This window comes from Notamacropus eugenii, chromosome 1, assembly GCF_028372415.1.
Source record: "Notamacropus eugenii isolate mMacEug1 chromosome 1, mMacEug1.pri_v2, whole genome shotgun sequence".
Taxonomy (NCBI): Eukaryota; Metazoa; Chordata; class Mammalia; order Diprotodontia; family Macropodidae; genus Notamacropus; species Notamacropus eugenii.
The window spans coordinates 642,252,395-642,324,483 of NC_092872.1; the positions used below are offsets into that span (position 1 = coordinate 642,252,395).

Sequence of the window (72,089 nt, forward strand, 5' to 3'; positions counted from 1 at the left end):
GATTTCAGACTAATGATTCATTAGCCATGAAACAACAATAATGAATTGTTTTCTCCAAGTGAGTTCATTGAATTGGACAGAAAACACAGAATTAGATAAGAGCCCTTTCCCAGGAGGCTGAGAGGTGATTTTCTCATAAAGTTATAGACTTGAAAAAGATTTGAGATTATTTAATTCAGCTTTATAGGAGAGGAAACTAAAACCTAGAGAGGGTAAGACCAAAGTCATACATTCATTAAATGATCAAGTCAAAACTGGGATTCAGATCTAGTGCTTTCCAGTACAGTGTCACTTAGAGATACAGGTTTAAAGATATGTATTTATGTACATGTATGTGTATATATATTTGTGTATATATTATGTGTGATATATAATGCATATATTATATGTATATATACACGTGTGTGTACACATATATACATGTATATATATATATATTTTAGCATTCATCTTTTGAGTTTAAAATTCTCTCCCTGCCTCCAGTCCCTACCCAACTCATTCAGAAGGCAAGCACTATGATACCACTATACATGTGAAGCCATAGAAAACATAATTCTATGTTAGCCATGTTGCAAAAAAAAAAAGGCAAGAAAAATGAAGTGAAAAAAATGCTTCAATCTCCACTCAGAGTTCCTCAGTTTTCTCTCTGAAGAATAGATATTTTTTGTCATGGTTCCTTCAGAATAAGACATACATATGTTTATACATATATACATTTATACATATGTGTGTGTATACACACATATATACATATATTAACATAGTCAAGGAGAATTTGTTTTGTTTGACTGTATATTGGTGACAAGGAATTTGTTTTGTTTTGTTTTTTCCTCCAATGGGGAAGAGGGTAAGAGAAAAAATAGATTTTTGTCTTTAAAAATATAAAACTGTAATTAGAATAGATAATATTACTTGGTGTGGAGTGGGGAGGAGAGTTATAAATGACCTGTGATTTCATGGTTAATGGGAACTCTCCTCTGAGGCAGATGATGGGCAAAGTATCTGTAATTTATAATCTTAGAGCAGGCTTTCTTTACCTGGAGCCCCCAAATGCATGCAGAGATTTCAGGAGGGTCTGTGAATTTATTTTTTAATAAGTATTTTGATACCTGTATTTTAATATAATTGATTTCCCTTATAAGCCTATGGATCTTATTTTATGCATGTAAAACCAAGATTTTGAGACAGAGTTCATAAGCTTCTTCACATTGCCAAACAGATCCTCAAGACACAAAAATGGTTAAGGACTCCCTTTTCAGAGAGTTGGCTCCAGGCACTGAGAGGAATAAGCGATTTGGTCACAGTCATATAATGCCTACTTCTGACAATAGGATACTTGGGTATTAAAGTAGTCTCCTTGAAGGTAGGGAGTTCTCCATTTCGTCTTTGCTAATCACAGCACTGGGCACCCACAGCAGGTGCTTAAATGAGTGGTTTGTTTGGATTGGATGATGCTGGCACCTCTTTTGGAATTGTTAGTGTTGGAGAGTTACCTGGATCTCTGAAAGGTCACACCAGTTGTTCAGGATTACACAGCTAGAATAGGTCAGAGGCAGAACATGAACAAGGTGTACCTGACTCTTTCCCTCCCTTAATATATGGAATAAAACAAGCATTTCTGTAACACAGTAAATTAAAAAGGATGATTGTACATGAAATTACAAACCTATCGTGTACAATTTACTACTCCTTTTAAATACATAATAAAATTATCATGTAAATTTCTTTTTTTCTTCCCTGCCCCACTCTCTCTAGAGATAACTACCGTTAGAGAGAAATTTGGTGTGTGTGTGTGTGCATGTGTGTATGTGGAAAATTCTATACTTCTACTTACCAGTCTGGATGCAGATAGCATCTTTCTTCATATGTCCTTTATAGTTAATTTGGGTATTTGTAATAATAAAAATGACCTATTCGCTCAAAGTTGTTCTTAAAACAATATTGCTGTTACTGTATACAGTGTTCTCTTGGATGTGCTCACTTCGTTCTTCATTATTTCATATAGATCTTTGCATGTTTTTCTAAAATCGTTGAGCTCATCATTTCCTATAGTATGGTAGTATTAAACCAGTCCTCTAGCCATTATCCCAGACTGCCTCTCAAATCAGTATTATCTAACCATTTAAGCTACTCTGTATGTATGATATATATATACAGTATATATAATATATGTGTGTGTGTATGTGTGTGTGTGTATGTATATGTATATACTCTGAGGCCAGGTAATATCCAAAAGGCAAACTGGCACAGTGAGCAGAGATATGGCTTTGAAATCAGGAAGGCATGGGTGCAAGGCTTGAACTATACTAGCTGTATGACCTTGGGCAAGTGACTTAGGCAACTATATAACACTTTTTATATCACTTCTCATTCACAAGGCATCATAGGTAACCTGCAGCACCCTCTTTATGCCACCTGGCATCTTTCCACTCTCCTTTTGGCTTACCTGTAGTTTTTTATTTTTATTTTTTGAGATTATGGTGGTCCATGACTCACAGCCACAAAACACTTTATTCCTTAGCATCAGTGGGAGAATATTGGCATTAAAAAGATGCTTTTTGTGGCAGCAAGCACTTGAGAGCACTGAAAGCACTATGGTATTTCCCAAATTCAATCAAATCTGTCCTCCTCCTCTTATTTTATTCTGGGTCCAACTTTGGGGTCCATCTGCAGCTCTCATTCAAAATGAGGACTGAGGGACTAACTAGGCTGTCTGCCCACCAGCTGCACGTCATAGTCTAGGCAATCTGGGTTTATATTCAGTTTTGTTTTCCCACTGTGATTGTTTAGGCCAAAATCTCTTTCTTGCTGCTGTGGATTTTACTGAGTAAATGCTCAAAAAATGTTTATTCATAAGGCTATAAATCCACTGGGGGACTGTGTTCTATGGAACCCTGTGATGAGAGAAAATTCTCATGCTAGGGATATTACCTCTAAAATATTACATGTAAAATATATTAGGTACAAAATGTTAAATGTAAAATACGTTAGATGTAAAATATTGGATGTAAAATATTAGGTGTATTTATAATTGAGATATTTTTACGACTCTGGAAGCTCACTGGTGTGATTTCTGTCTTTAATGGTGTAGTTCACAATCTGCCCATAGCCTCTCATTTTGTACTGCTCTCCTCTACATCCTCCCATGAATCTTACATAAAGGATGAGCATGCTCAATCCTTTTCTAGGGCTTTTTACATTCTTTGTATACCGGTGCAGTATCTGGGTTACTCATCTATCCTACATCCCATGCCTGGGCCACCTCCTTTTATGAATATATGTGTCCCTGAATGTGTTCTACACCACTTCCTGTAAGTAAGTCATTGTTCTTACCTCTGGATAGTTAGGTATGCATCAAACAAATATAACATCTCTACCCATGGCCATACTTCTGTGAATAGAGAACTGGCCTTGGAGCCAGGATGACCTGGGTTCTAGCCCTGTCTCTGACACCCACTTAGCCATGTAACCCAGGCTAATCACTTAATCATCCAGTGTTCTGGGTGACTCTGTAAGACTATATGTTGCAGGAAAGATGCTCACCTTCATTGGAAAAGTAGGTTCCTCATCATGAGCTCCGTAAGCCAATGAAATCTCCCTTTCCATAACTACCAAACACACTCATGACTTATAAATGAATGAATGAAAAATAATGTATTAAATGCTTTAAATAACTTAAAATTAATCTTTAATTTTATTAATAATTCATGAAAAGTTTTAGATAGGTGCAAGTGAATGAATTACTACTGTATAATAAATTATATGAAATAAATGGCATATTAAGATAAAATTAATTAATTCTTTAAAGGGGGCAGCTAGGGAGTAAAGGAGATAGAGTACTGAGCCTGGACTCAGGAAGACTCATCTTCCTGAGTTACAATCTGTCCTCAGACACTTACCAGTTGTGTTACATTGAGCAAGTCACAACTCTATTTGTCTCAGTTTTCTGATCAACAAAATGATCTGGAGAAGGAAATAGCAAACCACTTCAGTATCTTTGCTGAGAAAACCCTAAATGGAGTCATAAAGAGATGGGCATGAATGAAAATGACTGAACAACAACAAGTAATTAAAATGAAAATATTTTAAATGAATAAAATAATTTAATAAAAGTCAAGTAAACAATTTAAAAATTAATAAAAACACTCATTACATGTGCTAAGCACTGAGAATGTGTATAGTAAGACAAATATAGTGTAAGACAAAATAGTATAGACAAATCCATCTCTCCAGGAGCTCATGCTGTAATTAGGGGAGGCAATACATAAAAGAAAATTTGGCTACAGGGCAGATGGAAAAGCCCACCGGTCCTAAAGGTACCTCTGGGCAAATGGCAATGGCCAGGCTTCTTTATATCACTAGGTCAGATAACAACCACAGAGTCTGCAGAGTACAGAAGCAGGACCTTAGGACAAAGCTGGGGGGGGGGGCAGTGTAGGGATCTTCTACCTCATGTGAAAGAATGGAGTTAGTGACTCCTATCTCATCCAAGTTCTGTGAGCAGTCATGTACCCGAGATGCATTCTGTGATGGCTTAGGTCCAGATGAGGGGAAAAGGGAGAAGGGAAGGATGTCTCTTTTTCCCTTCCCTGTGTTTGTGTGTCTTCCTGCCATCTTGGAATCCCAGATAAACTATGGGATTGGGTTAGGGCTGGGAGAGACACATACAGGCTTAATTTCCTCTATTTTGCCTCAAAGCTTTTCTAATTCCCCACCAATCCCTTTAACTCAAAGATTATTCTATACTCCCAGGTCCTCCAGATTAGCATTTATGAATTTCATTAAACTATTTCAAGCCTAAGTGTTCCATGACCAAGTAGGGTTGCAAAATATTACTACCCAACAGCTGCCTTCCCCCTCTGCACTGCAGTTCCCATCATCACCCCCCCAGACTCACCCAAGTAGACAGGTGGAAAGCTCTTTTTTAGGCTTGGAGACATCAACTTCCATTCTTCCTTTTCAAGGAAGGCATAACACAGGAAGGACTTGCACCAAATGATTGGAATCGGGAAAAGAAGTTTTTGCCACAAGCCACTTATCAGTTAACTCAAATATCCGGCCTGGAGTGTGATGGTCGTCAAAAACTGCAGAAGAAAAGGATGTTTACAACATTTTTAGAACCCACTCAGTTTAGTTAGAAGTCTTTAGATCTAGAAATGTGGCCACAAATCACATAAATTAAGAAGTTCAAACTTAACAGCATCCAAGATGTTATCTAGGACGGTTTCTAGTGTCAGTGTGAAGAGGTACAGGGCACGTGGCTGAGAGACAGGAGGAGGAGGAAGGATGGAATTATTATCACATCAGTATGGGCAAGGCTGGTCTTTTTAGCTGGCTTCCTAAAGTTTCCCAGGTATTAAGACTGTAGGTATTTGCTAAGTTGCAAGGATAGGGAATTTACAGGAAAAACACTTCTGTCCAGTCAATTAACTTGTCAGTCAAAAAGTTTATGTTAAGCTTCTACAATGTGCTGGGCCCTGTACTAGGCACTGAAGACAGAAGGATGACAACTATGAAATGTCCTTCCCTTTTAGGGTTTTACATTATAACAAGGAAGACATCAAGAATGAGTATAGGTATACACAAAATGTACAAAAATATATAATAAACGATATTATAATATAAATGTGCAAGATAATTTAGAGAGAAGGCACTGGCTGTTAGGAGGACCATGAAAGGTTCATGTAAAAGGCAGCATTCCAACTGAGATTTGAAGGAAACTAGGAATTCTAAGAGGCAGAAGTAAGGAAGGGGTTCACTCTAAGCATGAGGGACAGCCAGTGCAAAAGCATGGAGAGGGGAGATGAGGAAAAGTAAGAAAGACAATTTGGCTTGACCTTAATGGACATTAAGGGAATAAAGTATAACAAGGGCCAGATTGGAAATACCAGCATTTATGTTTGATTATTGAGATAACAGGAATCCACTGAAGCTTTTTGAGTATCATATGGAAACAGTCCGACCAGTGCATCTGGAAAATCACTTTGGTGACTGTGTGAAGGATAAATTGGAGAAGAGAGAGACTTGAGTCCTGGAGACCAGTTACAAGGTAATTGCAATGATCCAAGAGAGAGGTCACAAAGGCTTAAAGTAGAATGGTAGTAATGTTAGTGGAAAGAAGGGGAGAAATGCCATGAAGATCAGCTCACATTCCACTTTCAGAAAGCCTTTCCCAGCCGCCCCGATGCTACTTCCTTCCCTCTGAGATTATTTGCTGTGAAGCACTTAGAGCTTGATCAGACATCAAAGACACAAGGTCATCCATTGCATCCTGGGCCATTGCCAGCTGTCTTGACTTTTGTCTTATCACTAGACTTGGATGACTCTGGAAGAGAGAGTGAGGCTGAAGATTTTGTGTATTTCTACCTCACATGAATCCAATTCATGCATGAGTCAAGACATCACCTTGTGATGTCATTGGATCCTCTTTAAGAACAAAGGACAAACAGCACTGACGTTTATACTGTATATGTCTTGTTTGTATGTGGTTATTTACATGTTGTCTCTTTCAAATGTTGTCTGCCATTCAAATGTGGACAATCTCCTCAGACAAAGATTGTGTTTTTGCCTTTTACTTATATCCCTCAAACTTAGGACAGTATTGGGCACATGAGTAGGGAAGGACTTCTTTCTGGAGTAAATACTTGTTAAAGGCTTGTTTCCTAAATAATCAGAAGCAGAAATGATAGGATTTGGCTACTGATAGGATATGTAGGTTGAGAGAGGAGCTGAAGATGACCTTGAAGAGGATAAACTGGGTAACTGAAAGGATGGTGGCACACTTGACAGAAACAGAAATTCAAAAGAAGAATGGGTTTGGTGGTAGTGGGGAAGAATGAATTCAGTTTGGGACATGCCAAGTTTGAGATAACTCTATGACGTTCAGTCTGAAATGCTCAGTCATTGATCCAGATACAAAAATAGCTCTGGTCTACTTTGTACAGTGGAAGGAATTTTGGACTAAGAATAAGGATATCTTGGTTCTAGCATTGGCCTTATTATTATCCAGTAAGTACTCAAAACCTCTGAGGTCTCAGTTTCCTTGTCTATAGATGGCACAATGAGATGATCATCAAGGTCCCTTTAAACTCTAGAATTCTATAGGACATGCTTACTGAGGTACCCAGGGTCCTTTCACTTTAGTCCCCTACCAGAGCCATTCAAACGAGGAGGGAATCGATTGTTCTGTAACACAGCACAGCAGAGCAAGGGAGGTTTCCTGATTGTGGTTAGGCAGTACACCAGAATTTGCAAAAGTGGATAACAAAGTTGGTGTGTCAGTTTGTGGTAGGATGTGCAACATAAATAGGAAATTGAGACAATCATGTGAATGCAGCTGCTCTTAGGGCAGGAGGGGCCTCTGAAGTTGGTGCATCACACCATTTTGCTAAGAAATAGTACTCCTTTCCTACACAATGCCCTTTAAAAAAAGGAAGACAATAAAAAAATAAAACCCAATTAGTAAACCCAGATATGATGCATCAATGCATAGTCAGGCAAGCTGTAATTCCTGGCAAGTAGAGGGCTGGGGATTTTTTCCCCTCCTCCCTAGGGAAACATGTCCAGGAACAAGTCTCTAAAGATGACTTTATGGGAATCTGATGAGGAGAGGAAGCAAGGACTTTTCAACAGTGGGGACAGAGGAAGCAATGAGGATATGGGCCAACCGCAGGCGAGCAAAAGACAAAAGTAGTAGGAGAGGCCTGTTCTGTGGCTCCTTCTCTACTTTCACATAATATGTAAATGAAGGCATCTGCTACTCCCATAGGGGCAGGTGGGAGTGGAGTAAGGGAAGGACTTCTTTCTGGAGAAACTCTGATGTCATGAGAAGTATGATCTAGGGGAAAGAGTTTTGGGGTTGGAGCCAGAAGACCTGGGCCCAAATCCCAGCTCCATTATTCCCCTGTTTGGATTTTAGTTTTGTCATCTGTAAGTAGACTCAGATGACCTCTGGGGCATCTAATCTATGAGGTCTCTCAATCTATGATACTTTTACTCAGTTGGGATAATGGGTTACTCCTTTCAGGTACAATTGCACTTTAAAAGACATGCTCAGTGAAAGGTACTTGAATGAATCTCTAATTTTGGGTACTGGGGCAACTGAGTAGAGGAAAGGCAGGATCAGTGGGACAGCTGGGCATTCTTGAAACTAGCTACTTTTTACATGAGATGACTCTCTTGTATGTGATAATGAAGTTGTAATGGGGTAGGGATGGGACTAGGGGGCTGGCCATAGCCATAGAATCAAAGCAACAGAGAGAAGAATCCTAGAGCTGGGAGTTATACCCTTCAGCTAGAAGCACTTTTAAATGATCCTCCTGGGGTGGGAGGACTAAAGATCAAAGATGGCGGCTAAGTGTAAACTGAAGGATTACCAACGTATAGTCCTACTGCCTATGATTTGGCCCTCACAGTCTAGATCTGAGAAATTTGGGAAGAGAAAAACCAATTTCCAGGATCAATGACCATAAAGCACTAAAGGTCAGCAAACTCTTTAGTACTAAGAGGTACCAGTAAGGCTAAGCAGTATCCATTTGGCTTGTCAACAGGCCCAAGACATGAGGGTGTATATGTGTGTGTGTGTGTGTGTGAGAGAGAGAGAGAGAGAGACAGACAGACAGACAGACGGACAGACAGACAGACAGAAAATGGAAGAGAAAGGAAAGAAAAATAATATAAAAAAAAGGAAAAGGGAGGACAGGAGAAAGCATGAGAGGAGAAAATAAAAGGTGCATATGGTAGGGTGTAGCTGAGAAAGGACTGCCAGCTGCCATGTGTGGGCCCCCATGAGAAAGTTGTCTAGCTATGGGCTGTCAATTACAGAGCTGACTCAACACCCTTTTCCCACTAGCCTCTTATACTCTGGAGCAGACACAGAACCAGAGGACTATAAAAGAACAAGTGAGTAATAAAGGTCCACCATTGTGGTAGAAACCCAGGTGAGAGGAAGAACATCTGTTTACCATTCTCAGTATAATCCTCCTTAGATCTTAGGTTACAGACTTAGAACCAAAACGAGCCCTCGTGGTTCTCTCCTCTACCTTTTCTTGCCCCTGTTGTTTGTTTTTAGCTGATGAGGAAACTGAGACCCATTGAGGTAATAATGACGCTAGCTCGCATTTATACAGTTCTTTAAGGTTTGCAAAGTTCTTTATGAGTATCATCTCCTTTTTAACATCCCAACAACCCTGGTGGGAGGTGGGTTCGATTATGACCTCCACTTTAAGAATGAGGAAACTGAAGCACAGAGAGATTAAGTCACTTGCCCAAGGGCACCTGGCTAATGAGTGTCTTGGGCCAGATTTAAACTCGGTTCTTCTTGACTCGAAGCTCAACATTCTATCCCATGGGACACCTAGCTGGTCCAAGAAGTGAAATAACCTACCCAAGGTCACACAGTTAGCAAGGGGCCATGCTGAGATTTCAACTCAAGTTACTTTATTCCAAATCAAGCACTCTTTTTACTGTGTTATATTGAAGACACTTAAAAGATAATTATTAAATAATATTGCAAAGACCACAACATCTCTTCTCCAGGCTGAATAGTCTTAGGTCTGTTAAGCTCTCTCTCACAGTTATTTTCCAACACACACCTCCCAAGCCCTGTATTATCCTCTAAACCATGCTGGTTTTGTGTGCCTATTTTTCTAGTATGACTTTATTCATCAACAGGCAAGACCGCTTCTCTCAAGGCCTGGAAAGAAAAGTCTGCCCAGTGGAAATAACTTGGTTCCAATCCCACCCTTAACCAAGCTTCCCTGGGGAGCCCTTCCTGGTGGGTGGGAAGGGAGATGGTATCTGAAAGGCTCTTCAGAATCTTGGACTATGGAGCCATGTCTGGCATCTCTCATTTTGGACTGTTTTTCCCTCAGGCCAATGTCTTCCTCTGAAGACAGAGCTCCAGGATAGAAGAATCCAATGATCAAGTACGTATTGAGCACCTACATTTTGTAAGGTCCAGTCCAGACTCTGAGAGAGGCCTAGAAGTGTCTAGACCTTATCTTCTAGAACACTAGAGTCTAATTGGGCAAACAAGGCATAGACATATGGAAAGGTAACTACAGAGATAAGGCAGTTAATAAAGGGAAATGACATGGTGGGAGTTAACAGACGTGGGTTTTAATCTGCCTTTGCCACTAACTCTGGGTGAGTTAGTTCTCCCAGATCAGTTTTTCTTAATGGTCCTTAGTTCCTTCCTGGGAAGAATGAGGAAGTGAGACCAGATGATCTCCATCTGAGGTCCCTTCCAACTCAAAATTCTGTAATTCCAAATCACTTTACCTCCATAAATCTCAGTTTCCCTTATCTGTAAAAAAGAAGGAATTGGACCACATCTTGAAAGTTTCTTCATGCTCTTTAAGTCTATGATACAAGGAGATGCCCTGTGGGAAGGGTATTATTAGCAATAAGCATTTAAGGAGTTTAGAGAGGCAGAGATCACTGCCAGGTGGGGACAGTGACAAGATATAAGAGGGGAGGCAGAGGTAGCTTCACAAAGAAAGTGAGATTGGAGCTAGGTTTTGAAGGATAGATAGGATTTGGATGGCATCTGCCTTCAAACCTGCAGAAGGCTTTTGTTTCTGCCACTTGTTCCTTTTTTCCACAACTCATTGCCTGGTACTTAGTTCCCACCTTAAAGTCAGGGGGCATTTAAACGTTTTCTTTTGATGGCTCATAATAAATTATTGGATTATGAGCCATAGGGTCCTCCTTACACTTTGATCAGACTGTTATTATCCATGGGCCTAAGTCACAGGATTGAAAGGTTGAGTTAGGTCAAAGTAGAAGCCAGGATTTAGTGAGTTAGACTCTTTTCCCCAATATATGGGAGGGGGTGGAGTGGGGGAGTTTAGATAGACAAATAAAATAGGAAAAAAGCCTTTATTGAGTGTTTACTATGCGTCAGTAATCACTTAATAAAGGCATCAAGATCAACTACTATACTGACAGTAAGTTCTTTAATTTGAAAAGGCCACAAGCCAAGACCAAAGTGGAGGGAGTGCTGGTGCATGATTTTCTGTTTGCAGATGATTGTGCACTCAATGCAGCCTCTGAAGCTGAGATGCAACAAAGTATGGACCAATTCTCTGCTGCCTGTGCTAATTTTGGCCTAATAATTAACACTAAGAAAACACAGGTGCTCCATCAGCCACCACCACACCATCTATATGTGGAACTATTGGTTACAACAAATGCAGAAGTTTTGAATGCTGTGGATAAGTTCACTTACCTTGGTAGTGTACTTTCCAGGGATGTACACATTGACAATGAGGTTGATGCACACATTGTCAGAGCTAGCTCAGCGTTTGAGAGGCTCTGAAGAAAAGTTTGGGAGAGAAGAGGTATTAGACTGACTACCCAACTGAAAGTCTACAGAGCTGTTGTGCTGACCTCATTGTTGTATGCCTGTGAAACATGGACAGTCTACCAGCACCATGCCAAGAAACTGAATCACTTCCATTTGAACTATCTTAGGAAGATTCTGAGGATCACCTGGCAGGATAAGGTACCAGACAGTGAAGTCCTTGCTCAAGCTGAACTGCCAAGCATTCAAATTATGCTTCAGAGAGTGCAGCTCTGATGGGCTGACCATATTATTCAAGTGCATAATGTACACCTGCCAAAAAGATTATTTTTTGGAGAACTAGCATGGGGCAGGCGATCACATGGTGGTCAGAAGAGGCAATTCAAGGACACTCTCAAGGTCTCTCTCAAGAAATTTGGATTTGAATGTGCCATAGGAGACACTATCACAAAATCGCTCCGCATGGCATGCCCACATCTAAAAGGGTGCTGTGCTCTATAAGCAAAGCAGAATTGAAATAGCACAAAGTAAACGTAGGATGCACAATCTACCCCAAATATTCACATGGACTATCTGTGCCCAACCTGTGGTAGAATATTCTGAGCTCGTATTGGTGTGATCAGCCACAGTAAGACACGGTGAAATTTCATGATGACACACTTTATCATGGTGATGTCATTTTGGTCCTCTTCGAGAATAAAGGACAACAACCAACCTACTATGTGCCAGGCACTGTGCCAAGTGATGGGATACAAATAAAGGCAAAAATAAAGAAGCACCAGCCCTCTGGTGGAGGGAGGATAGCACATAAAAGGAGCTGAAAAGCAGGGAAGAAGAGAAGGCTCTTATTGAGGGGGTGGAGTTGGTGAGATCTGTAGAGTCACGACAGACAAGAGGGAAAGGAGCAAAAGGAACAAATATTTATTTAGTGCCTACTATGTGCTTTACAAATATGATTTCACTTGACCCTCACAACAACCCTGGGAGGTAGATGCTATTATGATCCCCATATTAAAGTTGGGGAAACTGAAGCAGGCAGAGGTTACATCAGGGGAGGGGAACCTGCAGCCTTAAGGCTACGTACGGTCCTCTAGGTCCTTCAGTGTGGCCTTGTGATTGAATCCAAATTTTACAAATCCTATTTATTCTGTAAAATTTGGATTAAGTATTTGTTCTTTGAAGTTTGGATTCAGTCAGAAGGCCACACTGAAAGATCTAGATGGCTACATGTGGCCCTAAGGCTGCAGGTTCCCCATCTCTGATTTAAATGATTTGCCCAGGGTCACATAGTAATTCAGTGTTTGAGGCTAGATTTGAACTCAGGTCTTCCTGACTCTAGGCCTCTAGCTGCCTCTAGGAGGGGAATGAAGCATAAACAACCTGAAACTATCTTCAAAATGAAGACCCCAACAGGAATTTATCAATGAGAGAAGGGGGGCCAGCATTATCGAGGAATATTACAGGGTAAGAAGGTCCCAGGGAATGAGAGAAGTGCCAAGGGGAGAAGACAGCTAGGTGAGAAAACTTACAGAAATGTCACTGGTGGGGGAAATAGGTGAATAGTGCTTCTGTTCCTCAAGAATCAGTATCCACATTAGTCACAAGGAGTCATAAGTGACAGACAGATAGACAGAAAGATAGATAGATAGATAAACAGATAAATAAATACATAGATTAGATTAGATAGATAATTTATTAAGCACTTATTATTAAGACCCTGAGTTAAGCACTGGAAATAATAAGGTAAGCAAAAAAAACAAAAACAGTTCTCAAGGAGCTTAAAGTCTAATGAGTAAGGGCAGCATATAAAAGAGGAGAAGTATTCAAGTGGAGGCAAGGTAAGAAGGTGTTATGGGGTGTCACAGTCTGACAAGTTGGGGAAGAGGATGGTGGACTCTCTGAAAAAGAAGCAAGGACCTCAGGGGTAGGCTGAGCAGCCTCAGGCCAGTGAAGTCAATATTAACTCATCCTGGAAGGTTGGGAGGAGGCAGCTAGGTGGCTCAGTGTTTAGAGTACTGGGCCTGGAGTCAGGAAGACCTGAATTAAAATCGAGACTCAAGTCACTTAACCTCTGTTTGCCTTAATCCACTGGAGAAGGAAACGGCAAACACTCCTGTATTTTTGTCAAGAAAGTCCTAGAGACAGTGGGTCCCAGGGACCATGAGGTTATGAAGAGTCAGACCTGACTAACAATAACAACATAAGATAGGTAGGGCTCCTCTCCCATAGTCTGAAGAACAAGAAGCAGCTGCTCCATTCTTTGCTCAGTGAAGTGGCCAGGTGGGGCTTGCCTTACAGAGAGCTGGAGTCAGGAGGTGCCTACTTGGTATGTTTTGAAGGGCAAGAGAAGGTCCTATTGCTCCCAAAGGTCTTTTCCTCTGAGTGCCACAGTGAATAAATTTCCACCATTATTAATCCATTCCTTTGGCCTTATGTTCTATAGTACTCTCTTGAAATACTCTGGCATTCTTTTTTCTTCCCTCCTATAGCAAGACCTGGACAAAAACCTCCTTGGCCCATCTGCCACCCAATAGTGAGAAAGTCCAGCACAGGTTCTCTAGCCATCATTTACACAGTACCATATTTCATTGGTTTGGGATGGAGGAGCATTTTGACAATGTCCTTGGTTAGAAAGGGTAGGAACCAGATACTCTCATTTTTTTGTTTCCCTGGGAGTATCGAGTGTTGGGTTGTCAATTGATTGAGCAACTGATTGACAGGAGAAAAAGATCACCCTTACACTGCAGGAACCAATAACATGGCCACATCTCTGTAGGTTCCCCAAAGAGGTCTGTGCTCTCTGCAGCAGAATGACTTTCATCTTGTTGACTTGGGTCTCTCTCAGTCCAGGGTGACTGTAGAACCTCTCCTCTGGGGAACTTGCAGGGTTCATCTCAGCCATTCCCCCTTCCTGAACCTCTTGAGTTCTAATTGGTCAAGGCCTCCTACTTTAGCACCAGTACAGAGCACAACTGTCTGGTTCGGTGGGTTCAATCCCAAACAGGCCTTTGGAGAGCCCAGAATCCTTCAGGAGAAAGACACACATAGTTTCCAATTCAGACCAGGCAGCTTCAAACTGAGAAAGAGGAGAAATGCTACCAAAATAACAAAGCTGAATATTAAATACTTTTGGAATAGAATTCAAGGGATCCAGCAGAAGGAACCCGGCAAAAGAGAGCAAGGAACATGTCCATTAGTCAATATTTGTTAAGTGCCTACTATGTGCTGGGTGCTGTGCTAAGTGCCAGGAATACAAAGGCAGTCAAAAGTCAGTTCTTGCTCTGGAGGAGCTGACAGTCTAATGGCAAGAGAACATGGAAACAGCAATGTACCAATACGCAGGATAAAATGAGAAATAGTTGGCAGAGGAAAGGCTCGAGAATTAAGAGGAATCAGGAAAGACTTCCTGCAGAAGGTGAGATTTTAGATGGAACTGGAAGAGGCCCAAGGGGCCAGGAGGCAGAGATGAGTGGAGAGAACATTCTAGGTATGGAAGACAGCCCGTGAAAATGGCCAGAATAAGTCAATGGCAATGGAGTGTCTTGTTCCAGGAAAGGCAAGGAGGCCAGTGTCACTGCATCAAAGAGCATGTAGGTGGGTGGAAGGTATAAGATATAAGAAGACTGGAAAGGCAATGGGGGCAGGTTATAAAAGGCTTTGAATGACAAATAAAGAATTTTTTATTTGGTTCTAGAGGTAATAGGGAACCACTGGAATTTACTGAGTTGTAGGAGCTTAAGGGGAGGTGTTGATGTGGTCAGAGGATAGACTGTAGTGAGGACAGACTTGTGGTAGGGAGTCCAACCAGCAAGCTATTGCAATAGTCCAGACATGAGTGCAGAAGTGGTATGATAAAAAGAATAGAATCATAGGATCTGAGTTCAAATCCTAGTTCTATAAATTACTACCTGTATGGCCATGTGTAAGTCACTTAACCCTTACCTATACAATAGGGTTGGATTAGATGACCTCTAAGGTATCTTCCAGCTCTAAATCTATGATCCTGTGAATTTGTGGGCAAGTCACTTAACCATTCTGGACCTTGGTTCTTCATTTGTAAAATGAAAGGGTTGGACTAGATGGCTTGTCTGGCTTTGGTAGCCAGGTGACAGAGTAGATATTGAATGTTGGGCCTAGAGTCAGAAAGACGTGAGTTCAAATACAGCCTCAGATATGGGATAAGTTGGAGGTAATCTCCAAGGAAAGTATAAGCATTAAAGGGGGATAGAGAAAGGCTTCTTTTGGAAAGTAGAATTTTAGCTAAGACTTGAAGGAGACCAGGGAAGCCAGGAGACAGAGAAAAGGAGGGAGAGAGTTTCTGGCATGGAAGAAAACCTAGGGACCAAGGGCAAAACAATGGCCTTTGATTTCTTGGTCCTTTGATTTGACTCCACATTTGTTCCAGAAGATCGGCAATCAATGGAAGGAATGGAAATGGGATGGAAAATCCTGTCTGCTGTAGCCTGGGCACTTATACATCAGTAAATCAGTACCTTGAAATAAGCACTTGAAATACACTGAACACTATTCTAGGCACTGTGAGTAGGGGAAGACAGAAAGTAAATACAGTTCTTGCTCTCAAGAAACTTACAGTTCATTTGAAGGAGGCAATTTATTGGCCAGACAGACATGCATGAAGATTATGACCATGTATTAAGGAACTATAAATATCTGTATATTCATAGCTCCCAGTGGATTCCAGTGGTCAACATATGAATCAGAGATTGCTGAAGAACTTGGCCTCTGTTTAATGAACAATTTACTTTGTTGTTATAATAGGTTTTTGGAGATGAAAGTAGTTTTGGATGGATTGTCTATTATTTCTGCTGTTCTCAGTTATTGTGGGCAAAATTGCCCAACATACAATAAGAGAAACTGAGGCAAAGTCCTGCACCAATAGCACTTTATTAAAGGGTCCATGGCTCCTTCCAATGAAGTGCACCTCAGATCTCCCTCACAATCTGAGATGGCCTTTTTTCCTTAATGAATGAGTTTTATAGTGCTTGATACACAGAGGGTACAGAAGAAGCAAAGTAAAGCACAAAGTCTCATTGGCTGGTAGACCTATATCTTGACCTTCCAAGAGAATCTTCAGCTCATGCTTATGACAGATTTACCAGGAGAGGCTATCCAAATATGGGCAGAGCTGATGGTCTTCCATTGGCCTCATGTTAGGCAATAGATGGGGGAATAAATTCACAGGCATCTCCAGATAGGATCATTCATTGGTCTAGTACTCATAGGACCTGTTGATCAAGTGTCATAGGATTGTTTCCCTAGCAAAGGGATGAAAAGGATGGAGGTACAATTAAAAAATAGCTGAGGGACTTTCCATGCCATTGAGTCACCTCTCACCTTATAGGGCTTGGTCCTTTATTCTTTGGGCATTGGTTAAGTAAGTTGATTCATTAGATTAACTAATTGTATATAGGTAGACAAGCACAACAGTAATGATCAATGCTCCTATGGAATCAAACTCAACTGAATAATACTAACCAGGGGTCTAAATAAACTAGGGGTCTAAATTAATCATTCCCCACATTATCCACAGGCAAAGAAAACCTGCACTGTGGGTCAACATAATAACACCACTCACTTGCCAGTAGCTGTTTGAATTATAGGAATAATTTCAGTCATAGCTGACTTTTCATGACCACATTTGGGGTTTTATTGGCAAAGATTCTGGAATAGTTCACTATTTCCTTCTCCAGCTCATTTTACAGATAATGAAATTGAGCTAAACAAGGGGTAAGGTACTTACCCAGGGTCACACAACTAGTGTCTGAGACCAAATTTTAATTCAGTTCTTTCTGGCTCTATCTACTGAGCCACCTCACTGCCTAGGAATATCAAGGAATAATAAAAACCAAGAAAGAATTGTCCAAGATCATAGGATCAAGGCTGGACAGAGTCTTGGAAGTCAGTGTGTGAGAGGAAGCAGGGCATTGTGGAAAGACCTACAGTATGAGTTCAACCACTTACTTAGTTTCTTCATCTATAAAATGCAAGTATAGAGTCGAGCTGGGAAACAATGCTACCTCGTTCACAGAAGTATGTGAGGGATATGCTAATAAAGGAGAGGAGTTACAAGTATTGTATGGGGAGGAGGTAGGTAGTATGGCACAGTTCTGAGAATACATCAGTGGTAGATACTTTTGTTATGTAAATGACCTCTTCCAAAGTAGCTCAGAAATTTCTCTGTAACACACTTAAAGAGTTGCCTGATGGTGCTGAGAACTTGAGTAATTTGCCTTTCTATGGTCACACAACCCGTAGATGTCAGAGGTAGTTGAAATTCAGCTCTCCTTGACTCCAAGTCTGTCTGTCTACCATATACACTATTGTTTATTGACTCCACATTTGGGCCTTGATTAGACACTGCTCCATGACAGGAGTTCTGTCCTTTTACATTCAGTATCCTTCAAACTAAAGCAGGCAGGCCTAGCCCTGACCTTTGGAAAAATCTTCAAACTCTAAATAGATTTGGCCTGAAAAAGACAAACTCAACTTTAGCTCTCTTAAACCCTTGTCAATGCTGGGTCTTTAAAACACTCAAACAGATGTGTGCATGTTTGCTGTTCCCAGTTCTCAGCTGATTGTCTACCTTTTAGGATTCAGAAAGAACTTTCTAATAATCAGACTTGCTGAAAGTGGAATGAAGTGAATGAGGAAATGGATTTCCTTGGTAAAGCAGATTAGAAAAGGGGTTTCTTCTGGGTGAGCTGGACTCAGTGGCTACTGAGATCTCTTCCGATTCTCCAATTCTATGATCCTGTGAATTCAGCAAGCTTCAATGAACTTTTTGATAACTGCTTTGTTGAAGGCTATGTGCTGGACTCTGAGGGGGATAGAAAAGTAATAAGGAGATGCTTCTGGCCTTCAAAATCTACTAGAGGGAAAAGAATGGCCAAAATACAAAGTGAAACCCAGAATGTGCTTAAGGGAAGTTCAGAGACAATACAACGTGAGTTCTGGAGGGCAAGACAACTTCTGATTGATGAGAATGACACAAATAATAATAATAGGTAACGTTTATAAAGCATCTCCTATATGTCAGACACTGTGCTAAGTGCTTTACAAATATCTTTTTAAGCTTTAATAATCCTAGGAGATAATGCTATTATTGTAGCATTTTACAGATCAGGAAACTGAGGTAAAAGGTCATACAGCTATTAAGTGCCTAAATTTGAACTCAGGTCTTCCTGACTCTAGGTCCAGGGTTCCATCCTTGGGGTGATGGTCATTGTTCAGTCATTTCAGTCATGTCTGACTCTTCACGACCCCATTTCAGGTTTTTTTTGCAGGGATACTGCAGCAGTTTGTCATTTCCTTCTCTAGTTCATTTTACAGATTAGGAAACTGAGGCAAACAGGGTTAAGGGACTTGCCCAAGGTCACATCAGCTAGTAAGTGAACGAGGGCAGATTTGAATTCAAGTCTTCATGACTTTGGGCCTAGTACTCCATCCACTGCACCACTAAGCTGCCCTGTTGATGGCCACAGCATTTCCAATTTGAGAGGAATACCTAGGAAAGAGAAGACTCACAGGGGACATGATGGCTGTCTTCCAGTATCTTATTTGAGCCGTTGTTGCATAAAAAAGTGATCAGATCTTTGCTGCCTGGCCCCAGAAAGTAGAACTACACCTGATGGCTGTTGGTTACAAAGAGGCACAACTTCCTTACTTCCTTTGAACTACAGCAGAAGGAGCCACCTGGTGAGCTACTGAGCTTTCACACCACTAGATGTTGTTATTGAAATGCTAGTAGATTGGACAAGGCTTTGAAATAACCAAAGAGACATCATATCCGTTAATCTGAAGTGCAGTTCATCTGTGTAATGATAATAATAATTGATAATAATAGCAATAATAGCTAGCACTTATATAATACATGAAAGTCTGTGGCAGCTAAGTGGCACAGTGGATAGAGTGCAGGGCCTGGAGTCAGGAAGACCTATCTTCCTGAGTTCAAATCTGGCCCATCTGTAAAATGAGATGGAGAAGGAAATGGCAAACCACTTCCAGTACCTTTGCTAAGAAAATCCTAGATGAGGTCACCAAGAGTCAGATAGACTGAAAAACAACAAAAAAGGTTTGTAGAGTGCTTTGTAATTATCTTTGCTTTGAACTTTACAATTACCTTGGAGGGTATACTATCATTATCCTTATTTTAGAGATAAGGAAAGTGAGGCAAACATGGATTAAATTACTTGCCCAGGATCACAGAAGATTATAAGTAACGAAGGCTGAGGCAAATGGAGTAAAATGAGGTAAAAAGTGATGTGAGAAAATTTTTGTAAGTGAGAAAACTGAGGCCCAGAGAAGTTAGATGACAAATCAGGAGTTGATGGGGAAAAATGTATTCCAGTCTACTACTCCTTCCTTAAGTCATGAACCTTTGACCCACTGGAAATAACAGTGGTATAATTTGTGACCCGTGCTCCCTTCCTTCTAAAGACTCTGGATTCATACAGAACTGGAGGCTGACCCCCAAGAAGATTAGTAGAACATCAACAGATGAGTGACTGATACTCTGCTTGACAACCTCCAAGGAGGGGGAACCCACTTCCTCTGAAGGCACCCGAAGGACAACTTACCTCCACCCCTACCCCACTGCCCACTACTTAGAGTATGGGTATTTCTATTAGCTGCTTACTGAATGGGTTTCAGAGACTGGGGCTTCCTTCTCATGGTGGACTAACTGCCTCTATCCATGGTCTATAAAAACCAGTAGAACAGTTTCCTTCTTACTTTCTCTTGGACTTTAAGAAGAAAGATTAACACTCATCCAAGCGGCGGTGGGGAGGGGATGTGGAAAACCGTGGCCATGCAGATATCTCCCTATGTAGAAGTAGCTGATGGTGACTTGTATCAGAAGCATGTGGCAGAAGTAGACACATGTTCGTTTGTGGCCTGAGAGAGTGGTTCATGAACATTGTTTGTGAACTCTACCTACTACAGAGGAGGAAGAGGAAGTTTGAATTCCCTAAGCAATATAATTGTAGACTCTAGCTAGGAAAGGGAGATTTCCTGGGGGGCATCAGCTTTGGGAGTTGACTTGAGAACCAGAAGAGGAAAGCCAATTAGTTCCTCAGACAGGGCAAGTCTAATGAGTAAGGAATGCTGATTCAACATTCTCCCAAAGTATGGTTACCATCCATGGGAATATAAACCACAGGACAGTGGTACAAAGGGACAGTGTAGAGCTCTGTATGAATGACTCACAAGCATGCCAAAGGCCTGCCTCAATAGCAATCTCATGTTCAGCTCTCTTCTGGGAGGATCTGATGGATTATTGGAATGTTTTGTGTTTTCTGTATCTGTTTATAGGCTCCTGGTGAGTCCTTTGCATCCTCTGCATTTTCTGTAGCATGAAATAAAGGCTGTCCTATACCTGCTACTTGTACCATATCTTGAGTGCTTATATGAGAACTGGGGACCCCTTTTACTCAGTTTTCTAGGGAAACTAGAAATGGGTCATATCCATAGGATACCCAGAATATTCTAAAAGATTATTGTGGAGGGAGCAACTTCAGGTGGGATCAGTGAGGCAAAGAGAGATAATTAGAGCTGATGAAAGCAGAATGGACTGAGAGGATGTGGGTTGTCAAGCAGAGTATCAAGCACTCATCTGCTGATGCTCTGCTGATCTTGGAATCAGCCTCTAGGTCTGTGTGAATCCAGAGTCTTTAGAGGGAAGGGAACAAGGGCCACAAATTATACCATCATTATTAACAACGGGGCAAAGGTTCATGATCTAGGGAAGGAGTAGTAGACTGGAATACATTTTTTTCCCATGAACTCTTGATTTATCACTTAATTTCTTTAGGTCTCAGTTTTCTTATTTGCAAAATGGTGACAACACCCTAGCCAACTCACAGTGTTTGAGTAAGGATCTAGTGAGATGACAATTTGAAGGGAAGCCTCTAGTGCTATGTGAATGAGATGTATGATTTCTATTGTATTACTACTAGTAATTATTTTAAAAAACCTGTAAGGTGACCCCAAAGAAAAGAGGCAAGAGTGTCAGTCAGCCTGTCAATTAAGATTTCTTAAGCACCATAGGCAAGGTACTGTGCTAAAGGCTGGGGTTACAAAGAAAGGCAAAAGATGGTTCCTGTTCTTAAAGAGCTCACAATCTAATCCTTCCAGGATCCTACCACTGAGAACTAATTTTATGTCATTGAAATAGATTCCAAGCCATGGGACATTTTCTCTCTGTAAAGCTACCAACAGAATGAATGACTCATTGAACAACTCCAAGGCCTTCTGAATAGTAGTTGGCAAAGAAATGCTTAGGTAGGCTCCAGTTCCCAAATTCCTGGATGGAGGAGAGATCATCGCTCTACCTCCCACATAACTGCTCTACCCTAATTTCTCTTGGTAAGTTTTTTTTATCTTAATATTTTATTTTTCCCCAATTACATGTGTTCCTTTTTGTTTTTTATCTCTTTGGAATACAGATCTAGTGGTGGTGTTGCTTGGTCAAAGGGCATTCATGGTTTTATAGCCTTTGGGCATAGTTCCAAATTGCTCTCCAGAATGGTTGAATCAGTATATAACTTCTCCAATCCAAACTTTTTCCCACATCCCCTCCAACATTTGTCATTTTCCTTTTCTATCATATTAGCTAATCTGACAGGTATAAGGTAGTAGCTCAGAGTAGTTTTAATTTGCACTTCTCTCATCAATAGTGACAGAGCATTTTTTTATATGACCATAGGTAGCTTTGATTACTTTGTCTGAAAACTGCCTGTTCATGTCCTTTGACCATTTATCAGTTGAGGAGTGGCTAAAATTTGACTCAGTTTTCTATATGTTTAAGAAATAAAGTCTTTATCAGAGATACTCAATGTAAAAAAAATTTACAGTAAAGTAAAAAATCACAGTAATGATTACCAATTATGTATTTCCCTCCATCCTATTTTCCCCCATTATTCTACTTTCTCTCCCCTTTTACCCTGTTCATTTCAAAAGTATTTTGTTTCTAACTTTACTTCCCCCAAACTGCCCTCCTTTCTATCAACTCTCCCAACCTACCTTCTTTTATCCTTTTCCCTTCCTGCTTTTCTCTATGGTAATATAGATTTCTACACACAACTGAGTGTGCATATTATTCCCTCCTTGAGCCAATTCTAATGAGAGTAAAGTTCATATGTTTCCCTCCCCACTTCCTCCATTTCCCCCTCTTTGTAAAATCTCTTTCAGACCTCTTTTATGTCAGATAATTTATCTCATTCTACCTCTCTCTTTCCTCTTCTTCCAGTGCAGTCTTACTTCTCATCCCTTAATTTTATTTTTTTTAGATAATCATACATTCATTCAACTCACGCATCTGCTTTCTATGTAGACTTCTTCTAACTGCCCCAATATTGTAAAAGCTTTTAGGAGTTATAAATATCATTTTTCCATGTAGGAATATAAACAGTTTAATCTTATCAAATCCCTTATGATTTCCTCCTACTGTTTACCTTTTTATGCTTCTTTTGCATTTTGTATAAGAAAGCCAAATTTTCCATTCAGCTCTGGTGTCTTCATCAGCGATGCTTGAAAGTCCTCTATTTCTTTGACTATCCATTTTTGCCCCTGAAGGATTATACTCAGTTTTGTTGAGTAGGTGATTCTTGGCCAGGATCCTAGCTCTTTGACCCTGTGAAATATCTTATTCCAAGCCCTCTAATCCTTTAATGTAGAAACTGTTAAATTTTGTGTTATCCTGACTGTGGTTCCATTATATTTGAATTATTTCTTTTTTGATTGCTTGGAGTATTTTCTCCTTGATTTGGGAGGTCTGGAATTCAGCTATAATATTCTTTGGAGTTTTCATTTTGGGATATCTTTCAGGAGGTGATTGGTGAATTCTTTCAATTTCTATTTTACTTTCTGGTTCTAGAATATAAGGGCAGTTTTCCTGTTGAAAGATGATGTCTAAGCTCTTTTTTCTTTATCATGACTTTCATTTCTCTTCCCAATTTTTCCTCTATTTTTCTTGCTTGATTTTTAAAATTCTTCTTCAGCCCATCTGTGGCCAGAGACCAATTCTTTTTTTTTTTTTTTTTTGAGACTTTGGCTGCAGGAATTTTGACTTTGTTGTCTTCTTCTGAGCGTATGTTTTGATCTTTTTTGTCACCACAGTAACTTTCTATGGTCTGAATCTTTTTCTGTTGTATGCTTGTTTTCCAGTCTATTTCTTGACTTTTAACTCTATGCTAGTGTGGGGCTCTGCTTCCCAAATGGAGGGGGTACTGTCCCAAGCTTAAAGGGTTTTGTACAGCTGTTTTCAGGGCTAATTCTGAGGACTTGTAAGTTTTTGGCTCTCCCAAGGTATTATGATCTAGGAAGAGGAGTGTTTATTATTCTCCTGTACTGTGCACTGGTTTGTGAGTGACCATAAGCACGCTTTTCAACTATGGAATTTTGACCAGGGTCCCTGCTCCCCTGTGGCTGTAAGCTCTGCTGTGCTAGTGGTCCTCCTATCACTGGAACCAAGACCCAGGACTTTGACCCAGATCCAAATATAGTCAATGCAACAGAATCCTGCCCCTGGTACCAGCCATGGGCCCCCAGTAAATCTTTGGACCTATTGTCCAATCCCCTTACCATCTATGGACTGAGATGTCTGGCAACCACCACTGCTGCCAATGATCCAATCATCCCAAGGCCTACTACTGCTGTTCTGTGTGTGACCTGTGCTGGACTGTGCTCCTCTCTCACCCTGGTGCAACAGACCTTTCCTGCTGAACTTCTGAGTTGTCTTGGGCTGGAAAATTGTTTCACTCCATTTTTTGGAGGATTATACTGCTCTAGAATTCGTTTAGAGTCATTATTTAAAGGTATTTGGAGGGGTTGGAGGGAAAGCTCAGGTAAGTCCCTGCCTTTACTCTGCCATCTTGGTTCTGCCAATAGTACATCTCTCTCTGTAGGCTTTTGCCAGATAGTAACAACCCTATCTGAGCTTTGTAGTAAACAGTATGTAAAAAGTGTCTCTGTGCATGGGAAGACCTTTACCTATAAACACACTTCCCCATCACTGACTCATCTGCTGAAGATAAGAATTGGAACCACTCTAGGATCATGTAAGGATATTTCTCATTTTCAGCCAAATTTGGTCGACCCACTCATCTCTTACTGATATCAACAACTATAAGAATCTGACTCCTAAAAGATTCTCAGGTCCCCAGCAAGTCAGCTTAGCTCTCTGTTGAGGAACACCTATATCCACATTGGTGGTTGAAAATGTGGACCTAACTTTCAAAAAGCCAGAAGCTCATCTTTTAAAACAATCTATACTTATTGAAGTCCCTATGTGAGGGCAGAATGCATCTGAGAGCCACCAGAGACACAGTCAATATGTTACAGGTCTGAAGTGGGAGAATCTGAACTGAGTGGGGAAATGTAGGCAGATGGGGGCATAGTCAGTAGAGCACTGGACTTGAAGTCAGGAAGACTTGAGTTCTAATCCTACCTCAGACACTTATTAGCTGTGTGAGCCTAGGCAAGTCACCTAACTTTTCTAGGCCTTCATTTCCTCATCTATAAATTAGGATAATTATAGTTCCTACCCCATAGGGTTGTGAGGATCAAATGAGAAAACATATGTAAAGTTCTTGGCAAGGCTTAAAAAGCTACATAAATGCTAGCTTGCTGTTATTAAGTAGAACAGCTCAAGGCACTGCCTAACATACATTTCTGTCCCATCATACATCCCTTGCCACTACAATAATAATAACAATATTTATATAGCATTTACTATGTGCCAGTTACTTTACTATTATTATCTCATTTGATTCTTACAAAAACCCTGGAAGGTAGGTGCTGAGATTATCATCATTATCCCCATTTTAGAGATGAGGAAACTGAGGCAAACAGAAGTTAAGTGACTTACCCAGAGTCACACAGCTAGTAAGAGTCTGAGACTGGATTTGAACTCATCTTCCCAGCTCCAAGCCAACTACTCTACCCACTATATTACCTGGTAGCCAATGGCCCTATGCCATTCCCCAAACACACAAAACATGCTTCCTGTCCTCTTGCCACCAAAACAAAAACATGCCCAAGGTCAATAATCCATCTTGCAAGTGTCAACACTGCAAACACTCATTCTAGGTTCCCTGGTTCCAGCCTCCATGGCATCTTTGGCAGATCTGTGATCCCTGTGGGCAGTCTGTCTGAATGACCCAATAGCCCAAGGAGAGAAGTACTGGCTTAAGAACAACCAGCTAGGATGAGGAAGCTCATTCATAAATCCCCCCTGGGCCCTCCATTTGAGTAATTCACTCTACAGTCCTAAAATGCCAATTCTTTGACTTTTTTTATTTGTCCCTCATTGTACTTGATTCCAAGGAGTCCCACATCTACTACATTTGAAAAAATCAAACTCCACTGCCCTAAAATACTGGTGGTCTTCACTCCCCTCCCACCCCCGCAAGGTATAGTTGCATAAGTTGGGTACAGAATGTGACAAGTCTAGGGGAAAGCATACTTTGGTTTTCTTTGTTGTTGTTTGTTTGTTTCTAAGAGGGACAGAACACAGGCTCCAGCAAGATCCTGCAATGACTAGGCTAGATGCCAGTGGTAATTCCCACCACAGGCCTTATGGGAAGGAAGCTAAAGCATGTGAGTCAGTCAGGGTCGGACTGATAGCATAGGCTTCCCAAACATGAGGATTGCTTCTCTGACATCATGGGGCTTGAAGAAGAATAGCTGGCCTTATTTAGCACTTTAAGGTTTGCAAAGCACTTTAGAGATACTGCCTCATTGTATACTCACAGGAGCCCGTGAAGCCCATGCTGTTATTGTCCCTCTTTTGCGTATGGTAAAAATGAGGCAGATAGTAGTTAAGGGACTTGCCCTGGGTTACGCAGTTAGGGAGTATCTGGTGCAAGACTTGAACTTGAGTCTTCCTGAGTCCAGGTCCAATATTCTATTCACCATGTCAACTAGCTGGACCATGGGATCATAAATGAAGAGCTAGAAAGGGATCTCAGAGGTTATCTGGTCCAACTCTGTATTTTATAGATGGGTCTCCAGAAGGTTAAGTGACCTGCTTATATATTTATTTTCCTAAGCTTATTTCCAAAGACAAATCTCCAAGCAAATAGGCAGGTGGGTTTGGGCAGGCTGGAGGAAGACTATTTGTATCCTTCTTTAATATATTTCCTTTGGTCACTGGTATTTAGACTGCTGCCAGGTCATAGCCCAAAAGGATATGCTTAAGAAACACATGGACAACATGGAGGGTCCTCTAAAGACACCAAGATCCATTGGTACCCATCTTAGACTCTTTGTGCCAAATGTTCCGTCCTGAAATCTTTTACAATGCCCAACTATCCACAGAGCCCCCAAAACCAGTGTGGTTGACTCAGCTCTCAAAAACACGAATAATTCATTAAATGACATTGATTTTTCCCTTTGAACTTGGAGCCATTGGTCTGAGGTGATTCTGACATGGCCAAGAGATTATCTAACATATGGAAATGTCCTTTGCTTGACGATCTGGGTTTGGCATTTTTGATTTCTTGTACTAAAGTCTGCTATTGACACTCAACAAAAAGATCAAGCCCTTTCCCTGTGACTCAGTTGTATGGAAAGAACAGAGGTGAAAGTGCAGAGTTGGTGAATTTAGAGAATAAGCAAAGAGATCTGTTTCTAGTCCCAATTCCACCACAAACTAGCCTTATGAGTCTTTGAGCAGGTCATTTCACATTCAGTGACCTTCTGCTTCCTCATTTATAGTCCACTGTACCTGCAACCTCCCTGGTAGGGCTATTATGGAGATTAAGAGAGATAAAGTATGAGAAATCTCTTTGAAAACACTTGCAACATTCTTGTTACCCATTCCTACCCTCTCTGTATCACGCTGGTGCCTCAACATTCCTTTAACAGCAGATTTGGGACCTCAGGTATTACTATAAGTGATGTTGATCTAACGCTTTAAAGTTTCCAAAACACTTGACGCATTATTTTGCATTCCAAGCTCCAGTGTGGTTCTGTGAGGTAGGTACCGCACATATAATGACTCTCATTTTACAGATGATAGAAATAAGGCTTGGAGAGGTTAGGTTCTGTCTCCATAGTTATTGGCATCAGAAATGATGTTAGAGTTTAGGTCTTTCTGATGTCAGATCTAATACTCAGTCCCAGAAGCCAAACTACCAGAGCACCTTAGACAGGGAGGTTGCAAAGGAAGAATTCAGAGAGCCAAGACTTCAGACTAGAGGGAAAAAGAAAAACTTCTTAATCCTTCAGGAGGTAACTACAGAGATAATTAGAGACAAATTATGGGAACCCTCTACAGGAAAGATCCCTCAATTATTGGCCATTAACTTTTATCCCAAAAAAGCGAGGGGAAGAGTTGTGTTACAAGAATCTTTTGCTTGAGGCCTGGTCAAGCCATCATAGGAAAAAAATAATGGGGGTGGGGATGGGGACTATATTGGCATTGTGGAAGGGTTTTTTTTTTTCTCTTTATTTCCCTCCAACTGTTCTTCTTTGGTTTGACTCTACTGTCATCATCCTTCCCCCAGAAATGCTCATTGCCAAGAAACTCATCATCATGAGATTGCATCAGCTTTGGTACTCATACTCTATTAGGACCCTCAGTGCTGATGTTCCTCTGATTAAAAGGCTGGAGTATAGAGCACAAACCCCCTTCCAAAGCTTCCATACAAAGAGGCCGTGGAAGCCTACCTAAATCTTCATGTATCTGACTACATCATTATTACATCATTATTCTATAGTGGAAACCCAGAGCACCATGGGGCCAACTTGATAGATTTGGAGAAGAAGGCATAAAATGCCTGGACAGTTTGATGGGTCCGTGTCAGTCTTTTAATTCATGTATCTTTATAGCTATGATCCAGGGGTTCTTTGATTTTTAGGGACTCTATGAACTTAGATTTGAAAAAAATTACATCTTCATTTTTATTAATCTTTGGTTTCTTTTGCAATCCTATGTATTTTATTTTCTGAATTTAAAAACATCATATTAAGAAGAAATTCTTAAGTAAGTTTTACCAGACTGCCAAAGGGGTCTGTGAACCCTGAAAAAGGTTAAGAACTCCTGCTGGAAAAAAAAAAAAAACTAGGATGGATAAAAACAAATGCAGTATTTAATTCCCCTGATTCCCTGTGAATGCTGTTAAATATTGCTACTTCTGGCTGCTTAAGCTTGATTATGTTACTCTCCATTAATGAAAAAACCCTTGGCATTTAAGTGACTCAGCTGCACTGGGATATTTCAAAAGCAGATTTAGAATAACAAGTAAACATTGTCAGGCTGTGTCTGAAAGGACCAAGGTGCAACATATTTCATCAGCCTCCAGGATCACTCTTGATGAACGTGCATTTTAAAATGTCAGCTAGATGTCAGCTCAGAAGCTTTCAAATTGAAATTCAGATGACTTTTCATGACTAAAGATCTTAATTATGCTCCAAGCTTGAGGTTTTCTATGAATAGCATCCACTTCTCTTAGGAATTGGGTTGAAAAGGAAGATAGGGGCTTCTTCCTTCTTTATTACTCATTTTGACATTCAACTTGTTGTTTTTCAGTCATGTTCAGCTTTTTGTGACCCCATTTGGGGTTTTCTTGGAAGAGATACTGGAGTGGTTTGCCATTTCCTTATCCAGCTCATTTTGATAGATGAGGAAACTGAGGCAAATAGGGTTAAATGACTTGACCAGGGTCACAAAGCTAGCTAAATGTCTGAGGCAGGATTTGAATCAGGTCTTCCTGATTCCAAGCCCAACTCTCTCTCTCCACTTTGCCACCTAACTGTCCATTTAGCATTCATAATCTGACAACAACCTACCTTCCTAGGCTTATAACATATTATCCCATGTATCCTTTGTTTCAAAGCCAAACTAGACTCTTTACTCTTTTCCAAACATCAATATTTCCACTTAATTGAAATCCTTCAAGTGTCATCTCAAAGGCTACCTACTCCGTGAAACCTTCTATAAACCCCTTAAGACAGCCAGCAGTAAACTCTCCCTCCTTTGAACTCTTATAGCCCTTTGTAATATTTATTTGTTCTTGACTCATTTTATTTTATATTTTGTGCATACTTCAGCCCCCCTGATAGATGTATATAAACTCTTTGAGGCAAGAGCTGTGCCATTCACCTCTACCTCCTCAGTGTTTAACACAGTGACTTTCACAGAGTATGTACTATGTAAATGGTTTCTGAAATAATTAACAATGTAAGGAGATTAGTAAGGCTTTGTGCTGGTCAAAATATGGCCCATAAGTCAGGAGATGTGTTGCCAGTAGAGTTATATGATAAAAGAAGGAATGTGCACCTTGCCAGTATTCACCTGGCTTCATTTGCATGCCAATCAAAGAGAATATTGGGACTAGGGGTCACCTTGGGACTCTAGCATTCATATAGTTCCTGTTCAGTTTTTTTAGTGGCAAAACAGCTTTTTTTCTGGGACAAACTCAAGATCAACAGTCAAATGGGGGTTCAAAGGAACTTTCTAATCTCAAGTTAGATAGTTGTCTGGGATCAGGGACCTCAAATCAGCATTAAAAAAAGGACAGTTAAAAGAATAGATGTAATCTTAGCCTGAGGCATTCTGCTAACTTTTGGGAACTCTGACTAGGTAGGATGACTCCTTCTGTTCAGTGAAAAAAAAAAAATCAGATAACCCTTTTCAGGGAGAGGTTTTCTAGCCATTCTATGAACTAAGAAGAGGACCAAGACCAGCAGATGGCTGTAGAGAGTAACTCACCAAGCAACAACATGATATCTACCAGAAAACAGTTATATCTTTACCAGAGAATAGTGAATTTCTAATATTTCAGAGGCGTGACACCTTGGACCTTCCACAAGTGTGCCACAACCATGTTTCCTATTTTGTGTCCCCCAAACATGTTCCTTAGGTCAGTGAGTTCTCTGTGAGTCCTTCCCAACAGGCAATGTGGTAATCTGTTGTGCTCATGGTAGGAGTGGGAGAGAGTATTTGTTCAATCATGTCCTGTTCTTTGTGACCCCATTTGGAGTTTTCTTGGCAAAGATACTGGACTGGTTTGCCATGTCCTTCTCTAGCTCATTTTACAGATGAGGAAACTGAGGCAAAGAGGGTGAAGTGACTTGCCCAGGGTCACACAGCTAGAAAGTGTCTGAGGCCAGATTTGAAGAGTGGTGCCAAGCAATGGAGCATCTTCCTCAGTATCCCTGCCATTTACCCACAACTGTCTAACCACTCATTCAAATGCCCTTTCTCTCACTATCCATTTCCCCTATCTAAGCACACAGCTGCAGAGGTCCATTCAAGGCCACTGGGACAGCTAGGCAGCTTCTCACTGGGTCTTAATCCCTTTTGCTGTTTCTGTTGGGGGCAGGGGCAAGAAAATCAGTAGCAAGGGCAGAGAATAGGATAGAAACTGAGGGAGGGTTCCCCATCTGCACCTAATCTAATAGATTCATATTAGTGACAGCATAAAAGGACGATAGAAAATGAAGGATCCTACTGCCTGGAAGACTAGAGACCTAGGTTCCTGTCACAGGCCTGTCCGGAGTTAGCTGTGAAGTACTGGGCAAGTGTATGAGTTGTTCTAGGCTTCATTCTCTCCATCTAGAACATGGGATATTGGAGACAAGGCAAGGTATAGTGGAAGGATCATTGGATTTACAGAGTAAAAACCTGGATTTGAATTCTGACTTTGATATTTACCACATTTGGAGTCTTGGGCAAGTAATATTCTTCTCTAGGCCTCAGTTTCCTCATCTGTACAATGAGGGAGTTGGACTAGATAATATCTAAGGTCTCTTCCAACTCTAAGAGACTTTGTGTCTGTTAAAAAATTCTGGGATAATTAAGTCATCTATCCTTCCTCTTCTCCCTTAAACAATGGTTCATTCAACTGACTATGTAAATAATAATAGCTAACATTTATATAGTGCTTAAGATGAGGGCAAGAAAGGGGCTATGAGACCCCCACAAAGAGCAGGTGCCAGGGACAGGTCGACTGGAGAAGAATTCATGAACTCAAGCATTGTGAAGTCAAGGTAAAGATTTAATACGCTTTTCAATGGGCAAGAGTTCCTAGGGAACCTGCAACCTTGAAGGGCTACAGGGAAAGTTTACACAGGATATTCTATAGTATTACTTGTGCCAAATATGCTAATTAGGTGTTTGGGGATGGGATTAGGGAGTGATTAAGGAGTGGTCAGTTCTTAAAGGAACATGCACTTTTGCTATCTACTGCGCAAGTATTTTGCCCAAAATTCATTGGAAAATAGCCCATGGCAGGGGCTACCTGGAGGGGTGGTTTTAGGCCTGAAGTGTCACTAAGCCAACCAACAGTCAGGGCTGACCAGGAAAATCCAAGCTTCTCTTGTCAATGTCTTGTTAGACAAGATTAATGTAAGGGAGTCCAGGTATGTCTAAGTCTAGGATACATATGATTAGTCAGTGCGTAGTAAATGTCGTGATGACCTGTTAAGCCAGTACAGACCTGGTTCAAACTAATGAGTTCCATGGGTGCAGCTGGCTACTATAGCAGGAAGGAAAGTTGTTGCTAGGGCAACTGTGTCCTTGGGCTGGGGAGAAACTACCTGAGATAGTACTTGGAGGCTAGGGAGAAATATGATTTTTAAAGAGAAATGTGATTTTAGAATTTGGGGCCCAAGTACATGCACCCAAGCACCCCATCACTTACTATGTGCCAGGAACTCTGCTAAACACTTTATAAATACCTCATTTGATCCTTGAGATTGACCTTGGGAGGTCAATACTATTATCATCCTTATTTTATAATTAAAGCAACTGAGGCAGAAATTAATTAAATGATTCACCCATTGCCACATAGCCAGGAAATATTAGAGGCAGAATTAGAACCCAGGTGTTCCTGGGTCCAACACTATCCACTATGTTCAGGTCCCTCTCATGTGGGTGCCCATGCAAGACTCAGTTTTGGCAAAATTGTCAAGAAATAGTTGCTTTTTTTCAGATCTCTCAGCCTTTCCTTTCTGGGTATTTCTGCCTATATGACGTCTTCTCCTAATTACAAAACCTTGACCTCAGCTAAGGACTTGATATTTCTCTTTTTTAACTTATTAGGGATATAAGTCACAGAATTATCTGGGTGGGTGGGAGGTTACTCACATTAAGCTGTATCTTTTTATTGAAATATGAAAAACTTTGTCTTTGTTTTTCGCTGTTGTTGTTTTAAGCCAGATATCAGAAAAGCAGGCAGCTGACGTGTTTTTAGTCCTAGGGGACATTTTAAGTACCTGAACTTGTACCACCCACAGCTAGATTCCAACAATAGTTACAAATACTGGCTATGTCAGTCAACAAGCATTTATTAAATTTCTTACTATGTGCCAGGCACTGGATATATCCGTTTCTCGGTGTGTTTTCGCAAGTTAAAGTAGGAAAAAAAAGCAAATTCTAGATTATTCTCAGTGGGCTTGCATTCAATACAACTCAGATGCTTCTCTGAAGGCTAAATAACCAACCCTTCCACTGAATCCCTTAATGACATGTCTGGGCTTGGCTCCCAGTTAATACTTCATAATTGATCTCTCTGGAACTCTGCAGAAACTCCTCAGGGATATTGTGATGGGAAGCATGCTGTTGGTTATCCAAACAACAAAAGCAAACTTCTCTGGAAGAGATTTTGGCACTCTGAACTACACTCACATCTGACTGGAAACCCAGTAGTTAGCTCCTTGTTACTCCACCCACAGAGTCTCTCCTTTGGGCTCAGCACTGACTTTGTAGTAACCATCCCTCTTCTGTTGTAAAAACCGCAACAAATTCACAATGCTAAATACAGTTTTCTCAACTCACTAAACCTGCAGAAATTGTACATTTCTACCATTTGCACCAGGGAAGGTAGGTGGTATCAGAGTGACAAATTTCAGAGTCAGGAAGACTTAAGTTTAGATCTACTCCGGACAATAGCTATGTGACCCTGGGAAAGTCAAATAAATTATCTGTGTTTCAGTTTCCTCATCTGTAAAATGGTAATGAAACCTATGGCCCCTATCTCACAGGGTTGTGGGGAGGATTAGATAATATTGTATATGTAAAATGCTTTGTATATCTTAGAGTGCTATATCAATGTTAATTACTATTATCAGCTGCACAATTAATTTGTGCCACAACCTTCCCACTCCCACCCCTCATCCACCCCATCTCTTATTTATCTCTTTCTGAAGCTTTTATTTTCTAGCTATGGGAACACAGGCACCTACTGGAAGAAAATGTACTTGAGATCCCCCCAAGATACAGATTTCCAAGAAAACCTAAGACCAGTGTTAGCCCTAGATGTAGGTAATCAGTTGGCGAGCACCTATTAAACACCTATCTATACCATAGGGTAGGCATTGTGCTAGGTACTGGTAATACAAAGACAAAAATTAAAGTCTCTGTTCTTGAGGAGTTTATAATCTCTCAAGGGAGATAACAAATACGTATATAAATACATACAGAATAATATCAAAATAAATATAGTGTCATTTATGTAAGAGCAGTTAGGTGGTGCAACAGATAGAGCTTTGGGGCTGGAGTCAGGAAGATTCATTTTCTTGAGTTCAAATATGATCTCAGATACTTCCTAGCTGTGTGATGCTGGGCAAGTCACTTCAGCCTGTTTGCCTCAGTTTTCTTCATCTGTAAAATGAGCTGGAGAAGGAAATGGCAAACCACTCCAGTATCTTTGCCAAGAGAACCGCAAAATGGGATTGGACATCCTGAAGCAACTGAACAACAACAAATTTATGGAGGGAGGGCACTAGCCGTTGGAGGATCAGGAAAGGTTTCATATAGCAGGTTGTGCTTGAAGGAAACGAGATTCTGTGAGGTGAAAACTCATTTGAGGCACATGAGATTGCAGTGCAAAAGCATAGCAATGTGCGGGAGGGCCAGGAAGAAGGCCAGTTTGCCAGCCTGGTTGGACTCTAGAATGTGGGAAGGAGAAGTAATTTGTGATAAGGCTAATAAGATTGTTTGGGGTTGGGTTTTGAAGAGCTTTAAAAGACAAATAGGGGAATTATATTTGATCCTGAAGGTAACAGAAGGTCCTTGGAGCTTACTGACTAGGGGATGGTGGTAGAGGTAGTGGTCAGACTGGCCCATTAGGAAAATCACTTTGGCAGCTAAGTGGAAGACAGATTGGAATGGCCAGATACTTGAGGCAGGAAGACTAATAAGGAAGGTTAATAAGGGCTTGTTTTAGGTTGGGTCTGAGTACATAGAGGGGGACAGATACCCAAGATATTGTAAAGGTGGATAGATTTGACAACAAATTGACTACATGGGGTGAATACAAATAAAGATTTGAGGATGATCTCAAGGCTTTAGATCTGGTGACCTGGGACTATGATTGTTCTTAACAATATTAGGGAAGCTGGAAAGAGAGGAGACAAAAGATAATGAGTTCTGTTTTGGACATGTTGAGTTTGAGATGGAACTCAATTCAAGATATTTGATTCTGCTGGACTATAGATCATGAGAGAGATTAAGGCCTGATATGTAGGTCTGGGAATCATCTGCATAGAGATAATCATTGAACCCATGGAAGCTGATGAGGAACATTAAGCAAGATCATATAGAAGGAGAAGAGAAGGTCCAGGGTGGAGCCTTGAGAACCTTCATGATTAGTTGGTGTGACATGGATGATAATCCAATAAAAGAGGGTGAGAAGGAGCAGTTAGACTAGTAGGAGGAAAACCAGTAGAGAAGAATGTTACAAAGACTTAGAGAGGAGGGAATATTCAGGAGGAGATAGTGATCAACTGTGCAAAGAGTTCAAGAAGGATGAGGACTGAAAAAAGATCATTTGACTTAGCCACTGTGGGATCATCAGTAATTTTGAGGAGAGCAGCTTCAGTCCAATGAGGTTGGAAGTTATAGTGCAGAAGATACAGAAGCTATTGAGAGTAAAAGAATTCCAAGCACCTAGCTTAGAAAGGGAAAAAATTGAATGTAGTTTGGGCTATGTTAAATGTGGCCAGGAGTTGATTGAGTTTAGGAGTTCTGAGCTGCAGTAGGTCTAATGCCAATCAGGTGACGGTACAAAGTCTGTCCCAAGTGTGGTCAGTCTGAAAAAGGGCAGGGCCATAGCTTACTAAGAAGGGACAAAGGTGTCCAGAAAGGAAACCAGACCAGGCCAAAGCTTTCATGACAATAAGTAGTGGGGTCATGTGTGAATGACCACTGAATATTGTTAAATGGGCAGTGCTGTCAGAATACCCAAATGGAGATGTTTTGGGTAGGTAGTTGTAAATGTCCATCTGGATCTCAAGAGAGAAGGCAGGGTTGGAGACAAAGATTTGGGAATCATCTGTATATACCTAACTGAAGTTCTGAGAGTAGATGAGATTTCCAAGTGAGGGAGATACATAGGCAGTGCAATAGAGAGGCAAACAGACAGATAGAGAGTTCCAGGGAAAAGAGAAAGTCAAGAATTATACAATTTCAGAGTTAGAAGGGACCTCAGGGCCATCTAGACCAAGCTATAAGTGAAAAAAAGAAATTCCTCTATCTCAGGGATTCTTAACCTAGGGATTGTGAAATTTGTTTGTCCTAAAAATATTTTTATAGTTGCTTTTCGATATAATTGATTTCCTTTGTAATCCTACATTTTAAGAAATATTATGCATTTAAAAACTATTCTGAAAAGGGGTTCACCGGTCAGCTAGGGATCCATGAAACATAAGTAACTTCACAACATATTTAGTAAACAGTCATTTAGACTTTGTTTGAAGACCTCCTTCCGTAAGGGGAATCCCCAAAACCCTGAAGACAGCTCATTTTGTAAGCTCTAATTGTTAGGAAATTCTTTCCATCAAAGCCTTAATTTACCTCTTTTCAATTTATAGCCACTGCTCCTATCTCTGGCCTCTGGGATCAAACAATAATTATAATACCCTTTCCTCATTCCATCTTTTCAAATATTTGAAGACAACTTTTATGTTCTCCCTTTAGTCTTCCTTTCTCTGGAATAAATGTTCTTATATGTCAATTTCTTATATGTCAATTTATGGCCTTTCACCATTCCAGTTATAACTGTCTTCTGCAACCCTCCAGGTTATCAATGTCCTTTCCAAAATGTGGTGTCTAGAAATGGTCAGAACCCTGGAGAGCACTGATGAATAGAGGGCAAAGGAAGAGTTGACAGAGAAAGGCCAATTAGTGAGTAAGGAAGAGAACCTGAAACAGCGTCACTGATACAAGGAGAAGACAGAGCTTTAAGAAGTATTCAAGGTGTTCACTGGTATCAAATGCAGAAGAGAAAGAGAAAAAGAAAGACAGAAAAGGTTGTGGGTTTAATAAACAGAACTCACAACCTCGACAAAAGAAATCTCAAGTTTGTTCATGTTTATATATTGTCTCCTTCACTGAGAGTGTGAAGTACCTAGTGAAGAGACCACCTTTTGGCTTTCTTTATATCTCCACCCCTAATCACAGTGCCTGGCTCATAGTAGGCATTTAATTAACATCTATTGACTGAGAAGGGATCTATTGAACTCCTGCTATGTTCAAGGGGGTGTAGAGTGTGTTCAGAGAGGATCAGTACCTTTGGTGTGATGGCTGCCAAGCCCTTTTCAGGGCTTTTTCCATCTTTGGTGTACACCTGTTCCACCTAACTCTCACCTGTGGATCCAAGAAGCTCCAACATGCACAGCAGCCACAACCCAGTAAACCATTTCAGCAGACAGGTCAAACCAGGTTCAGGGTAACTAAGGGGTCTCAAACCCACTTCGTGTAACTCTGTCTCACTTAAATCCAATTTACACATGAATCAAAAGACATCACCCATACCATTTCACTACTATGCCTCCAAGTCCTGTGGTGACAGGTAAGTGATGAAGCAGCAGGTATGGATACACTGGGAGCTGTAGTCACAACCCTGCACACAGGCAGCCCAAGCCATAGGATCATTTCTTACTGGAAGCAGCAGTGGTACTCGACAGTCCCCTGGGTGACTGAGTAGCCTTTTAAGGATCACACTGCTCACCTCCTGGTGTGAGGAAGGGGGCTAGAAAAGGTGCCCTAAACATTCTCTGCTTACCCAACCCTGGCTTGATTACTGCGGCAGGCAGGGAATCCCACTATGTGGTCAAAACACAAAAAAATGTACATAGTGTAAGAAAACATCTACAAAGATGATTCCACTCACCATCAACACATGGAACATGCGCACACTAATAGATAACACAAAATCCAGTCAACCTGAAAGAACTGCTCTTGTTGCAAAAGAACTCAACAGGTATCGCATCCAAATAGCAGCTGAGTGAAACAAGGTTGGCAAATGAAAGCCAGCTTATCGAAGTTGGAGCTGGATACACCTTTTTCTGGAGTGGGCATGGTGAAGGGGAGTGCCATGAAGCTGGTGTGGGTTTTGCAATCAAAACTGATCAGCAAGCTGGTAGGCCTGCCAAAAGGAGTGAATGACAGGTTCAGGACAACGCGATTGCCACTCACAGGAAAACGCCATGCCACCATCATCAGTGCCTATGCTCCCACCATGAGGAACCCTGATGAAGTCAAAGAAAAATTTTATGCAGACCTAGAGACCCTTATCATCAATGTGCCAAAAGAAGACAAGCTTATAATGCTGGGCAACTTTAATGCTAGAGTAGGCTCAGACGACCAGACTTGGCAGGGAGTCCTAGGGAGGAATGGAATTGGAAACAGCAACAGCAATGGTCATTTACTGCTGAAGACTTGTGCATCTCATGACCTTTTCATTACCAACACTGTTTTCCGTTTACCTAAATGCAATAAAACTTCATGGATGCACCCTCATGGCAAACGCTGGCATCTAATAGACTATGTGATTGTAAGGAGAAGAGAGAGACAAGATGTGAGAGTGACAAAGGCAATGTGTGGTGCAGAGTGCTGGACTGATCATAGACTTATCCTTTCCAAGCTAAATATATGCATTCGTCAAAAGTGCCACCCCCAAGGCAAAATGATGACCAGAAGAATTAATGTCAGGATATTAGAGCTCTTCTCTGAGCTTGAATGCTTTGTTGCTAACTTGGAGGGAAAGATGAGCCAACATACAGTTAACAACATTGGAGCAGAAAAGGAGTCAGTAGTTTTCAGAGATTTGGTGTACAGCACTGCATTTGCTCATCTGGTTCAGAACAGTTCCAAACACCAAGACTGATTTAATGAAAATGATGGGGATATTCAGAAGCTGCTAAATGGAAAATAAGAACTCCATAGGATTTACCAGCAGGATAGGTCATCTTTCTCTAAGAAAGCAGCATTTAATTCCATCAAAAGTTAAGTACAAGCAAAGCTTAGAGAGATGCAGAATTCCTGACTCAGTAAGAAGGCAGATGAAATTCAGTTTTATGCTGATAGTAACAATCCAAAGCACTTTTATGATTCCCTGAAAGCTATTAATGGAACAAAAACCTATGGTACATCACAACTACTCAGTGCTGATGGAGCCACATTGATTAGTGATAAGGACATGATCCTAGAGAGATGGGCTGAACACTTCCATAGTGTTCTCAACAGATCATCATCAATCAATGCTGAGGCCATTGACCATTTACCTCAGGTTGAAGTCAATCCCTCCTTAGCTGAACTTCCAACTGAAGAAGAGGTTTTGAGGGCCATTAGGCTCCTTTCGTGTGGCAAAACACCTGGTTCTGATCCTATTCCAGCCAAGATTAACAAGGTAGGGTAAGATTACAAGGTTGTGTAAGATTTACACAAAGCTGACTGAAATTTTCCAGGTTATATGGGAAGAGGAGGTTATCCCCCAGGAGTTTAAGGAAGCCTCCATTGTCCATCTCTATAAAGGTAAAGGGAATAGACAATTACAGGGGGATCTCTCTCTTAATCACTGCTGGCAAAATTCTTGCTAGAGTCCTCCTTAATAGACTGATCCTTCACCTGGAAGATGGTCACATACCTGAGAGCCAGTGTGGCTTCAGAAAGGGCCAAGGAACAGTCGATATGGTGTTTTCTTCCTGACAGCTCCAGGAGAAATGCCAGGAGCAGAACAGAGGTCTATGCACAAGGTTTATAGACCTGACCAAAGCCTTTGACACTGTTAGTTATGAAGGCTTATGGAAATTGTGTCAAAATTTGGTTGCCCAGAGAAGTTCATCAATATCGTTCTTCAATTTCATGATGGCATGTTTGCCCAGGTTCTGGATAGTGGACAATGCTCTTGTGCCTTCCCAGTGACCAATGGAGCGAAACAGGGCTGTGTGCTTGTTCCCATGCTTTTTAGCATGATGTTTTCAGCCATGTTGTCAAATGCTTTCAATGAGGATGAACATGGTATCAAGATTAACTACCGTACTGATGCGAAGTTCTTCAATTTGAAAAGGTTGCAAGCCAAGACCAAAGTGGAGGGAGTGTCAGTGCATGATTTTCTGTTTACAGATGACTGTGCACTCAATGTAGCCTCTGAAGCTGAGATGCAATAAAGTAGGGATCAATTCTCTGCTGCCTGTGCTAATTTTGGCCTAATAATTAACACCAAGAAAATACAGGTGCTCCATCAGCCACCACTGCACCATCCATGTGTGGAACCATCAGTTACAACAAATGGAGAAGTTTTGAATGCTGTGGATAAGTTTACTTACCTTGGTAGTGTACTTTCCAGAGATGTACACGTTGACAATGAGGTTGATGCACACATTGCCAGAGCTAGCCCAGTGTTTGAGAGGCTCTGAAGAAAAATTTGGGAGAGAAGGGGTATTAGACTGACGACCAAACTGATGGTCTACAAAACCGTTGTGCGGATCTCATTGTTGTATACCTGTGAAACATGGACAGTTTACCAGCACCATGCCAGGAAACTGAATCACTTCCATTTGAACTGTCTTAGGAAGATTCTGAGGATCACCTGGCAAGATAAGTTACCAGACACTGAAGTCCTTGCTCAAGCTGAACTGCCAAGTATTCAAACTATGCTTCAGAGAGTGCAAGTCTGATGAGCTGGCCACATTGTTCAAATGCAAAATGTATGCTTGCCAAAAAGACTATTTTATGGAGAATTGCATGGGCCAGGCGATCACATAGTGGTCCAAAGAGGAGATACAAGGACACTCTCAAGAACTTTGGATTTGACTATGCAACATGGGAGACACTGGCACAGGACTGCTCAGCATGATGTGCCCACATCAAAAAGGGTGCTGTGCTCTTTGAATAAAGCAGAATTGAGACAGCAAAAAGTAAACGTAGGATGCACAAATTTGGGATATGCACCCCAAATATTCACAGGGACTGTCTGTGCCCAACCTGTGGTAGAACATTCTGAGTTCATATTGGTCTGATCAGCCATAGTTGGACACACTGAAATTTCACTTTATCATGGTGATGTCATTTTGGTCTTCTTCAAAGACGAAGAACAACAACCAACGAACTATGTTCAAGGCACTGTGGCAATACAAAGCAATATAATCTATATTCACTGGCCTCAAGGAGTTTACATGATTATTAGGGAAATAGAACTGACACAAATAAAGAGAGAACTGACAATACGCTTTAGTTCTTCAGCAATTTCCTGTTCCCAAGGACTTGGGTACTCTCTCTGTCAATGCAGATTGCAATCATCCATGCCTCCTCTTCCTCTTTTATTGGGAAGGGGGTTATTAGGACTAAGTGACTTTCCTAGGGTCATACAGCTAGGAAGTGCCTGAAGCTGGATTTGAACTTGTGTCCTCTTGACTCTAGAGCCAGTGCTCTATCCACTGTGCCCCTCCAAATTCTTTCATGGCACATTCCGAGAAGACCTACCCAATGGACTGGAGGCCATCATCTGTGTCTGTTTATATTTCATAGATTCCAATGAAACACTCTGACTTTTGAGTCCCTTGCATTTGCTACATGACTATCCTACCTCCTTTTCTGATCATCCATTGCCTCACTGACATCCTTTATACCACTTCTTGAGCCAAGGGCATCATGGGCAACCTGCTGCAGCCTACTTGTGCTCTCCATTTTTCCTCTGGGACATGCACGAATTCAGTTGTGGTGTTCCAGGTCCACAATTTATAATACTAAGCCATAAATCATCACAGATGGACTTCCCATTTTTGTTGAGTTGAATTGAATTGAATCAACAAGACCAGAATTTGAATCCTGCCCCAGACATTTATGAGCTATGACACTCTGGACAAGTTACCTCCATCTCTATCTCAGTTTCCTCATCTGTAAAATGGGTGCAATAACATCTATAGCACTGACCTCACAGGGCTATTAGGAGGATCAAGTGAAGTAAATTGCTTTGTAAATCTTAAAGTGTCATGTAAGTGTTATTATTATAATAGTCACTAAACATTTATCAAGCACCTACTCTGGGCCAGGCACTGGGGATTTGTTCTTGTTGTCCAATTGCGTCCAAATCTTTGTGATCCCATCTGGGGGTTTCTTGGCAAAGATACTGGAGTGGTTTGCCATTTCCTTCCCCCAGCTCATTTTACAGATTAGAAAATGGAGGCAAACAAGGTTAAGTGTCTTGCCCAGGCTCACATGCTAGTAAGGTGTCTGAGGCTGTATTTGAACTCAGGAAGATGAGTCTTTGTGACTCCAGGTCTGATACTTTATCCACCTAACTGTTTAGGTACTGGGGATACAAAGAAGAAAAAGATAGTTCCTGCGCTCGAGAGTTTATGATCTAAAGGAGAAAGATAATAAAGGAGAAAGAAGGCAGAAAGGGATTGGGAGGTGGTAAAGGCACAAGAGGTTGCCCAGTTTGTGGGCCTCCTGTTGGTGGAATCGAAACCAAGCAGAGTAACTGAAAAGAAATAAAACTAGATGGAACATTCTGAGCCCTCTATAAAAGTAAAGGTTTGGAATGAGATGCTCTGCCCTCCCCCCTCCAGAGAGGAGAAGCAACTGAGGGTGCTAAGTGGGTGTTGAGTTATCAAAGCTAAATCTATTTTCTTGATGATAGAATTTCCAGTGATCAGTTTATTCTGGGGGAGGCATGATGCCCATGGAGCTAAAACCAGGCAAAATAGCTAAAGGGAAATGAGTCCTCTAGTTCAGGCAGGCAGTCTAATGTCCTAGTCAACAAGTCAAGTCAACAAGCATTTATGAAGCACCTACTATATACCAGGCACTGAGCTAAGTGCTAGGGAAATAAAGAAAGGCCAAAACAAAAACAAACGAAAAACAATCAAAACCCCAGTTCTACTCTCAGGGCATTCCCAATTTAAACTGGACAAAACTGAACTCAATTCCTCTTCCATTTATCCCCAGCTCCTGAAAGGACCTCTCTGGCATTTACTGATTCAGCACCTGTCTGAATTCACTTTGTACCCTCATCATAGCATCACCACTGCAGTGAAGTGTCTTTCCTTGTACTTGTGAAGAACGGTCAAAAGAGATATGACAAATCTGTTGGCTTTTTTATATGTTGATACTTGCATTTTTTTATATGTTGATACTTATATTTGTTGGGAGGGAGGTTGGAGAAATTGGATAGTGAAACAAATGCAAAAATACATACATCTATGTACACATATAAAGGCAAGAGCATCAATGAAGTATTAAACATATTACATATAGAGATAGCAACATATAGAAATACATACAAAAAATTCAGGAGATAAACATGGCAATTTTATTACTATCTTATTAGATTTAATATAAACTTTAAATAACCGAACTATTTAAGTTCACAAATATATATACATATATATACAACCCTTTTTTTTGTTCCTTGTATACTGAAATGTTTGTGGTTGTTGATAATAAAAGAAAACATTTAAGAAAAAGAAGCATGACCTGAGAATGTGTGGAAGGCTTACTCTACAGAGGGGCTAAGGAATTGTCAATCCCACAAAGTCAAATCAGTATTCACCACTGTTTCAGACTCTCTACAATATTATTCTTTAGGTAGGCACAGAGATTTGGCTATCTTCCCCTTCTCAGAAGTCTAATGCCTGATTTCCATTTCCCCCAGTAGCATATAGGCTCCTTGAGTGTAGGGACTGGTTTTTGTTTTTGTGTTTTTTGTCATTGTTGTTTTTATCCAGAATTCCCAATGTCTTGTACACATTGAATGCTTAATGAATGTTTGTTTGTTGGAATCCCCATGAGGTCTATCCTGGTTTCTTTAGGTTTAGGCTCTGGAGACAAATCAGAACTAGCAGAGATGGGAAGTGGGTTTGAGTGGGTTATTCACCAGAGACTCAGTGTACAGGAGTAAATTCAAGGTAACTGAATTTCTAGTGTTATTTAAGGAAGCTTCCCCTGGCACCAGGTCCCGAGAGACCATACCGAATGCCTGGTAGCTGCCCCCAGGGGCATTAAGAGTTAACTCTCCAATCCACAGCTTCTATTGTTTTTTTCAAACAGTAGCTGGGGAACAGAGCCAAGCCCTGCCCAGAGCTGAGTGGAGCTAAGCTAGGCCTCAACAGGACCTTAACAGAGTTCTGGGAAGCAAACCAAGGGCTAGGAAGTCTTTAATCTCTCTAGTCCCTGAGAGTTCCTGGGGTTACTCCTGTTTTCAGGTGACTGAATTTAGGTATCCCTGGGATTCAGAAGATGTGGACTTATTTGCAAGTTGCTGGGGTTTTGGAGAGTGGGAGGCGCCTCAGTACCCTACAGAGTATTTCAAATCCTTTACAGCCTTCCCCAAAGATAGGTAGAGGGGAAGGGGAAGGCAGGTGGCCTAGGATAACCCAACCTTCTCAAGAGTCCAAGATAATACTTGGTCAGGAAGACACAGGTATTTATATTGAAGGGTTTGGCACCAAAATATTCCTTCTGTTTGGGGATTACACAATTATGTGGACACCAGGTCATCCACAGCACCAAATGTGTAGCTTGAGGAAAGGATGCAGCTAGTGCTAAGAAGACCACTGATCCTTTCAGTAAGTAATGCTTAAGCCCTGATCAGATGACTCAGTCAACTCCCCAATCCCTTAGGAGCTGGAGAAGGGACTGAGAGTGGGAGAGTGACCTTCCATCACTACCCAGGGCTTTGAGAAGACCCGAAAGGTCCAGGGGTTGGACGGCGCTGGCTGCTTGTCATTAAGGATTAAATCTTTCTATAATTACTCTTACAGGAATGGTTATTATTATATAAATTGCAAAACCCTGATCTTCCTCATGCCTCTCAGCACTGAATGCAGTCTGTGCCACACTCATAGGCCAATAGGTATAGGCTGGAAGGGACCTCCTTGTTTTATAGATGAGGAAATTGAGGCTGAAAGGGCTTTGCCTGAAGTCACACAGGCACGAAGTGGGATCTGAACCAAGGTCCTCTAGTTAGGGATCTTTCCTTTGTACCCAACTGCCAATCATCTTTTTTTTTAATTGAGTATTTACTGAGCATCAATAACGATAATAAGTTAGCATTTACTTAGCACCCACTACATGCCAAGCACTGTGCTAAACAGCTGACAAATATGATCTCATTTGATCCTCTGCAACTCAGAGGTAAGTGCTGTTATCATTCCCCTCTTTATAGTTGAGGAAACCAAGGAAGACAGAAGTTAAGTGACTTGCCCAAGGTCACACAGTAAGTGTGTAAGGCTGAGATTTGAACTCTGGTCGTCCCGGCTCAAGGCCCACTGTATCACCTTGCTACCCAACCATGTGTCCAGCACCATGGTAAGTGTTATGGGGGATATAAAAGCATAGATCACAGTCTTTGTTCTCAAGGACCAAAACCTTCCTCTTCCATGCAGACTTCCCAATCCATTTCAACAACCATTGTTCTCATAATTCGCTGGGCCTTTTTATCCCAGTCATTTCATAATAAATTCAATAGGAAGTGCTCTTCAGCCCTTAATAAGATGTACTAGATGAGAGGTAGTATGGCACAGTGGGGAGAGAGAGACAGAGAGAGAAAGAGAGGCAGATACAGAGAGAGACAGACAGAAAGGAGATGGGGGGGGGGAGCAGAGACAGAGAGAAAAGAGATAAAAGAGAGAGAGAATTGAGAGCTTCCCTCAGAGTCAATATGTTTCCTGGGCTCCCTTTAAACCTTGCTACAGACATAGGCTGGCTGTGTGACTGGCTCAGTTACTTAGCCACTTGCATGGCTGTTGTGGACCTGCTTTGGGAGAGGGAATTTCCTCCCAGGAAGTTGCCTACACCAATGAAATCCCAGGTCCCTGAAAAAAAAAATGTGCTAGACACTAAAAATATAAAGATAACAAGGAAATAGTTCTTTCCTTCCAGAACTCCCCTGCAGGGAGGGGGTAATACAGTATGTACCCAAGAAAATAAATACAGAATCATTTTTAGAGGAGAGTGCTAACAACTAGCGAAATCAAGAAAAAACCCAGGTAGGAGCAGCACCTGAGCTGGGCTTGGAAAGAGCCAAGGAATCATTTCCTGCCTTGTGTTAATGGCTCATAGTGGTGCCTTCTATTCTTGGCTTTTGTATTTGCATGCAATGTGTTGAAAAGAGACCTAGTCGTGGCATCAGGAGAGGAGGACTTTAGGCTGGTATCTGGCACTAGCTGCTCTGTCATTTAATCACTCTGGGCCTCAGAGGGCTCAACTCCTAATATGAGGAGGCTGAATCATCCCACACTGATGTATGCTGCAGTAAAAGATGAATTTTTTCTTTGCTGTAATTCCTCCTTTTGCAGGTCTTTTTCAATAGCAGTAGCCCCAAATGTCTGAGAAACAATGAGATCTTCGTGAAAATGAAGGCTGAGGAGGAAAAAACATGCATGCAAAGGGAGAAAACAAGTCAGGGTGGGTGGCCCTAGTTGGGTTTTCAGTGGGCAGTCAGACTTTCTCTGCAGTGAGTCACCAGCGCCTAAAGTCAGGCCCGATGAGGCCACTCATCACTAGAATATTCACAAACCCAGCAGGATCACCCAGCAGGGCTGCAGTCTTCTGCAGAACTTATAAACAAAGGAGAGGCAGAAATAGTCACCAGGACTTAGTGCATTCCAATTCTCTAGCAAAAATAAGGTTTGGAAAATAGCTTTCCTTGTTTCTCTGATGCCCTTTGCCTCAGTTTCCTCATCAATAAAATGGGGGTGACAATAGCACCTACTTCCTAGGGTGAAGATAAAAATGTGATCATATTTGTAAAGTACTTTGCAAACCTTAGAGTGACATTATTAGCATCATCATGGTCAGTAGTAGTAAATTATTATTATCCAGAGACCTTGGCCCTTTTCCAATTCCTTTCTATAGAATTTATCCCAAATTCATAACCTTGAGGTCTTTCCCCTATTGTATATTCCCATCTTCTTTTTACCCCCATACCAGTCCCCTACCTCCCTATCTTCTTGCAAGAACCCATAAGAAGACTGACTACTGGGTGACCCAACTAAGAAATATTCACCCCAATCTTCTTCAGATTAGAGAAAATGTACATACTGCTCTAGGATGGGTATGAGAACACCAAGACCAGTTTATTCCTTCAACAAGTCAAAAGTCTGGTCAAATTTGTCCCCAAGAAAAAAGAAGGGAAGAAGATGGACCTGCTATGTGCCAAGTCCTAAGCACTTTTACAAAATTTACTTCATGTAATACTCACAAACAACCTTGTAAGATAGGTACTATTATCATCTCCACTTTACAGTTGAGGAAACTGAGATTACGTGGTTTACCCAAAGTCATACAGCTAGCTAATAAGTGAGTGAGTGGGGCCAATGTGAGCTCAGGTCTTCCTGATTCCAGGCCCAGCACTGCATCCCCTGGGCCCACCAACTGCCTCAAAGGCCTTTAGAACTAGAGTATGAAATCATGGGATCCTGAAATGGATTGTCATGCAGCCTACCCAATACACCCCACTTTATTGAATACCTTCAGGCTAGACAAAACTGCTGAGAAGATAAGATTTATCAGTCTTGTGTAAATTACTGGTTCTTAGTCTGTTCATCTATAAAATAGGGGAGGAGGAGGTCTGGAACTAGGTGATTTTTAATGTTACTCCCAGCTGTAAATCTAAGATCCTAGAGGCTTCAGCTGGTTCCCCTGCTAAAGGGGGTCTTCTCCTTGCTCTTTATATATCCAGTGTTGGAGTTTATTCCCAGGGGTCCTGTACAGTGCAAATGATTAGATGTTTTAGAGTCTCAGGACCTAGATTCAACCTCTACCTATGGCATTTATAACCAGTATGATTATGAACAAGCTTTACCTTCTGGGGGACTCATTCCTTATCTGTAAAATGAGGGGGAAAACTAGATACCCTCAGAGGTGTAGGATTCTATGACTTGCTTATAAAGTACCTCAAGAACCCCAGTTTGACTTGAAAATATCTTGAAATGTTACCCTTCTCCTGACAGAAAGCGTTTGAATTGTTTCTGTCCAACTTGCAGACAACTAAAAACTCCTTTAAATCCCCTAGAATGACTAATAATGGGGTTTAAGGGATCTGACAAGAGTAGCAAGATGGACCTTCCCAGAATTCTTCAGCTTCTCAGAAGCTGACTACAGGTTGGAAAGAGTCCCAACAGATATTAATGTAAAGTTCACTTTGATGGTGCAAAGTCCTCTCATGATTCACAAATGATCTCCAATGAAACCATACTTGTAATGTATAGAGATAATTAAGTCAATTAAACCAATGATTAATTTATCCTGGGTTTTGGTCAATGGACACTGAAACCAATGAAGGCATGAAAGGTATCATTAGATGGCCTTAGACGTATCAAGTAGAAATGAATAATAATGGGGATGGGCATTTATAAAGGGTGTCTCCAAAGTCTTAGTGCATTATAAGTATATTATTATATTATATTATAAATTATTATTGATCATATTATAAATTATATTATAATAATTATTATTAATTATAAATAATTATTTATATTGTAAATTATTTATACATATAAATTATATATAAATTATTATTAATAACATTAATTGCTACTAATAAAGTGAAATAGTGATAATCATGATTAGATAGCTAGGTGGCTCAGTGGATAAAGTTCTGGGAATGGAATCAGGAAGATCTAAGTTTAAATCTGGCCTTAGACACTTCTTAGCTGTGTGACCCTGGGCAAGTCACTGAATCTGTCTGCCTCAGTTTCCTTGTCTGTAAAATGGTGGTAAAAATAGCACCAACCTCTCAGAATTGTTGTCAGGATCAAATCAGATATATTTGTAACGTGCTTAGCACAGTAGCTAGCATGCAGCAAGCACTATGTAAAATGTTAGCCACCAAAAATTAATAGCTACTAAAGCTTAAAACTGCATGAAGACTTTTGGAATACTCTGTATGGTGCTTGGAGGTTTGCAAAAGTGCTTCGCAAATTATAGATGGTAGGGACTACAGAGAGTTATCCCATTTTAAACATGACAAAATAGAGGCACAAGAGAAAGGCTTGCCAATGTTCATTCAGCTAGTGAGTGTCATTGGCAAAATTGGAACCCAGGGCTTCCTGATTCCAAGTCTAGCTCTGTATAGCACTAGAGGAAGTTAAAATATGTATATAACATGTAATATATAAATATCACATTGTATATCTTATGTGTGACATGCTAATTGTTTATGTATCTTGAGTACAAAACTCTTCTCTGAGAAGTTTAAGATTTCTTTTTCACATTCAACTATTTCTCTTCTTACCTTAGAGGCATTAATATTTTTTTCATGTGTGTGCAGAGGTTTTTCAGTTTCATGTAATCAGTTACCTGTTTTATCTTTTGTAATTGCTTCTAGCCTTTGTTTGTTTGGGAATAAAACTCCTCCCACTACCTGTGGGAGGGATATCTATACAGAATATATTATGAAATATGGCATAGTGTTGGTCCGTCTGACAGCTGCCTGATTGCTAATATTCCCAGACTTTTTTTTTTTTAATCAAATAAGGAGGTTTTCCCCAAATAATTTATACTTTCCATTTCATCAAACACTGGTTTTGGGGACCCATTGTTTCTGATTTTCCCTTCTCCAGTCTGTTCCATCGATCTTTCTCTCCACTTTTTAACCAATACCAAAGGATTTTAATGACTGCTTCTTTATAATATAGATTAAGGCCTGAAAGTGCTATTTCCCCTTAATCCCTACTTCTTTTCATATTTTCCCTTGATATTCTAACTCTTTTATTTTTTCAAATGAATTTTATTATTTTATTGAGTACTGTAATATATCTTTTTGATAGTTTGATTGTAAGAGCATTAAAACTATAAATTAGCTTTGGTAGTATTGCAATTTTTATTATATGGACATAGTCCATCCTTGAACAAGGAACACTTTTCTAGCTATTTAAGTTCTTTATTTCTTAACAGGATACTTTGCAATTAAATCTGAACAAATATTTGGCATATTAATCCCAGGATGCTAATACATTTTGTAGTTATTTTCAGTGAGATATCTCTTTCTATTATTGCCTTGTGTTTATTGTTATCATTATTATTAATATAATTAATATATGAGGGTTTATTTTGAGGACATATTTTACAACTTTACTGAATCTCCTAATTGCCTCAATTAGTAACTTTCCTGATTTCCTAGGATTTTCTAAGTTGCTTTTCTTTGTAATGTTCTAGGAGTTATGTAAAATAATTTTCCTAGTCCTGTTCACTTCATTCTGTGTATGTTCATGGAAGTCTTCTCAGTTTTCAGAGGTCATTCTCAGAAGTGATCTGGTCCAATCTTTTTCCAAGTAGTCATCCTGCCACTGCTTGAACAGTTCTAGTGATAAGGAAATGATCACTTCACAAGGCATTCCATTTTTTAACAGCTCTAATTATTTTGAAGTTCTTCCTTTAGGTGAACTAATCTCAGACTTCATATGACCCCACTAATTGGTCCCTGTTTTGTCCAAATCCAATAAAACCAATCCCCTTTTCACATGAAATTCATTCAAGTATCTTAAAAATCTATCATGGCCCTTTATATCTTCTCTTTTTTCAAGCTAGACATTCCTAATTCCTTTTCTCAGAAGGTATGATTATCCCCAGTTGGCAAATGCCCAAGGCCATCAGGTTAGCTAGCATCTAAATCTGGACTTGAACCCAGATCTCCTGACTTCAGGTTCAATATTCATTCAACTATACCAGGTTATCTCTTCTCACCAGTGATAGAAAAACAGTTCTGGATTGATTTACAGTCAATAGATTCCTCACATACAAAGACAGCCACACCACACAGATGTTGCCTCAGTGTTTTATGAGCATTAACAGTGAATGGGTGATTTCCCTGGGCTTTCCCCTGAGTGTTCATTGAACAAAAGGTGTCATCTGAAAATACTTAAAAACACTAAGCTCTGGCTCATGCAGGTGAGATGAAACCTGAGATAAAGTCTGACTTCAAGAGACTTCTCTTTAGAAGGGAATGGATCCGGTCCTGGGCAGGCATAGAGAAACATCACTTTCACCACCTTCTTCTGTCTTGTTCTTACAAGTCCTGAAGGTTGACTCATACACCTACTGGAATTCTCATTTTGATCCACCTACGACCTAGGAGTAGTAAACCCACAGACCTAAGCCTTAAAGGCAGCAGAGGTCTTGTTTTTAAAATCAATCAAGGCAGTAGCTGCCCCACCTCTGACTTTCCTGCTAATCCTGGCACTACTAACTGTGCTTGGGAAATTCCAGAGATGACTGCATGTACTTTGGGTGTGAGCTGTTGCAAATCTGCCACTTTCTGTAAATGGTGTGGACAGGCCTAGAATGAAACAAAGTTTTCTTCTGAGAGGGGGTTTGTTTTGCTCTCTACCTCTCCTCACCCCTACCCCAGAGAAGAAAGCTGGGCATCTGGGCTTGGTGACCATGCAGATGGTTGCAAATCATCTCAGAGCCCTGAGCTTTGAGTTAAGAGCCAAAGGAAGGATGAATGTGTGTGTGTGTGTGTGTGTGTGTGTGTGTGTGTGTGTGTGTGTGTGTGTGTCCCCAAGACATCTAACAGTTGTTCCACAAGATAATAATAATAATAATTAGTATTATAGTAATAATCACTGTTACATCTATCTCTCTATGTATCTGTCTATCTTGGGAAATCTTTATTGCGTTGTTTGAACCTATGTCTGCATGACTGAGAAACCAGTCCTGTTTCTTAGAAACCAGGTTTGTTTAATGCCTAACTCAGGACACCTAGGTTATGCTGACCAGAAACCTTCCAGGGGAACTGAAGACAGATGTTATGTCATATTGGAAAACTGCCTCCATGCTAGCCAATCAAATGCATGTCTCCTTGCTCCTTTGTTTGAATCCTATATAATGTGTAATTTACACAGACTCAGAGTATAGGCCAATCCCTTCTCCACTCTTCTCTATGCCAGACAAATCAATAAATTAGTTTCTAAATTATTTCAGTTCTGGGGATACCTATGGCCATATGCGTTCTTTCAGGGACTGGGAAACCTCTCTGTTTTATGTAGTGCATTTCCCGCCTGTAAACCCCCTGACTTACAGGATCAGTTTCATTGCTCCATGAATTGCCACCCGTCTGCTCCCTATCACTCCTAACCTAGCTATCTGCTTCTGTAATTGTGCTTCTGCTAAGATAGGAATGCTGGACTTGAAAGCCCCAAAGGGGGAAAATTGTGGGAAAATTTTATCACATTGTTTGAACCTAACCCCACACAGCAAAAAAAACCAAACCTCTTGCTTAGACACCAGATTGGTTTAATGCTTAACTCAAGACTCTTAGGTTATATTGGTCAGAAATCTTGCAGGTTTCTTCTTTCTAAAATATTTCTTCTAGAAATAGAACTTTCTAAATTATTTTAGTTCTGGGTTTGTTCTCTGCCATGACAATTAATCAGTATTTTTTAATCTCATTTGATCAAATGCCTCCATGTTGACTTGGTAAACGTCATTGCATGGGGTCAGACCTACAATATTCTACTTCTTGCATCTTCCTCAACTATCCCAAACTAATGTCCATAGGAGGTACCATAGTGAAGGATAAAAAGCACTGCTTTTGGAATAAGGAGAACTAGATCTGTGTCCTACACGTCTGTTTATTAGATTTATAGCCTTAGGTAATTCAACAATCATTTATCAAGTACCATCTACGAAGTTATAGAAGAGTTTTGATTTGCATTGGCAAAGCACATACCCACATTAATGATATCTTGGATCTTTGAAATTTGACAATAAAAGCTAGTACTATATTTAAGGAACCCTTAACTATGCGTTTTTACTATATATGTTGTCTTTCAACTTCTTGGAGCTAAAAGTCCTCATTTAAAAAATCAGGATAACAATACTCACATGCCTGACTATTTCTTTTCAGGATCCTTTGCTGCTTGATCCAGATCACTCCCACTAACCCCCGCTAAGGCTCCGTCCAAAGCCTTATTCCCTTCTCCTATACTATTTTGACTGGTGATCTCATCAGCTCCAATGTGATCTCATCAGCTCCAGATCTATCTCAAGTCTCAATGAGCTACAGATTCAGATCACCAACTACCTTTTGGATATCTCAAATTGGATGTCCTGTAGGCATCTCAAATTCAGAATGGCCAAAACAGAACTCATTATCTTCCCCCACCTCCCACCAAATTTTCCTCTCTTCCTGAACTCCTTATTACTATCAATATTGCCAACATCTTCTCAGTCACCTAGTCTCACAACCTTTATAAACCTCACATGTATGGGGATCCTAGACTCATCAGCAGCACTCATTCCATATATCCAATCTGAAGCCAAGGCCTGTCACTTCTACCTTTGCAAAATCTTACATATGTCCCCTTCTTTCTCTTCATGCAGCCATCACCCTTACGTAGGTCCTCATCACCTCCTACCTGAACTATTTCAATAGCTTGCTAGTCAGTCTGCCTACTTTGTCTCTCCCCACTCCAATCCATCTTCACCCACCTACCAAAGTGATTTTCCTAAAGCTCAGGTGTGATTAACAGCTCCTACTCAATAAACTCTAGCAGTTCCCTATTACCTCCAGGAAGAAATATAAAATTCTCTGTTTGGCTTTTCTAGCCCTTTGAAAACTGAGCCTTCCCTACCTTTCCAGGCCTCTTACACTTTACTGTCCTCTACAAAGTGTGATCCATCAGCACTGTTCCTTGAACATGACATTCCGTCTCCTGACTCCAGACTCACTATCTGCTCCCCATGCCTGAAATGCTCTCCTTTTTCACTTCTATCTCCTGTTTTCTTTCAAGACTCAGTCCAGATCCCATCCTCAGTGGGTCCTTCCCGGTGCCCCTCGCCTCCCGCTTCTTAGTGCCCTCCCTTGGAGACTAGACTTCACACTTATGTTTACATTTTATATATCTTTGTTGTTCTTGCTCAGTTTTTTCAGTTGTGTCTTATTCTTTGTGACCCATTTGGGGTTTCCTGGCAAAGGTACTGGGGTGGTTGGCCATTTCCTTCTCGAGTCCATTTTACAGAGGAAGAAACTGAGGCAAACAGTCTTAAGTGACTTGCCTAGAGTCCCACAACTAGTAAATGTCTGAGTCTGAAGTTGAACTTCCTGACTCCAGGCCTGGTTCTCTATTCACTGCACTACCTAGCTGTGTCATGTATACTATAGAGGGAGAGACAGATATAGATACATGGATATATCTATAGATTATATATGTATACAACTTACAGACACCATATATCTTGCAATTTATTTTCATGTTGTCTACCCCATCTTAATGTGAGCTCTTTGAAGGCAGTCAACAAGTATTTATTAGTCACCTATTATGTGCCAAGCACTGTGCTGAATGAACACTGGCGAAGAAAGACAAAAACCAGTGCTTTTCCTCAAGGAGATCATAATCTAATGGGGAAAGACAATAGGCAAACAACTATGTGCAAACAAGATATCTACAGGATAAATTGGAGATCATTTTGGAGGAAAGGCCGTGAACATTAAGGAAGACTGAGAAAGGTGTTTTGTAGAAAGTGGAATTTTAACTGAGGCTTGAAAGAAGCAGCCAGGGAATTCAGAAGGTGATGAGGAGAAGGGAGATCATCCCAGGCACAGAGATCAGCCAGTGAAAAATGCTCAATCAGAAGATGGAGTGTTCTGTGGAAGGAAGAACATGGAGACTGGTGTCACTGGATCCTAGAGTAACTAGAGGGGAGTCACGTGTGAGAAGACTGGAAAGGTAGGAAGGGGGAGGATTATCAAGGGCAATTGTAACAGTCCAGGTGTAAAGGGATGATAGCCTACACCAAGATGGTGACAGTGTCAGAGGGGAGAAGGGAGCATATATGAGAGATGTTGTGAAGGTAGAATCTGTAGGACTTGGAAGCAGATTAGATATGGGGGGGAGGGGGGTGAGAGAGAATAAGGAAGGGAAGATGGTACCTAGATTGCCTGTATGGGTGACTAAGAAGATGGCAGAGCTCTTAACAGTAATAAAAATATTCAGAAGATGGGAATGGTAATAATTTCGGTTTGGGGCACATTAAGTTTAATAAATCTATTGATCATCCAGTATGAACTGAGTAATAAATGATTAGAAATGTAAGAGTGAAGATCAAGAAGGAGGTTATTGACACAGTATAAAGACAGAAGAAAGAGGGCCTAGGAGAGAACTTAGGGGGGCATATGCAGTTAACAGGCATGGTCTAAATTCCAAAAGACTTATGATGGAAAATGCTGTCCACATCCAGAGAAAGAACTATGGAGACTGAATGCAGATCAAAGCATACGATTTGCTCTTTTGTTTTCTCTTTCTCATGGTTTTTCCCTTTTGTTCCAGTTTTTCTTTCGCAACCTGAGAATTTGTGGAAATATGTTCAATATAATTGTACCCGTATAGCCTATATCAGATTGCATGCTATGCTGGGCAGTGGGGAAGGGAAGGGAGAAAAATTTGGAACTCAAAATCTTATAAAAGTGAATGTTGAAAACTAAAAATTAATGAATTAAAAAACAAAAAACAAAAACAAAAACAGGTATGGTATAGTATAAATGAAGATCCAGCAAAGGAGACTGAGAAAGAATGCTTAGGTGGAAGGAAAAGGCAGAGAAAGAGCTGTCAGGAAAATCTAGTAAGGAGGTGATCAGTAGTGTCAAAGGCTTCCCAGAGTAGGTCTAAAGGGATGAGGATTGGGAAAAGGCTATTAGATTTGACAAGTAAGAGACTATTGGCCACTCTGGAGAGAGCTGTTTCCATTGATTGATGAAGTGAGGAGCCAAAGTGCAGAGTTAAGAGTGTTGAAGGAACAGGATTAGATGGACTCTTTGCATATGCCCCTCTCAAGGAGTTATGCCAAAATAGGCAGGAGAACTGTATGTAGAACAATAACAGGTGGGAATGGACAGTCAAACAAATGTAAGTTTTTTAAGGATGGAGGGTTTTTGCCTTTATAGTCCAATTCCTTAGCACATTTGCCTGGCACATAGTAAATGCTTCATCAGTCCTTATATACCCACCTTACATGGTTGTTGAAGGAAAAGTATTTTGTAGACTGTAAACCATTATATAAACCTTAGTAATTATTTTTGGGTGGCTACATGGTGCAGTGGATAGAGTGCCAGACCTGGAATCAGGAAGACCTGAGTTCAAAACTGGCTTAAGATACTTACTAGTTGTGTGACCCAGGGTTGGTCACTTAATCCTGTTTGTCTTAATTTCCTCATTTGTAAAATGAGCTGGAGAAGGAAATGGCAAACCACTTCACTATCTCTGCTAAGACAGAGTTGTGAAGAATCAGACACAACTAAAAACAACTAAGAATCAACAGTTGTTATCACTAAGAAAGGAAACAAAAGACAAAGAAACCAGCATTTTCATTCCGGGAAATGTTTGAGATGAAACAGATTGAAATCCAGTCCAATCCATCAAGCATTTATTAAGTGGGTTCAAAGTATCACAGATGCTAGGGATAGAAAGACAAAACAAATGTAGTCTCTCCCCTCAAGGCAATTATATTCTACAGGAGTTGATGTTTCCACATAATCTAAAACATTTTTGATTCTTACTATCATCAGTGAAGAAACAAGATACACATATATATAGTATGTATAGAGACTATACATATTTGTGCATATACATATGTGTTTGTTTATGCATATATGTATAGATATATGTAAGTATGTGTGCATGTATACATATTGCCCTCCTTTGTTTCATGGATCATCATGACCAAAGGATTTATTACCTAGTGGTCAACCTTCTTCTGATGAGGTTTGCTATGTATTTTTGTAACTGATGCTGATGCTTTGTTAGGCTGGTCCTCAGAAAGTAGGCATAGTCAATTACTAAAGCCGTACTCCAAGCCTTTCCAACGTGGTAAAATCTGCCAGAGCTTACACTCTGCTGCCTAGCATCTGAGAGCAAGAGTTAACTTCATGCCAAAAAGAGGGATTGGAGTAGATCTTTTGTGGAAGGAGAGAGAAAGGGAGGGAGAGGAGGAAAGAGGAGAAAAGGAAGAGGAAGGAGGAGAGGAAGAAAATGAAGGGGAAAGAGGAATAATAAAAGAGGGGAAGAAAGATGGGGAAAGGGGGAGGAAAAGGGAAAGGGAGAAGAGAAAGAAAGAGAGAGATGAGGAAGAGGATGAAAAGGGGAAGGTGAAGAGAGGAGGGAAGACAAAGAGAAAAAAAGAGAGAATGACAGGGAAACAGAGAGATAGGAAGAAGGGGAAAGAGAGAGAAAAGAAGGAAATGAAAGAGAATGTAAGAGACAGAGAGAAAGGGTTCAGGGAGGAAGAGATAGAGATCTAACAGGTGCTGAGTTCCAGGGAGATATCAAGTGCCTTCATGAGAAGACTATGCTATGTTATTTTGGAAACCATATCTACTAGAATTCTAAATAAATAAGGTGCATTGGAAAAAACTCTGGGCCAGGAGTCAAAGGACCTCAGACAAGATCCCTACTTACCACCTGTGAGTCCTTGAATAGATCATTTTCCTGACTGGACTTCCGTTATCACATCTGTGAAATGGGGGTAGTACTGGCACCAAATGGCTTCAAAGATCCTTTCCAGCTCTAAAAATATGATTTTGTGCTCTATTATGTACAAAGCCAGTCATATTTTTTGCTCAACATTCTGATTGCTGAGGGCAGTACTGGGTTAGAACGAAGAGAAGATCCTTTACCAATAGGTCCTGGCAAAAATAATCCCACAACATCAAGAGATAAGGCATTTAGATCAAATAGAAACCACAGCATTAAAACAAAAGAAGTCAAGAAGCTTTAGCCAAATGATAACCCAACTCATTCTTGTCATATAGCTCTGAACCTGGATTAAATGATCTCTTTTGGAGGTTAAGAAGGAAATCCTGTAGAGAGGTCACTAATGGGACATCTGGCTCTGGTTAGACTCCTGATGCTCAGAACAGCCTTGTTTACCATTCATCTCTCTGAACTAGAAGAATGAGGTTGTCGTCACTGTGCCCTCTGCTTTCTGAGGACACATTGCTGATTAACTCTGCAAGTCCTCATCTTCAAAGAGATCAGAGCCTGGGAAAAATTAGGCTGGATAGCCACCAGAATGACTCTTTTGAGACTGGTGGTATGACTGAGCCAGACTCCAGAAAGTCTGGAATGTTAGAGTTAGAAGGAACCTTAAAAACCATCAAATCCAACATCACATCCCCCATTTTATAGATGAGGACACTAAGGCCAAAGGACAATTTAAATAACTAGCTACGCAACTCTGGGGATGTAATTTTATCTATTTTTGTCGTTTTTAATCTGTAAAAATGAGAGGATGAGATTATATAGGTCTTCTCTAAAGCTCCAAAATGTAGGATAATCCACATCCATGACTCATATGCCCCAGATACTGTTAACTCTTTCACAAAAGGTTTGTCTTCAGCAAAGACCCTAGGATCTTTGTTATCAAGGACCACTGAAGTGCCTGAAAGGTTGAACCCCACTAAATAAATGTGCTTGCATGAATAGCAATCTCCACCCCACCCCCCAAGATGTCCTGTCCTGCTTCTAGTCCAGCACTCAGAATCATCACCCAGAATAGCAGATGCTATGGAGAATGGGCCAGCCATCTTCACCAACATCCAACTAATTGCCACTCAACAAGACAAGCAAACCAGTCTAGTTGAAGAAGCAAGGCATCTTGGGAGACAACATGGGCCAGGCAAGTCTAATCACCACCCTGACTACTTATCTTCCCTCAGACCTAAGACTCTGAACCCAAGAGCCTTGATTTGTGATATTTAAAAAGTTCAAGAGACATAATTTCTGAATAATTAATCATTTTATTAATAATTCTAGTGTATTACTAATAAAATGGCTCAGTGACACTCTTGAATGCCAAAGACCAATCATGATTATAGTTTATATGCTCTTGGAAGAGTATGTGTTCCTGAGGGTGACAAGCGACTCTGATTGGTTAACAATTAAGGAGAGAGAATGAATATTACAATAGAAGTGCATCTATTCTAATAAGGAGCTAGGGAAATGTAACTTTTATTATGTCATTTACTTCCAAATTGCCCAGCCTTGGGCAATCAAATCCAAGAATTTATCCCCACCCATACCTGTTTAGAGTACCATGGACTTCCCCACCTTAAATAAAATTCCTGATAAAGTTGAGTGGAGTCTGAACAAAATTGAGGAAAAAGTAAATTCAGTCTCATTATCAGAAATGTCTTTAAGAGACTGAACTTCCAAATGAGAACTTTAGAAAAGGGAGGAACTCTGCATCTTCCCAAGTCATTGGTTAGCAATAATCATTTATCTCTGATTCCAGCCTAGTACTAGTCATCACCCTGGGAAGCCTGGCAGTTACTCCTGAAGGTGCTGTAGTATATCTATTGAAGATTCTCAAAAAAGAAAGTTCTTGTCACCAAAAGCACTGTCAAACAATTCTGTATCAGAAACTGGTAAGATTTTATGAGATAAAAGGATTTCTGGTTGTTCCTTTGCCCACCAGAACTTCCTTTTATCTTTTACTGCCCATGCAAAAAGATGAGGGGCCACAATTTTCTCTACCAAACCAGCCAGGTGGTTTAATGGATAGAGCACTAGACGAAGTCAGGAAGACCTGAGTTCAAATGTAGCCTCTGGCACTTAATAAATGTGTGACTGTGGACAAGTCACTTGACCTTCATGAGCCCTATCAACTAGGGTGGTTATGAGAATAAAATAATATTTATAAAGTACTTTGTAAGCCATCGTTGTACAGTTGTTTTCAGTCAGGCTCTTTATAACGTCATTTGAGGTTTTCTTGGCAAAGATACTGGAATGGTTTGCCATTTCCTTCTCTGGCTCATTTTACAGATGAAGAAACTTAGGAAAACAGAGTTAGGTGATTTGACCAGGGTCTCATACATCTAGCAAGTGTCCAAGGCCAGATTTGAACTCAGGAAGGTGAGTCTTTCTGATTCCAAGGCCAGTGTTCTATCCACTGCACTGCCTAAGTGCTCTACAGTAATTTATCCAGAAGCTATCCATGAAATACAGTCAGAGTGCAGGAACAAAGGACCCAAATTCAGTGGGGGGAGGTGAAATGGGGGAAAAAAAGGGAAGACACACAAAGCAGTGTTGGGAAAACAACATGAAAGAAGGAATAGGTATTTCAAACCCTAACAATCTGATTTAGCCAGCTGTCTTTAACTTTCTATATCAGTGACATAAGAGTCACAACATTCAGCTGGGGTCAATGCAGATTTAAAATATTTTTACTGATATCTTTTGTTTTATATCACCTTAACTTCCCAAAATATGACTCCTCTTTTTCCCAACCAAAAAGCCATTCCTTATAACAAGGTATAAAAGAAAAAGAGGGAAAAAAGCAACAGTTTGTGCAGTGTTTGAGACTCATAATCCCCTACCTCTGTAATGAAAGAAAGGGACAACACAGTTGTGAAAAGGGAAAATGCTATCCACATCCAGAGAAAGAACTATGGAGTGTGAAGGCAAGTCAAAGCATGTTATTTTTCCTTTTTTTGTTTTTTTCTTTCTCATGGTTTTTCCTTTTGGTTCTAATTCTTCTTTACAACATGACTAATATGGAAATATATTTAGTATGATTGTACATGTATGGCCTATATCAGATTGCACTCTTTCTTGGTGGGAGAGGGGAAGGAGGGGGAAAAAGTCTAAACTCAAAATCTTATAAAAGTAAATGTTGAAAACTACAAATAAATAATTAAAAAGAAATTAAGGAAAAAAAAGAAAAAGGGCCCAGGTTTTTTGATGAGATATCTAGTCATCAACACTAGCCTCTAAGCCTTCCACCCCCATCCCTAATACTAGGGGCACAGCGTCTCATTCTAAGAAAAATATTTTTTGCATAAAACCAGCATAAGGAGTAAGTTTATGGTCAGATATCTCTTTTATTGGGGAAACTAAGTTAGCTAAATGGGTTTATTGTAACTGGCACTCCTATCCATGAGGACTAGGAGAGGGAAAAGGCAAAGAGCTAGAAGAAGGTGCAATTGAAAGAGGAGGGGGGGATTATGCATGGAAATGGAAAGACCTTCACATCAAGCCAGCCCAGCCTGGTCACCTGAAAAATCCCAATCAAAATTCCAGTGTACATGTTTACATTCCCCACCAGCACCCAAGGAAGCTAGGAGAGGATTGGTTAACTTCTATTGGACGTAGCTGAATTCTTCATCTCTTAGGGAACGGTGAGCATGTGACTTAGACCAGCTCTGTTGTCTGCCACACGTGGTTCTTGCTAGAAGACTTCTCTCTTAGGGCTTAATAATTCAGCTTGCTCAACTCAGTGGGAATTATGCTTGATTGAGCTACAAAATGAAATCTATTCCTTTTTTTTTCATCTCACTAAGAACTGACTAATGAAAAAGCTAAAAATCCTCTACAGTTAGCTCTCCTGATATTTACAAAAGATCTTTCATCCCAGCAATTTCAGCTGGTCAGAGTTACCTTGTGTTTTATGGTTTGTCCTTCATTCTCGAAGAAGACCATGACATCAGGGAGATGATGACATGATTTGTAGTTGAATTTGATTTGAGTGAGGGAGGGCTGTGCTGGCTACCTGTCTTTACCCACTGTTCACATATGATATGGGGCTTTCATTCGAGAGGAGAAACCTGTCAAGGTGATGTTTGTGTAATACAGGGTTTCTTCCTATCTCCACCACAATCAACAGTGTAACATATAAAAAGTTCAAGAGACATGGTTTTGGGGTAATTAATCATTTATTAATAATGCTAGCATTTTATTAATAAAAGGATTGGCAAACACTCTCACATGCCAAAGATTCATGGTGGTGGACTCACAGTTTATATGCTCTTGGAAGAGTGGTGGCAAGCAACTCTGATTGGTTATCAATTAATGAGAGAGAATGAATATATAATAGGAGGTGGATCTACTCTAACAAGAGGCTGGGGAAATGTAACATAATGTGATTTACTTCGAAATTGCCTAGCCTTGGGCAATCTAATCCAAGAATTTATCCCCACCTATACCTGTGAAAGCATAATGGACTTCCCCATATTAGATAAAATTCCTGGTAAAGTCGGGTGGGGTCTCAACAAGATTGAGGAGAAAGTTAACTCATTATCAAAAATGTCCTTCAGAGACTGAGTTTCAAAATGAGGACTTTAGAAAAGAGGGAACTCTAGGTCTCCCCAAATCATTGGTTTTCAGTAATAATTTCTCTCAATAGTCATGTGGAATTTTCTGTGTTACTTCCCTCTGATGGCTGATCTGGTCTCTTCCCTATTGACACAGACATTATATTTCACTGGGCCAACTTCCAGGGAAAAGGGTTCTTACAGTTGCTTCTCACACCTCTCTCTTGGAAGGATTCACTGCTCTACCTCCTCTAAACCCTATCATACGCCTTCTCAGCTTCCTTTATTCCAACAGCTAGAAAAGGTTAGTGTCCCTAGCCAGTGGTCTGAGGCAGGTGAACTCCATCATCTAAGTGTATGGTTGTTACTTGGTCTTTTCAAAAAACTAAGAGAAAAATAAAAACAAACCTTTGACAAAGTTTCAAAGGGTCACCTGTTTACACTGAGAAAATTTGAGAGGTTGACTCTTGCTAGCATAGTGCTTTGCACATAGCAAGCACTTATTAACTGCTTTTTCATCTATTTTCATTCATTCTTTTCCTTTCTCTTTTTTTCCCTTCCATTTACTTATTTAAATGCTTTGGAAGAGCCATAGTTCCATTCATTTGGGTACTCCCTTCTTGAATGCAAATCACAACCTCTTTATGTGCTTAGTAGAGGATTTCTTGAGTTTCAGTGACCAAAGATATTAGGATAATGGACTTAGAATCCTCTTCCATTAGGATAATGGAACTTTGAAGCCATTGAGTCCAACTCCTTCATTTACAGATGAGGAAGCTATAACCTAGGGTCACAAAGCTAACAAGAATCAGAATTGTAATTTGCAACCTGACTCTAGGCAGCTAGGTGGCACAGTGGACAGAGCACCAGGCCTGGAGTCAAGAAGACTCATCTTCTTGAATTCAAATTTGGCCTCAGACACTTACTAACTCTGAGCCCCCAGGCAAGTCACTCAACCTTGTTTGCCTCAGTACTTCATCTGTAAAACGAGCTGGAGAAGGAAATGCCAAACCACTCCAGTATCTCTGCCAAAACAACCCCAAATGGGGTCAGGAAGAATTGGACACAACTATCTGTCTGTGTTTGTCCTTCATTTTCAAAGACCATGACATCAGAGAAATGATGACATGTTGGACTTGAGTTTGTTTTGAGGGAGGGAGGGCTGTGTAAGGTCAGCAGCCTCACTTCCCCTCCTGGGCCATCTCTGGACACAACTGAGAAACAACTGAACACACACTTCCTGACTTCAAGTCCAGAATTTCAGCTACTATGCCATGTTGCCTCTGTTGACCTCTAATGAGGAACTTCTCTAAACGTCTATGGACAAGTCCTTGGACAACAACACATTGTCCTTTACTGGGTTCATATTCAGTCTTTTCTACAAGGTAGGATCAGATAAAGCTTATGCTCCACTGGCAGAATCTTCAAGAACCCAGGTCCAACACTGTATCATGAGTTATCGGATTGAGTCTTTATTGAATATTCCTCATCCAAATAAAGACCCAAATGAAACAATATCATCAATTTGTAGGTTGTGGTTGGGTCTCTAACCTTGATTCTGCCTTGTGGTTGAGGCTCCCCCAAGCCAAAACTTGACCTCCTCATTTTTATTAACCCTTTTTTTCTACTCAACAGTATCTCCATGATATGGTATATGAGGATAGTGGAAAGGAAAACTTTGTGAAGTGAATTTTCATTTAAATAAACTTTCTATCATTTGGTTCCTTCCATGTTCCCTTCCACTAAACTTATTGTCTTGTGGACCAAGTTCAAAGTCATCTCTCAGTGCTTCAGAGTCTTTTATCTAAGTGTTTCTGATTGCCTCATCTCAGGAGTATCTGCTCAAAGGTTCCTGCTTTATTGGAAGTGACCTTTCCAAGACTTGAATTGAGGGTCAAAGTGATGAGGTGACCATAATAACCCTATAACATCCTTCACTCATCAACCTACCAAGAAGATTCTTACCATCAGCTAAACATGTCTGAAACATCATTGTTACTGCTCAGTCAAGCCTTTTACTAGACTGATCAGAACATAATCAATGGCTCCTCACACTTACCCCGTCTGAGCACATTTTCATGGCTAACTTCTCAGACATCACAGAATATACTTGTTCTTACCTCACATGTGACGTCAGTATTGCACGGTCCATTCATATATACCCCAGTCACTAGTTACATCCTTTTGTTCTCACATGTCCATGTGTATCCAATAGCTTTTCCCATTGGTGAGTTCCCAGTAGGCAGGGACCCTGCCTATCCAACTCTTTGTACAACACCCATCAAAAATCTAAATGTAATTAGAAACTTGTGCTTTCTGATGACGGTCACCTTTCTATAGCCTAGCTTCTTCCTGGACATATTTAACTTTTCTCAGCCCTGGGTCTTGGGGGCCTGTGATAATTTGCTAATGAGGAACTCCTTGTCTTTATCTCAAATTAGTAGAAGAGGGAATTCCTGATTTGCCATTTTGACTTGCACCTCACAGACCATTCAACTTGGTAATTGAGGACTCAGAAAAGTTCATCTCTGCCTTAGTTTCCTCAACTGTAAAATGGGGATAATAACAGCACTTACCTCCTAGGTTTATTGGGAGGATCAAATAAGATAATACTTGTAAAGCACTTATCACAGTGCCTGGCACATAATATGTCCTATATCAATGCTTGTTTTCTTTCAAGTATTTTTAATACACTAAAATGATCAGGTATGGTCCTTCTAATTAATTCAAATTAATTATTTAAAATTATTTTTTCAAATCATTTAAAACAAAATTCAATTGAGGTAAAAATTATTTGTGGTTTGACTTTAAATTAAAAATACTTATCCCATCACTCTCAGAGATCCTATCTATTATCTTTGCCTTGTAGATTTAAAAAAATGTGTCACATCAATGGACACAGTTTGATCAGTGCAGGTGTTATTAAATTCAGGTCCTTCTAGTGTCAAATACCCTAATGCTAGGAAGGAATGTCTTCCATTTCTATCTGCCTTCTTCCTTCTCTTCACTGCATTTCACTCACTTGTCCTACCACCTACCTTGGCCACACTTATCCTACCCTTAGCACAGCACTTTAGGGTATCTTTTCAAACCCCTGGGGGAGAGTCCAAATCCAAAGGGCGGCCCCTCAAAATAACATCTCACATTTCTAGAGCACTTGATACTTGACAAAGTCCTTTTCTCACAACAAGCCCCAGGAAGTAAAGTACACAATCAAAAGGTTCTCTGACTTCATCCATGTAAAAATCCCTTAAGTAATTCAGGTTGCAACCCTTCTCTGCCTACCATATTTACTAGATTTAAAAAAAAAAAATCCATGAAACAAAAGCAGAATAAACATAGTATTATCCCTATCTTAGAGATGGGTAAACCAAGACTTGAAACAGTGAAATGATTTGCTCAGGGTTACACAACTGTTTAAGGATTTCGACTGGCACTTAAGTTCAGTATTTTTTCTACTGCCTCTCATCTCCTGCCTACTCTGGGTGAAAAGTAGAAATGAATACTTTGAGGAGTGGGGGATAAGTGGGGAAAGAACAAAAGTATATACTTAGTCATAGGGTTCCTGTGGGAACATACAAAGAAGCATGTGCGTTCGTCCTTCGTTGCCAAAGAAGACCACTGCATCAGAGAGATAATGACATGACTTGCACTTGACTTTGTTTTGAGTGAGGGAGGGCTGTGCAGATCACCAGCTTCACTTCTCCCCCAGAGCCATCTGAATCCAATGACCTGATAACTGGAGATGACCCAGGATGAGGAAATTGGGGTTAAGTGACTTGCCCAAGGTCACACAGCTAGTGAGTGTCAAATGTCTGAGGTGAAATTTGAACTCACATCCTCCTGACTCGTGCTCTATTTACTGCACCACCTAGCTGCCCCACAAAGAAGTATAGGTAATAAAAGAAGGTTCAGATGGAAAGAGGTCTCTTCTGAAAGAAGCAATCAAGCAGTCCACGAATTCCACTGGATGTATCTTCAGGAGATCTGAGTTTTAGTCCTGATTCGTAAGCAGAAAAAATTCATCCATTCTGGCAGCGAAAGTCTTAAGAGTCCCTGCTGGCCTGGATACATCACTGCCATGAGCAATGCAGCTGGATTGGGGTGATAGGAAGCACTCAGTGATATGCATTATTTAGCCTTGGACAGAATTTCAGAGGCACTCGGCAAGGTGAGAGAAACGGAGGGCCCTTCTTCTAGCATGGGATAGAATTTTATCTCTTCCTTCCCTTCTCCCCATTGTTGTAACCTAAGAGCTTTGGGTTCATCCAGCTCCATTTGCTGAAGGGATTGGGGGTGGCAGGGGAGGAAAAGAAGACTCAGATCTTTCTAATGACTTAGCCTACCTGCCTAACTCCTCATTTTAGCTCCTGAATTATTAAAATGCAGCTCTCATTCCATTTTACAGTTCGATTTTTAGAGAAGAAACCTTGGCCCTCTGACAAGATGTTTTTAACTTTCATGGAAAAGGGCTTCTCACTTGGTTTCAAACCTGAACTGAGTTCTCCTCCCACACTGTTACAGGGCCCCAGGGGGGAGAACAGGATGTAAACTGAAGGACCAGATGTGCTTTAAGGTAGATTGTACCCAAACCCACATGATGCCTGGAACCCCCAAGAGAACAGAGAGGAAACAGGGGCCAAATACACATCTTAGAAATCCTCAGTCTGGGGATGAAGTTAAATTGAGGGTGGGGGAAGGGGAATCAAGCAGAGTTGATGTGGACCATAAGGAGAGGTTGGCCAATTAACCTCAGGGTCCCAGGGCCTGAGGACCCATAGTGAATTTTAATGGGAGCAAATACAGGCATCTCAACAATAACAAGCAACAAGCATTTGTTAAATTTTTACTCCATGCCTAGCATCATGCTATGATATAACTGCAAAAATCTCCCCCATGGACCCTGCTCTCAAAGAGCTTACATTATAATGACAGAAGCCACACATATATATAAGGCACATTCAAGTATATAGAAGATACATACAGGATAGAGAAGCACAATCTGAAAGAACAAGGCATGAGCAGCTAGGGAGATCAGAGGACCTGCTGCAGAAGATTGGATTTGATCTAAGTTTGAAAGGAAGCCCTGGAAACTAAGAGATAAATGTGCCAAACATCCCAGGCATGTGGGACCACCAGTGCAAAGGCAAAGAGAGGAAAGACGGAGTGCTATGAATGTTCGTGACTCTTCCACAACTCTTCCAAATTCCCCTTATCCCAGGGAGTATCCCAGGAAATCTTTCATGAACTGCACAAGGCACCATTGGAGCACCCTTTTCTTCCTCTGTGCCCCTCAACCAACTCATCCTCAGTTCTATTCAATAAGCATTTATTAAGTATATACTATGTACAAAACATCATACTAAGTGCTCAGATAACAAAAACAAAATAATCTTGACCCTGTAGATAATCAACTCAACTATACACTGTCCTTTCCTCTTGCCTTCTCATCCTAGCACACCTCATGACTTGCCATATCCCAGCCCTGGAATACTCCAACCATGCTCATTTTCATGGGCTGCTGACCACCCCAAGAGAAAGCCACACAAACATGTCAACTGGGTCCTTTACAAATTTCTATTAGCTCATCACAATGAGGCCCTACTGCCCCAAGAAAATCTTTTCCTCTTCCCTAAAATGACTTGCTATCATGCTCCCTCCAGTGGCTATTCCAAACTTACTCATCTTTCATGGCTCTCCCACAATACCCTGACCTTCTCTCTCTACAAAGACCTTCAACTAATACTTTGCTGAGAAAGTGACTGTCATTCACCAGGAGCTGCCTTTTCCTTCCTGTTATACAAGTCAAAATGCCCCATTCTCTCAGTTCTAGTCTCTAGTAATAAGATGGCTCTTTGCACCAATGCCAGCCTTCTACTCCTACTTTTGCTGCCACCCCTGCCAATCTCCTCTGGCAGATTGCCTGCCACCACTTCCTCTCCTCTCAGTTGCTTTCTAAACCTCTTTTAAGGTAGCTTCTGACCTAATTTCTAAACTGAAACTTTCAAAAGTCATCAATAGTCCCTTAGTTGCTAAATCTGATGGCCTTTTCTCAATCATTCTTCTTGAACTCTGAAACATGTGACACTGTTGACCTTTTCCCTCCTGGGAACCCTCTCCTCTCTTTGTTTTCATGACATTTCTCCATCTCTGTTTGTCTGTCTCTGTCTCTCTTTGTCTCTTTGTCTGTCTGTCTTTGTTCTTCTTTTACCTGTGTAACTGTTCTTTATCAGTCTCCCTTAGGCTAGGTTATTATCTATGCCTCAAACCCCCCATTCCCCAACCATGGGTACGTGGCAATGTTTTGTCCTGGGCCCTCTTCTATTCTATTTCTATCAGTGATCTTTTCAACTCTCGTGAATATATTTTTATGCCAATGACTCCCACATTGACAGAACTTTTCCTAGTCTCCATTCTACTTTCAGTTTTACATCATCAACTGACTATTGGATATTCTGGGCTGGATCTTATAGGCATCTCAGACTCAGCATGTCCAAACCAGAATTCGTCCATTCTCCATCCAAATCTAACTCTCTTCCAAATACCCTAATTCCTGCTAAGGACTCCACTATCCTCGCAGTTACCTGGGTTTACAACCTCATAGTCATTTTAGAATTTTTATTCTCTCTCACTCCTATATCCGGTCAGGTGGCAGTCCTTCCATTCTGCCTCCAAAACTCTTGCATCTGTTTTCTTCTCTCTCATATTTCTAGTTCAGACCCTCATCACCCCATGCCTGGACTATTATAATAGCTTTCTAATTGTTCCTACCTCAAGTCTCTCCTCTCTCCAATCCACTATCCATACAGCAAAGAAAAAAAAAGATTAAAAGATGATATGGAGATGTCGAATAGGAACTCATATGTTCCTATGAGTATGGAACTCATAGTTCATTGCCTTGATTTTCTTAGTAATGTAAGAAATGAGGTCCCTTGTGAAAAGGAAGGGGGAAAAGGGAGAGTAGGGATTTTGAGGGGGGAGAAAGGTTGGAACAATCATTTTGGAGAATGTGATGGTGTGTCAGTCAGAGACATATGTATTGCTCTGTAGACAGACCTCTGTAGAACAGCTCTGTAGACCTTCAGTTTGATAGGCAGTCTAAAACCTTTTCTCTCCCGCATTTTCCTTTGGAATCTCCTAAATATTGAGCTAGCTCTGGCAATGCACGCATCAACCTCATTATCTATGTGCCTATCCCTGGAGAGTATACTGTCAAGAGAAGTGAACTTTTCCACAGTATTCAAAATTTCTCCATTTGCTCTAAGTGGCATGGTGCTGGCTGGTGGACAGCCTGTTTTCTTGGTGCTAATTGTCAGGCCAGAATTAGCACAAGCAGCAGAGAATCAATCCATACATTGTCACATTTCAGCCTCAGAAGATACACTGAGTACACCATCATCTGTGAGCAAAAAATCATACACCAACTCTCCCTCCACTTTAATCTTGGCTTGCAGGCTTTTCAAGTTAAGTAATTTACTCTCCGTGCAGTAGCTGACCTTGATGCCATTGAGGGTGTCTGACAATATTGCTGAAAACATCATGCTAAAAAAAGCCCTGCTTCACTCCATTGGTGACTGGGAAAGTGCAAGAGCATCATCCATTCTCCAGAACCCATGAGAGAATGCTGTCATGAAACTGGTGGGCGATATTGATGAACTGCAGGCAATTAAATTTTGCTATAATTTCCCACAAGCCCTAGTGACTGACAGTATCAAAGGCTGTGGTCAGATCAACAAATATTGTGTGCAGACCTCTGTTCTGGTCCTGGCGTAACTGGCCAAGCAGCAAACACCATATCAACCATCCAGTTCTTCCTGAAGCCATACTATCTCTTGCGTAGATGACCATCTTCTAGTCCATGAAGAGTCAGCTTAATAAGGAGGACTCTGGCAAGAATCTTGCTGGTGATGACAACAACCAACCATGAAGCAGTGAAGCCCTAGTTGAGATCAACAACTTGAATTTATAGTGGAATAATTGGCATGGCTTCTATTAATAAAGTTCAACAGCACTGAAACAGAATCAGAGAAGACAGATTGTGGGGATAATCTGGGGTTGAGGTTTAGCAAAGCACAAGGAGTAATAGAAAGGAGTAAGGTATATTAAAAAAGAGGATAACACAGAGTTGACATGCTCAATTTTAACTCCAGACCCTGAAGGCAGAAATGTGAGGACAGAGCAAGGGTGGTGGACTTGAAGAACAGAATTGCTGTTGTTGGGTCATTTCAGTCATATCAGACTCTTCATGACTCCATTTGAGGTTTTCTTGGCAAAGATACTGGAGTGGTTTACCTTTTCCTTCACCAGCTCATTTTACAGACAAGGAAACTGAGGCAAAAAGAAAAGTCTTCCTGATTCCAAGTCCAGTACTTTATCCCCTGTGCCACCCAGTTCTCCATAGTGAGAATGAAGACTAGGTAATCAATGCAGAAGGATCAGAGTCCCTAGATTAGAATCCCAATGTGTCTTTAAGATGATTGACTAGAACCTCATCTTTTCATAGATGAGGAAATTGATCTCCAGAGGTCCTAAGTGATTTGCCCAAGGTCACATTGGTAGTAATTGGCAGAGATGGAAATTTGAACCCCAATCCCATGTACTACGCTGGCTTAGTAAGAGCTAGAATGTTAGGAGGTCATGATCAGGAAGAACAATTTCAGAGTGAGGGATCATGGAAGTAACACAATTATGAGTGATGGTCACCTCTAAGGTAGGGCGATCTCTGTGATGTGACTAAGGTAGTATGGGGAAAGGGGTCTTAGAAGTTGAAGAGCCTGATGAATTGGGAAGTCAAAGCATTTCAAGGGATGTTCATTTGTGTCCTGAAGTCCCTGAGAATGAGGAAAGGGTTTGGGACAGAAAGGACATTTGGGAGTCAGGTACTGAGCTCCTGTAATGTTTATTATGAGAGTTGAAGATAGACTGATACACTTAACCATGTGCTGTCAGAGGTTATACTCCTCTGTTTTCTAAGACTCTTTTCTAAACTTCAAATGGATGTGCAATACATCCCTCTATGTCAGGCCCTATGTACTTGGTAAAAATGAGATGTGCTCTTTTTCATGTTCCTGTAAGCAAAGGGACACCTGGGTAAAGTATTCTGTCTGTCTGTGGGTGGGGATCAGGAAACAAGGAAAGCCTCTGGTCAGAGTACTTGGGAGGGACAGCTGCCTTGACATCTGACCCCAAACTAAGCTAACAAGTTTCTTCTGTTAAAAGTATGGTTCTGAGCCTCCAACCGTCTCTTCTATCAATGGACAATAGTTGGGTTCAAAAAGCCATAGCCTCTAATGCCACCTGGAAGCAGGCAGGCTGCAGTGGCTAGAAAACTCATTAAAGAAAGATTTCTCTGCTGGGCATCCTGAACTGCCTATTCTCCAGCTTTGCTCATGGCAAGGTTGTGCTTCTGAGTAAGACAACAATAAGAAATTTATGTCCAATTCCATTTTGCCAAACCACTCCTACTCCTGTAACATCCATTACCCAGCACCCCCCACCCCATGCCACTACACATACACACACTCTTCCCCTGAGTCTTCAGTGTGTGTCTTTCTGAGACAGTGGCCAGAGGCAAAGGGTTTTGGTTTGGTTGTTGATGGATTTGTTTGTTTGTTTGTTTGTTTTGTGGCTCTGGGACAACATGAATTCATGGTGTGAGCCTGCTTGTTTCTACGGGTGTAAGAGAGACTTATTGATTTAAGAACAACTTTGAGTGAATAAATCATTTTGACTATTATAAATACACAAATTTAAAATAAAGGATATATGAAGAAAGATGCTATCTGCATATCCAGAGAAAGAACTGATAAATAGAAGGATATATAGAATAAATTTACATATATATGTATATGCATGTGTATATATATATATATATATATACATATACATATATCTTTTATCTAATAATAACCATTTCTAGGTCTGGGAGGAAAAGAAAGGAAAAGAAAAAGAAATTTACAAGATAATTTTGGTGTTTATTTGGAGGGAATTGCAAATAGTGCACGGCAGATTTGCAGTTTCATGGGCAATCATTTTTTTTTATTGTGCTGTGTTATGGAAATGTTTATTTTGTTCCATGAATTGAAAATAAAATAAATTGAAAAAAGAGAGGGAGAGAGATTTAGGAGTGGGTTTAGTGAGGGAGGAAGTAAGGGAAGTTTCTCCAAGTAGAGCAAATCAATGAGGTCCTTCCAATCACACTATACGGATGGGTCACTTGTTCCACCTACTTAAAGGCTCCGGACACGTCAGTGCATCTCAGACCCAACTGCTCCTCACAAAAACGTTAAGTAGCTACAGGAAATGGAAAAGGAACAACAAGGATTTCTTTTAATGGTATCTTCATCTCTGTCACACCAATAAATGTTAATGTTCTGGTGCATTTGGCAATTTCCCCAGGGCAGTTAAATCCAGAGTTGAAGTGCATTTAATAAAAATTAAATTTTAAGAATACAGAGTTCCTATTGCTGAAATGACGGTAGTTTTAATCAGCTGGCAAGACTTTT

At 40.6% G+C, this 72,089-nt stretch overlaps 1 long non-coding RNA gene across 1 annotated transcript; it reads left to right on the forward strand.

Moving 5' to 3' along the window:
• Positions 1-9,870: 9,870 nt before the first annotated feature.
• Positions 9,871-37,091, forward strand: LOC140528057 (uncharacterized). The gene is made up of 3 exons (XR_011975045.1): positions 9,871-9,926; positions 21,498-21,688; positions 36,351-37,091. It is a non-coding gene; the product is annotated as an uncharacterized lncRNA (long non-coding RNA).
• Positions 37,092-72,089: the final 34,998 nt, after the last annotated feature.